Source organism: Fringilla coelebs (genome assembly GCF_963513975.1).
Source record: "Fringilla coelebs genome assembly, chromosome: 1".
Lineage (NCBI taxonomy): Eukaryota > Metazoa > Chordata > Aves > Passeriformes > Fringillidae > Fringilla > Fringilla coelebs.
In genome coordinates, this window is record NC_140028.1 from 39358129 (window position 1) to 39430217 (window position 72089).

General features: G+C 40.2%; 1 protein-coding gene across 1 annotated transcript; it reads left to right on the top strand.

The window, feature by feature from the left end:
• The first annotated feature begins 33263 nt into the window (after positions 1 to 33263).
• BPNT2 (3'(2'), 5'-bisphosphate nucleotidase 2) lies at positions 33264 to 56143 on the top strand. The gene is made up of 5 exons (XM_084204671.1): positions 33264 to 33780; positions 45996 to 46155; positions 47118 to 47213; positions 49064 to 49225; positions 50356 to 56143. The coding sequence occupies exons 1-5, from the start codon at positions 33394 to 33396 to the stop codon at positions 50625 to 50627; spliced, it is 1077 nt and encodes a 358-aa protein (XP_084060797.1). The 5' UTR covers positions 33264 to 33393; the 3' UTR covers positions 50628 to 56143.
• Positions 56144 to 72089: the final 15946 nt, after the last annotated feature.

Here is a 72089-nt window from a genome sequence, read left to right on the forward strand (position 1 = left end):
AAATAAAAATAAAAGTGACTCAGAACCTTGTGATTAACCTTCAAGCAATTTATCTAGGATTGATCAGCTAGCTCAAGTCAAATATTAATTACTCACATCTGTTCCTGAGGTAGGTGGGCTTGCCAGAGCCCTCCAGCACGTGGATCCAGAAGGCAACTTTCCCATGTCCATGGGTGCTTGGCTCCAGTGTTTTAGCTGGGGTTTTGCCATCTCTCCTTTCTCTGACAGAAAGCCGTGCTATTATAAATAGAAAACTCCATCTGCTGTACGGGAAAGCAAATTGCAGCTAAGGTCCATGTGTTTCTCTTGCCTGTGCTCAGGGAGGGCACTGCCATTCGGGCAGTACTGTCACCTCAGGGCTGTACAGATCTGACAGGCTACTTGTGGGTCTGGGGCTCCCCTCCTCTAATACATAGCAACAACAGAAGAAAAATAGTTAGTTCTGACATGGGCAGGGTGGAGCTGCTTGCACACAAGTAACGCACTGGTATCACCCCACCTGCGTGGGCAAGCACAGGAGGGGAGGGACTGCCATCCATCTCAGGAAGCTCTGGATCAGGTGTGAGTGCTCTGCACCACTTTTCCATGCCCCCGTTTTCCACAGTGCTGGCACAGCTCCAGCGCTCCCACGGACCCACCTGTGGGCTCACAGCCTGCAGCAGGCTCCTGCAAAGGCTCCAGCAGAGGAAGGGCAATCCCTGCAGGAAGGCACAGGGCTCCTCAGCAGCGCCTGGAGGAGACAAACCACTGCAGAAAGTCTTCAGGGGGTTTAAGAGGTGGGACTAGAAAAGAGAGATGAGAGATTTGCAGTTCAAATAGCCAGATCCCTGGGGCAACTTCTTACACCATAGCAGCATCTCATAGCAACTCCTCAAAAATTGGTATAAATATTCTTCCTTTAATGGACTCCCAGCTCTCTGACTCCTCTCACCTGTATAAACCCACCCAGAGCCCTTCCTGCAGAGGCAGGTGTGATGGTGCTGGAGCTGGCAAGGCAGGTGGCAAGGAGCAAGGTGGCTGTGACCACACAGCCTGCTCCTTGCCCCAGGCAGCCAGTGGTGTCTGGCACTGGGGGCCAAGGAACGAGGAGGAGGTGATAAATTAGGAGTCCTTGGGATGTCAACAGCATGCTGGGGCATCGGGAACAAAGCCCTGATGTTGCAGGCATCGTATTCCCTCAATAAATCTGTTAATAAAAAAGAACAAACATTACAAAGTTTGGTATTAAAATACAGAACTACAGAAAGACACCACAGCAGCAATTCCAGAAAAAACTAAAGAAATCTGTAACTCTGGCTGAGAGCAACTGAGGAAAAACCTTAACACTTGATGAAGAGGGAACCTGAATCTCATATCTTACTCTTTTGCTCTGGGGTTTCAAAAACCTACCTGACATTTGGAACATGCAAAACTTAAGAGATTTCAAAACCAGCAAAATACAATCAATGAACTTTATCCAGTTGTCAAAATATCAAAGTAGTTTTTTAATAATTCCCCATACTTGAGCATTTGCCTTGACATTCTACTGGTTTAATATCTACTCCTCATACTTTTCTTCTGGTACATATTAAGGAGGGCACCAGGATAACTGTACTTGCATCAGCAGGTTTGGAATGTTGTGATCCCAAATTAAAAACCATCAGTTGTTGTCCTGAGTTCATAAAGGCTGTTCTCATATTTACATATGTCTGAATGCTCTCATTTGATGTCAGTGTACACAGCTGTAATCTGATCAAACTCATGGTAAAGGGTCACTCTGTGAGATCTTCAGAGACATCATGGCAACCCACTGGGCTACTGTGAGCTCACTGCTTTTCAAAAGTCAACCTAAATATCCAGCTACAAGACTGTGAGACACACTCATCAAGCCCTTTCTATTTTTCTGGGAAAGTGGTTTGCTCAAGTGCCATTCAAGCTTTATGGCTTTTTGCTGGTTGTTGTTCCAGAATTCATTGTCAGGAGACAGCACTTGAGAATTCAGAGTTTCCAAAGATTTATAAAGCAACCTGGAAAAAAAAGCCCACAGAACTAACTAATAAAAGCATTTAAAATAGATTCCAGAAAAAAAAATATACTGCCCTGCTGCAATAATAATATCTCCAAACTATTTTTATACAAAGGATCCACCCTTGCCAATTAGACTGTGTTAGGTAATCTGGAGAAAATTGTTTTGTGATCATTTAAGATTAGTATCTTGTACAGAGCTATGCTTTTATGTCTGCTCTTATGTCAAGCTGTCAGATAAAGTGCTAAAGTAGAAATAAAACAAATACCAGATTTCCTTTTTTGTCTGGCTTTAAGAAAAGTGTACTGAGTGCCCCAAATAAATGCTCATTATGTTACTTTTCTTAAAATAAGATTAGTGAGAAAATAGTGTAGCACATAAAAAATTCCTCTGTTATCTTAGGTTAGTTGGCAAGCCCTGAGAGAGAGACTATAGACATTCCTTTTATCTGATGGAATAAAATCTTTCTTACTGGACTGAGCTATGGCAGCTTTATTCGTTAGTATTTTTTTTTCTTTTTTCTTTTTTTTTTTTCTGTAGAAAAATGCTGGTGGATAAAGGAAGCAGGCTATCTTTGGCAGGACATTATTAACCTAGAGTTTGGGAAGCTGCAGTTTGCTGCTCCCTGGAGGATGGGAAAATCACTGAAATCTGCACTTGCACTGAAATAAATTCCCTAAAGGAGTTGGAACATTATTTCTCCATGTCACTGTTCACAATCTGGAAAATAAGGGTCAAGTGCTTTGTAACTTTAAAGGAGACGTGAAAGAATGACACTGCTTGACTTACTGGTAGTCTGGATACAGATATCCACTAGCTAATAATAAAAAAGTATTCATCTCTGAATTTCATCTCTTCAGCCAAACAGAGCTGCCACCTGTAATAAGTAGAACATTTACCACCTTGTACTGAAAAATATTCTAGCTCATGCATAATGAGACATAAGGAGACAGAAACCTGTGCTTGGAAGGTTAACCTCTCTAGGATGAATAGAGGTTGGTGCCTTTGTGGGATTCAGAGCCACAGAGCACCTTCCTGTTTGGGGTTTGTGCAGTCACCAGTGCAGTAAGTGTCCTGATCAGTGACAGCTGCTCACAGGCTCTGCAGAGCCACAAACAACACTGACAAAGAACAGGCTCAGAAACAATTTGAACAACCACTAATCTTCCCTAGGTTCAGAGAGATCAGAGATTTAGGGATGTGCACCTAATATATTGCAGGGTTTTGATTTCTTTTCAAATTGCCAGGCTAGGGAATGTCAGTCCCTGAACCTTTAAAGGTATGATCAAAATAAGCACACATAGAGCAGAGGAATGCAGCACATTTGTCAAGTGGGGTATCATGATGTCTCCAGGAAGACACTTCTGTCAGTTGTGGAAGCTTACTGAACACTGGTAGTGTCATTTAATTAGAAATATTACCAGAAAAAACCCTTAAACCTGGGACCAAAACTATTAACTGAACTTTTGAAAATTGATGCCATCTACAAGCCAAACAGCACAGATTTGTCCATTGCCCAGCAAGGCAAATTCACAAACCAAGGCATCAAAAATTATGTAATATTGTAGCAAATGTCACTTCTGACTTCTATGTTGAGAAACTGTGGAGAAAGAGTTTTCTTTGGCAAGGCAAATCAATGCCTACAGCCTACCTGAGTCCTCGATGATAGACGCTAGCACCTTCTTACTTTGGTTTCTGCGCTAGCAAAGAGCAATATCCCACAATGTGCGTTTCTCACTACCAACACCTTCCCACCAAGAGCAAGACCATGGCAGATTCACCCAACAGTTATTCCTTGCACCATCTTCATATCTATTTCAATAGCTTTTGATCAAAACAGCCTGGAAATTCTGGGTACAGTGCAAGCTGTCAATGCACACATAGCTTGAACAATAACCATGGCATTGCTCTGCCACCACTGTGCTTTAAAGCACCCAGCCTGGGCAAAACACATGTGAAATCTCCAGATGTGCAACATAGTGCTCTGATGAGCTTCATGACAAAAACTGCCAAATTAACACCATGTTAATGATTTAATCTGACACTTGCACACTGAACTGAAATTGCATAGCTTATGAGGAAAACTAGATCAGGACTAATGTCTCAAATTTCTTATTTAGGAAAACATTCCAAAATTTTTTAGATGATAGGTTGAAAATTTCCTTCTTTTTTTCTATGTGAGGAGAGGCCGAAAGAGATGGGACTCCTCAGCTGAGAGGACTTAGAGGCACCTGATCAATGTACATTGATTAGACACACCTGATGGGAACAAATGATGGTGGGGAAGCCAGACTGTTCTACTGGCCACTGATGGGACAAGAGGTAACAGACACAAATTAGAACACAAGATATTCCAACTGCACACAAGAAAACAATTTTTTTACCATAAGGGTTGTCAAAATCTGGCGTAGGCTACCCAAGGAAGATGTTGAAGCTCCATCCTTGGAGGTTATCAAAACCTGATCAGAGATGGCCCTCGGCAACCTTCTGTTAGGTGACCCTATTCAAACTGAGGAGTTGAACTAGAGGGTGATATCAACACAGGCTGAGGATGGACAGGTCAGGAGAAGCCCTGCTGAGAAGGACTTGGGGGTGCTGGTGGATGAGAGGCTGGACATGACCCAGTAATGTGCATCTGCACCCCAGAAAGACAAATGTGTCCTGGGCTGCATCCAAAGCAGCCTGGCCAGCAGGGACAGGGAGGAGATTCTGCCCCTCTGCCCCTCTGCTTTGCTCTAATGACACCCCACCTGGAGCACTGCATCCAGCTCTGGGGTCCCCAGCACAGGAAGGCAGGAAGGGCATGGACCTGTTGGAGCAAGTCTGTAGGAAGCCACCAAGATGATTAGAGAGATGGAGCACCTCTCCTATGAGGAAAGGCTGAGATTTTTCAGCCTGGAAAAGAGAAGGTTTCAGGCTGACCTAATTGTGACCTTCCAGTACCTGAAGGGAGTCTTGATGAACAGCAGGAAAAGACTTTTTACAAGGGCATGTAAAGAGAGGACAAGGGATTTGGTTTTCAACTGAAAGAAAGTAGGTTTAGATCACAGGTTAGGTAAAAATTCTTTATTCTGAGGGTGGTGAGGCACTGCAACAGTCTTCCCAAAGAAATGGTGGATGCCTCTTCCCTGGAAGCATTCAAGGCCAGGCTGCATGGGGCTTTGAGCAAACTGGTGTAGTTGACAGTGGTTCCCATGGCAGGCAGTTTGGAAGTGGATCATCTTGAGTGTTCCTCCCAAACCAAACCATTCTATGGTTCTGTGTTGCACTTCAAAAGTCCCTTCTGACCCTAATGATTCTGTGTTTCTTTGATTCTGTTTTACTCATAAAGCATTGCATCTCAGACATTATGTGCCCTGTAAAGGTTTCTGAGATAATGGATGATCCCAGACTGCTCTAGTAGGATTCATCACAACCAAAACCTATGTATTCCAGAATATCTTATGACAGCCACAGTCAGTCATCAAAAAACTTCTGAAATTTAAGAAAGAAATACAGTGCCATTCTGGACACAAAGTACAAATGGTGGGTCATGGAAATTGGCATCTCTTGTAGGTCTTGATGGAATTATTTAAAATTTGTTCTAGGTTATAGTATTTGGTCTTGGAAATCTAATTCTCTCTGGACTCTCACATTTAGCATATCAGGAAATTACTTTGCTTCTCAGACCCAGAAAGAGTTGTGGTTACCCATTAGAAATCAGATAATTTTCTGCAAGAGGATGTAATAGACCACTGAATGGTCAGGAACATGACTAGGCTAAAGGTATTCTGATGGGTCATGTTTCATATGTGAATCATGATAAAACCTAAAAACTGAGACCAAGAGAAAGAAAATATGGATTTTCCTGACACCTTATTTCATCCTTCATTGCTGAAAATAACTCAATGTTTTCAGTCAAAATTAGTGAAGAAAGCTGAATCCTTTCCTTAGTGAGGAAACTAAGTAATATATCTAAGGATTTGGGCCTCTGTTGCTGCAAATACTTCAACTGGTAATTAGTTTTCTTCTAATAGTTTCATTACCACTGGTCGTACTAATTATTTGCATGACTGGAAACATAAGTCAAGTTCCAGTCTATTAGTAAGGTGACCCTGAAGGCACAGACTCACCAAATAGGGATGGGGACCAAGATGGAATTTAGTTAATGTGATTTGAATCTTTATTGTATAATTAAATAAAATGAATCATGAATATATCTTCATTATATAGTTCGCATTAAAATGTGAAACTACAACCAATAAATGTAGTTCATTTGAAAATTTATGTCTTACCAAGCCTGATTATAGTGTAAGGCTAAGTTCACATTTTCTTAATGTTCTCTTCATCACATCTCGAATCCACAGGTAACCCTTTTTACTTTTTTAAAAATTCAACACGTCATAGTCTTGGCTAACTTCATAATAACATGTAGAGTTACAGCCACTAATTCTTTAACCCAGAACTGCAGCTTGAGAACAGAATATACACATTTTATGAGGAAAATTAACTGGCTAAATCTAAAAAATAAAAAAAAAATCCAGTAACAGTACTTTTTCATTTTGCTGTTTCAGTTGTGTCATCTACATAAAAGATTTGCAAATGGTAAGAGAAATGTGGCATCTGGCTGTGAACTAAAGAGTATTTTTAATAGATCTCAGAAACATATCTGTTGCAAAGGAAGACCCTCAGCTCTCTTATCTAACACTGAATAATTAGCTTCAGTAGTGATAAACTTGTTCCAAATGAATAAGCTCTTGACAGGAAATGATCAAACTTCAGTGAAAATCTGATCATGGGAAAATTGCTCATGGAAAAAAATGGCTCGACACCTGATGCATCCCTTAAAAATAAGGACTCCTTGGTATTATCTCATTTAATAGAGATATTGCAAACAATAAAATCCCCAAATATTACTCATATTAAGCAGCTTTCATCTGATTAAAAAGCATTAAAATTGAAATTTAAGTTTATCTAGAGTTAGAACTTTATTCCATGGTGGTTGTTTTTTGTTGTTTTTTTTTTTTTTAATATTGCAGTCTGGTTTTGTACTTCAAATTTATATTCAAATTTATGCTAGACAATAAACGACAGGCCTAGGAAAAACTGAAAGCTAGTAATTTTTTGTTTTGTTTTGCATGAAACACCTGTCTTTTTAATATTTTCCCCACTGTGCAATATATTTCTTCTCCTGTCTTAATCATAGGTAGTTAATGATGGGACTTTTCTATGCAGACAACCAGTGGAGGTCTCATCATTTTGCAATATATAGCAGCTACCATTGCTTTTAATGAGTGAGAGTTAGGGTTAAACACTTTTGCATTTCCTTTAGTTACCTAATTGCCAAAATAACTCTTTGCAAAGGCCTGCACTTCTCAGAGTGAGCGGAAAAGGAAATATTGATGAAAAGTTCGGAGTATTGATGGGATGCATGAAGGTAATTGAAATGGAAATGCCTTCTAATTAAATATCTGGTTTAGGGTTTGCAAATGTACATTGTCCTAGATAGGCCATTGATCTAAGACTATTGCAGAGCATTGTGTTCTGCAGGACAAGTTCTTGGGACAGGAAAGAAATCATTTATTCATTAAGGATTTCAAATTGCTAGGCCATAAGCAATCCATTCCTCATTCTCCTCCCACCTTCTTCAGTACCCAGCATCCGCTGCTCTCACACACTTACCCCTGCCTAAAAGCTTCACACATTAACAGATGAGATTAATAGGTCTAAATCTCCCAAACATTTTCCAAATACATAGGAAAAAATACCAGAGATATTTCATACTCTGTCTGAAAGGGATGAGGCTAACCCTCTTTCCCTTCTCACCTACAGAAGACATCCTATTGCATTATAAAAAACCCCAGGGCTCTTGGCCATGGCTGACAGACTCCAGGTTTGGCATCTGCCTTTTAGACAGGGTGGAGGAGGGCATGTCAGACAGGAAGGAAAACTGAGAAAATTTCCCTGGGAAAATTGCCTTGCTTCTCTTGATCTGATCCACAAACCGACACAATTCTACAGGATGTTTTGATTTCTTTCAGACTATTTCTTGACAGAAATCAAAGTTTAAAAAAAAGAGAAAGAAGAAACAAGAATTTTTCTCTGAAAGCTCCCATGTGACTGTATTCCAGATCTCACACACTAGCACGTTTTCTTGTTAAATCCAAAGAGTTAAAGGGAAGAGATCTAAACAGCACAGTGATCAATAGTTTATGTTTGGCTGGTGTTAAAATAGGTTCTGGAGATCTCTGGACAGTTTTGCTCAAAGCATACAGTGAATTGCTATAAATATCTCCACTGAGATAAGGCAGTGTTGCCCCACTGTGGGAGCTCAAAGAAAGCCCTCTGTGCTTAGCAAGCTCATCCTTCAACCACAAGCACCAGGGCAATTGCCACATCACCCACATCCCTGTACAGCCTCTTTCTGTGGGGGGACAAGTCCCCACCCCCAAGCACAGGTTACCTACACGTGCCATTTATCTGGAGTTGAGCAGATGAAAAAGGTTTTATCTGCCGTGTTCACTAAATAATTCAACAAACTAGTTTTTCTTAAGATCACTGCCTGAAGGTATATGTATTCTGAGTTTGAGCACAGCACTGTTTATTTGGGTTCATTAAGTTCCTACTGTTCAGCTGAGCTTGTCACAGGGTTTTGGGGGTTTTTTTTGATTTGTTGTTTTTGTGTTTGTTTTATTTTGTTGGTTTGGGTTTGTTCAGTTTTGGTTTGTATTTTGATTTATTTGTGGGGCTTTTTGAGCAAAAGCAGCACAATGAACCATTTTTCCCCCAATTAATATAAAGTAAGTTTCTAATGTTTAAATACAGGCCTGGGTCCACCCAGACTGCTTTAAGGAAATAAGATGTTATTTGATTTCCTGGTGGGATAAGTTCTTGTTAAATACATTTTTAATGTACTTCTGGTATCTTATGAATTATGTAGCATGCCCCTTTTTCTTCTGTCAAATGAGTTTTGGAAGAAATCAGGTCAAGTCCAATGGCAAAAAAATGATGCAGTATTCGGAAATAACCCCTACTCAGAGTGAAAGAATCATTGTGGTAGAAATTAATTCCAGATGAAGAAAAGGAAAATATTACAAACAAAAGCCCAGCCTCCCTATTTTTTTGGCCACCCCTCCCCCCAAAATTTCATGCAAGGACAGAGGCCAGGTACAATCTTTACAGGTCATGAAGGAAACTATTGAAAACCAGGTTTGAAATTACCGAAAGAAAGTTATTTGTCCAGCAGTGTGCAGCAGGCCTGTGGCACCCCTTAAAGGGAACAGGTTTCTGTGAGTGTAAGTAGAGCCTGGACACAACTTTGAAGAGAACCATTGCTAGTTATTAATAAGAACAATCCTGGAATTCCCTGGAAATGCCCTGAGCTCAGAAAGCTCTCATGCAAGAAGAACAGTAGGTAAAAAGTCATACGAGTTTATCCTGTTCCACCTCCTTCCTGGGCACCCATTGCCATCACTGTTATGACTATTGTGTTCCCATCATTATTAAAGGCTACAATCCTACAACAAGAGAAAAATTGCCAAAGTTACTTTGATTATTTCCATGGAATAACACTTCTAATGCAGCAAGGGTATGTGTTTTTCAACATGAGCTGTGGGGATGACTCCTAACATCTCCCTCCCCTTAGGTTTGCTTCCTTAATGCTGACACACTGATTGACTCCAGGATGAGTGATGGAATCTCTGTCTAGGACTGAAATGAAACATGTATTCAGTAAAGCCATTCTACTGATGTCAAATTTTCTGAAGTTTCTCAGTTCTTTTTTTGTTCTTTTTTTTTTCCCTTTTCTACAACATTTTGGTTATTGTCATCAAAAACAGAGCAGGTACATAATTTCTAATTAAACTTTGACCACTACCTCATTTGTTCAACTTTTTCAAAAACTGCACATTTGTAATTTTCCTTACAAGAATCAAATTTAAAATTTTGAATTGCCTTGAATAATACCACTGCAAAGTCCTGCACACCTACATGCTCTATTTTGATTGGGATAACTGGCTTTTCCAGATCAGACTTGGAAGATTATTTGTCATGTGGGTTTACACTTAATTAAATATCAGTTACCTTGCTTTTTGACTGAAGCAATTTGAACTCAAATATGCCCTAGGGGATCCTGAAGTAGAAAATAGTTCTCCTACCTCCCACTTCCAATATGTTGATTAATTTTCCATAATTTCAGTTCCTGAGGTGGCCAGTGCCATATAAATCTTGAAAGAAGGAAGAAAGTTCTTTCAAACACAGGGCTTTTACTTTTTATCCCCCTAACAAATACTAGTGGTTTTCAATTTAATTTTTCTTTTCCCTGAAAAGTTGTCAATAATTACTACTGAGAAATCAAAAGTTAGTTAATCAAAACCTACTTTTACACAATGTCTGAAATTTACCTGTCCTACAATACAATCTCCTAAAGTTACTCTGCTCTTTTTCTATCCATTCAAATTCCCTCTGTGTGACTCAGAACTGGAACATTAACCTGGCTTATCCACCTCTCACAAAAGTAGTTTTGTCAGCAGTTTAGACCATCTGAAACAGGTTTCTCCTAATTTCTTCTTTTGGAGCTCTTCCCTTGGATACACTTAATTAAATATTAATTGTACCCAGAGGAAAAATAATAACGGGGAGAGGGTGACTTCTGCTGGGTGGAAATGGGAAAGCCACGTTGCAGTCCCTGCTCTGAAAAGTATGTAACTACACATACAAAGCAGAGCAGAGGGGTTTTTTTAGGGGAAAAAAAACCCTTCTGGGACACCCATAGGTGCAACAATTTATCTTTTCACCAGTTTGTCTCTCGCTGGAAATGTTTCCAGCAGTGAAAGAACTGGGAGGTAGAGATGCAGCATTAACAGTGCATATCTCAGGGCTTTTTCTGCAGGACTAAGCATATCCTGAGACTGTTTATCTCGAGACAGCCTTGTCACAAGATGAGTACAGAGGTGTGTGCTAAGCCACAAGCTAGCAAAACTAGAGTAGTTTTTACATGCCCACAATTTGTGAGCAGCCCAGTCAAGGTCCCAGGCATAAATTACTTTATGCCCCCGCGTGAGCAGCAGCCCTTCCCTACCACAGAGTAAAGGACACTCGCTGTGAGCGAGGAAATTGGACAGGGAATTTCACGTGTGACAAATGAGATGGGCTTTCCTCACCAGCACTACAGGCAAAGCCATGGATGTCTTCATCACATCTGACCTTAGCCTCTCTGAAGGGGCAATGAGAATTGCAAGACATCTGGACAACAGATGTGAAATGCAATCCACCCTTGTCTACTGTGTTTGTACCATTATATTCTGAGCAGAGCTCAGGGACATGTATCATCATTGGAAATGACAACACAAGGTGAAGGATAACTGGAACTCTGGCAATCCACCTCCAGATGGGCAAGGAGATGTGCAGAATCAGAATAATCAGGCAAACAGGAGGAGGTAGGAGTGAGTCTGATAATTAATATATGAGCAGGAAAAATTGTTTCTGTAATAAGAAGTAAATTGAGTGCCTTTGGATGCCTTGCTGAAGTGATCACTGTCCACGCTGTTTGTACTTTTGTGTGTTTCTTGGCTTCTTGCTTCCCCTGGTGGCATAGGTGCAACACTCTGGTGACCAGAAATTGTTTTTGGATGCTTGGAAATTTATGCAGTGATATGACTGGGAGGAAGAAGTGTTGCCTGTCACCTGGGGCTGGCTGGGAGCGATGACAAATTCAGTAATGCAGCATGGGAAACTGTAGAGCCTTAGCAAGCTAAACTGAACGAGTGTAAAAATCAGGACCATAAATAGGGCATTTCCAATACTGGGTTGGAAATCCCAGTCCTTTGTTTCTTTTTAGGTCAGCCCACAAGCCCCAATAAGAGAACAATACCCCATCTTTCTGTCTGCTATCTAACCATGTATAGCGAGCTCTGCTTCAAAGAGATAACAATGGAAACACAAGATAAATGACGGATAACAGAAAGTGCACCAATGAACTCCAGCTGACTCAAATTTTCCATAGAGCACTTTTCACACTGGAAAGTGTATGGAAAGACTGATTTCAAACAGTCTTGTGTTGAGTTTATCTGATTGGCTTGGCCTCCCTAGAACTGAAATACAACTTCAAAAAGAGTTAAAATGTGCCAGTCTGTCATTTTGCATTTTTCCCACTTTTTTCTCATTCTGAAATACTTTGTTTAATTTTTCTTTCTTAGATATCAAGACAATTTAAGGGAAAAAAAGCCCCTTTTACCTGGAATAACCTGAAAATCCTTTTTCAGACAGAAACTGAGTTTTGTTTTGTCTTTGTTTAGAACACTTAGAAAGCTGAAGTTGTTCTCTTCCTTTTCCTTTTTTTTTTAAATAAATTAATCTATGAAACTGAAAACTCAGTTGCTTACAGAGCTACAAACCAAGATGACCATGCTTCTACACTCCACAAACCACCAGCAGCAGACCAGCAGGGTTGATTGCTTATCAGGTATCATAGAAGAAATTAGCTTTCAAGAAATCTTGGAAGAAAAGTCATACAGTAACTACTGGAATTTTGGCATGGGAAACCATAAGAGAACTGGGTGGGGGTGTAAGGGCCAGCAGGATCATCAGGAAAACAGAGAAAAGGGGGAAGTTACAGGATATAAATTGGTTATTGAAGGTTGTCTCTATGCAGTATCTCTGCTCTATGTTCCTTAGTAGCCTGTGTGTGTTGCCACTCACACTTGTCCTTCTGAGGAAGACAAGACCTTGAAAGGACTTGAAGTTAATAAGTTCAAAGACACTTTTTAAGAAGATGAAATATACTTTTGTTATCTCATAACAGTTTGATGTAGGTATTGAGCATTGCAACTCAAGCTAACTTGCACTATCTTCTATCCTGTCTTCTACAGAGGGTCTTCTGGGGAGGGTCTTTCAAAAAATCTGGAAAGCAAATTAGCAACAAAATGAGTCGTAATGTCATGTTTTATTGATTTCCACATACCAATGTATTCAGTTGAATTCTCACATAGACAATATCTGGGGATAAAAGCCTGAAGTTTTATATGACATTGCCCGTCAGGAAAGTTTTAGAAATGCAGGGGGAAATTCCCTATTTTTTATTATATGAACTGCATTTTTCTACAAGCTGTTGAAAGAATTCAAACAGTCTCATTTTTTCATTTAAGTGTTGCATCTCTTCATACTGCTGATGTTATGTGTAATAGTGGATCAGGCCTTACTCTCACATAGATCAAGAGTAGATAGCATAGGCTATCAGAAAGTAGATAGCAGATTACCTGCATTTGTTGTGCTTGTATCAGTAAAAGAAGTTTGCATTTAGCACCTCAGCCAAAGGATAAAGATCAAATGTATTCAATCGCTATTGAACTCAGTGAGTTATTAATCAGCAGATTCAATTCAACATGTTAAGGAAAAAAGGTTGCATGAGAAAGGCAGATGTTATTCTATCTACTACAATATGTTTTAGGAGGTGAAAAGATAAAGAATCCACCTCCATCCACCCAAAAAGCCCAATAAACCCTCCAACAACCCATTAGAGAAAAAGGTTTCAACTTGTAGGCAATTAGGCTTTTATTCACCTAGTCAATTTTTGTATATTATTACCATTCAATAAGACACTTTTTCTGACTTTCCATCTCTAGTGGGTACCAATAAGGAACTCTGCCAGGAAAAAATTACGCAAAAAGCTTTTACAGCTATTTTCCCATGCTGTGCTCTGAAAGGTGGAGAAATCCTTCCTGATACAGGTATTTTCACTTGCATCCAAAAACCCAGAGTATATTTTCACTTGGTAATTTACAGGAGCTTATAATGGACAAAAATACATGTGAGAATGAATAGAGTGGATGGCAACTCTGCTTCAAAGTCAAGAAGGGCTGATTAAGGTTCTCTGTGCAGCTTCCCTGAAGCCTCTTTCTGTGCACTTTGTGTGACATTGTCTCTCATTACATGCTCACATGCAGCTCTTTTCACAGGGCACGAGTGCACTCTGTGCCTCAGATGAGCAATGATCACTGACAGAGGAATTACTTCATGTTTTCTGCATTGCTCAGCATTCATAGCACATTTACTGCATCACACCATGGCAGAGAGCATCTCTCCACTGCTCATTTTGGTCTATTCTCCTCTGCATCAGATTTCTTATCCTACCCATTCCTGGGCCCACCTTTCAGTCTTCCCGTCTTAGCCTGAATTTTTCCAGTCAGGCTCAGACTTATCTGGTCTCTGACTCCTGTACATTCACTCCAGGCTGAGTGACATTGCAGTTGCTTCAAGCAGATGGAGCCTTTGTTAAGGCAGCAGAGACAGCTTTGAGCTAATTAACACAGGAAGCATTAAGAGTGAAACCTGGACTAAAACCTGCTAAAGCCCTGAGCAAACACTTGGTAGCCCCATAGGGCTGAGCCCCATGTCACCAGTGTTCAATGCTGCTTCAGCAGTGCAGTGCCTGTGGCTGCCTCTCCATTTCCAGTGCCAACTGCTTTCAGCCTCCCTCTTCACATCTATTTTTTCTATCAATAATCAAACCAGTTTTGGACTACTCTGCTTACAAACTGGGATAGACATCATCATGTCCTGAGATATTATTTTCTAGACAGCAGCAGAAATGGCAGTAATATTGCTAGTAATCTCTATGTCTCCAATACAGCTCTGATATCCCTTTATAGCAAGACTTCCACTTTGCCTAAGGAGCAGAAATCTTGACCTGTTCAGTCCAGTAATATTCACACAGGCTGGATCTTGGACAATAGCTCAAAGGCAAAAGCAAAGCTGTTGTGCACCTTGCCTTGATATTCTGTGGGCCATCAGTGCAGAAAGCAGATGCTTACAGAAGCCCATTCATCAGAGAAGAGCTCTATCTCAGGCTGATTCTCAGCCTGCAGCTCTCAGCATTGCCCAGCTAACAAACACGTACAGGGGCTTTCTGCAAAAATGCAGAGCAAACAGGAAAGCTTGAGGCAAAAGAACACATGATAATCAACATCATTGCACTAAATGCTTCTATTCAGGATGACATAAGCTCATTTTACGTTTGCTTACCCAGGACTTACTGTGTCAAAAGAAATACTGAAAAACGATTTTTTTCCCCAGCTTTTTCATAAATTTCAGCTTCCAGCTTTTATTACTTTGTAATTAGCCATGCATGTTGCTTTAATAAAAGCTATACCCAGAGAGAAAACTCCCTAAATAGTCCCTAATTTGGTCCCTCAAAGGGAATTTGGCAACCACCTCAGATGATTAAAGGGTGATCAAGTAACTGCCTAAAACCGAGAAGCAAGATGCTGCTCTGCAGCCTCCCAAGTTTTCTGGTGAATAGCTGAGACTTGCATTGCCCCTGTTACCCAGGCAGGAAGGCAATCTGCTGGATATGCTGAAAATTAGACTCTTCCCTTATCTTCCTATCTTGCAAATGCAATGTATGTTTGGCTCCATGTTTTATTGCTTCCATTCTCATCCTGTAAGGAGCCCTGAGGCCTTATGCATCTTCCCTGGCATGTGTTAGTGCACAGCTGGGGTCAATGCAGTTCAAGGAGAAGGTACTACCCTGGGGAGTTGCCTAAGCCTATTCTCACCAGAAGACTTACTTGAAAAGTTTCCATCCATCTATTTATCAGATTTGGGAGTCAATCAGCCCTTTCATTTGTAGTATCTGCTTCACTCAAAACTTGGTTTTGTTTCTTTATGTTCATCTTGTGGTCAGAAAGGCTTTGTCAGGCTTCAGACAAGCTTTGAGGGAAATTTTTCAGAACCTTCTAGGCAGATATAAACACATATGTCTAAACCTGCCAGTTTGGGTTCTTATTTTCAGGATGAGACTGCTAATCACTTTTGCATTCAGCAAGACACTGCATGAATTGAAGTTATGGGGCTTTCCCATCAATTTTTACTCCCACTTTTTTTTTTCTTCCATCTCAAATTTGCAAGTTGGTATAGAGTTAACTGTATTGAGATTGCTGATGTTTATTCCAATTTATGCTCAACCTGATGGAAGCAGCTGGGCCTCCTGTTTTTCCTCTATCAAAACCACCAGGACTCCATCATGGACTGTCAGCATGAGTTCCAGTTGCATGGATAAGGCACTGAGTGAAGTCAGAAACTTCATCTGCAACCAGCTGTATCCAATGTGTGGCAGTGCAATCTGTTCAAGCTGGTGGTGACCATATCATCCAAGAACAAACCAGTTCAGAAAAATGCTAGAGACACCATCATGCAACACAAAACAGCTCAAACTCTGTGATCTTCCTTAGGAAGGTCTCTGGGAACCATTCAGGAAACTCTGTCAGGTTTCACAAAAAGATCAAAATGTCTGCAAGTGGTGGCAAGTGGAAGTCCTGGAAGGAGACTGTCCTAGTGTTTTCTACTGCATTTGTTCATAAGTGCCAAGTTATTTTCTGTACAGGTTTATTTGAGCATGGGAAATGCCTTGATCCACCCATTACTCATCTAGTAGTTTAATTGTTGGAATAGAGCAATGTGCACCTGAATTTCAGAATTTTTTTTTTTTACTAAATTAAAAAAAAAATTAAACTGAAAGAGTGGAGGTTTAGACAAGATATTAGGATAAAATTCTTTACTGTGAGGGTGGTGACACACTGGAGAGTTTGCCCAGAGAAGGTTGGGAGGGGCTCTGAGCAATCTGGTCCAATGGAAAGTGTCCCTGCCTGTGGAAGGGGAGGTGGAACTGGATGATCTTGAAAGTCCATTCCAAGCCAAGCCCTTCTATGATTCTATGATTGATTCTATGATTTATTCAGTAAGTGAAAAGTTATTTAATAACTGCACGCTGTGAGAGGTTATTTGTGGACTCAGGCACAAGGTCATACAGACAGAAGTATATGTTTATACACATACTTCTACACAGAAAGGAATTCTACTAACAGTTAAATGCTCAAGTATCTGTTTATGATTCTCTGAGTTCTATTTACTGACAATTCTTTTTTCAGTCACTAAACATGAGCTTACTGATTTCACACTGTGAACTCCCTCTGCAGGGAGATAGAGGTTCCACATAAAATAGGGCCGACAATGTAAACAATGAATAATGAGGACAACATGAGTTTACAGCAATCTCAAACTCAGTTTCTTTAATTCCCTTTGCATGAATTTTATCTATGCAGGTTCTCTCTGTTTTCAAGCAAGGAAAATATTGAGCTGAGAATGAACAGAAGAATTATTCATATTTCAATGCCCATAGATAAAAAGGATTCACATATGCTCTTTAATCAGACACTAAGCACCTAAAAAACAAATAAATAAGTTTGCTATATCATTTAGGCTGAGTATTCTGTTTTTAATCTTGACAGACTGTTTGAGGAAAACCCTTGTGGCCTTGGCTTCTCTGCTGAACTCAGGAACTAAGATACTATACTGATGCCAGTAATAGTGCTGTCATTTTCCACAGCTACCAAATATGCCAGACCACTAGACACAAGTCAGAAACATCTTATAGATAGCATGTAAGCAAACACATTAATAGGAAAATATTCTCAGGTATGTCTCAAGAAAGCTTACTCTCTTATTCTCTCTTGCATCTAGAATGCAAATGATACTTGTTTGCTGCTGTGCTGTCTCTGCCTCGGGCTGGGGGGCAGCCAGCAGGCACAGCTGGTGGGCAGGGGGAGCAGGTCTACTGCAAGAAATGCAGCAAGAGGGGAGGCCAGGGTCAGGGGCATGGCCAGGGACTGGCACTTCAGCAGTGACTTTGGTGGGCTTCATGGGAGAAAGGGCCTCCAAGGTTTCCAGTCATGTTAGCCTGAATTAGCCTGAGTGTAGAAGGATTTTGTGCAGGACTGGCTTGCGAGCAAGGGACATAGCAGGGAGAACTAGCTGGCAGAGAGCACGTGTACAGGCCTGACAGTCATCAGTCAGTGTCCAATGGTAAAGCTGGGTCGTAGTGACCTTACTGCAACATGAAGATGTAGGAGGATAGTGCCTTGCCGGAATAGAGAGATTAGTTTCAATAGTTTATAATAAAAACCTAGAAGATTGTAGAAGTAGGTGTAACTGGATGATAAGTAAACTAACCAATCCTGAGCTCAGCTTTTGCAATATGTATGAGGCTTATTAAGAAATGTATTTAACCTGCTGTATTCACCTAATAAATCGAGACAAAGATGATCAAATGATGTCCGGTCTCCCTTCGTCCCGACACCTGAGTTTAGTGCAGTTTTGCTCCTTCTTTGGGGGTTAGAGATGTACAAAAGAGAAAGCAAAACTGAAGGAAATGGACCTCATATGCAAAAATCTACTGATATGCAAAAATCTACTGAGGAAGGGAAAATTTATTTTTATATCTTCTCATATAGAATGCTTCATCAAGCAGATGGGAGGGCGTTTGCTCTAGTTTAGACTTTGTGTCCTAAAATTAGACCTGTGGAGACTAAGAATCTTTGGCCAGCTCCTTCATAAAAGAGGTGGTACAGCTTTACCTCAGAGTTCTGGCTGATGCAGGACTCCTCACAGTTTAAATACTTTGTGCTTGGTATTGTGAAGGAAAGCTACTGAGGCAGTGGGTGGGTGCATTTTTCCTTAGGGATATGGTATAATGTGATCAGAGTACTTTTCAACTGACATTAGCTATGTAAGAACTAGCTTGTCCTCTGTTGCCTGTCTACTCAATAGAGAAAACCAATTTGCTTGAGAGAACAATTCACTTTCGTTTATGAGCAGGTAAATGCAATCCAGTGGTTTAACTCTGCTTCCACAGACTGTGATAGAGCCTAATTACTGAGATTTACAAAGGTAGGTGAGATGAATCCCACACAAGCTGTCTCACCTTTAAAAAAGTATATGGGTTTTGCACAGCTCCTCAAAATCTAAGGTGCATTAGGAGGTGCTTGAAATCAGGCAGCAGGGTGAATATAGGCAAGTTCCTGCATGTTTTTAAAAGTACCCAGCCACACTTCCTAGAAAACTGAGTGCAAGATTCTTGCCTCTTAGAAAATGTATATGCTTAATTTCCCTGGTGATTTATGAAACCCTCAGTCCTGTCTCCTGCTCTGCCCAAACTGCTTGGCATTAGGATAAAGAAAATACGTGCCATTTGTCCCTGAAACAGTCTTCCATTCCCATAAAGCAGTGATGACCCATGGATTAATGTTAGGCAACTGGGGAGATGTGTGAAAAGTACCAAAGGAAAGCGCTCCTTACAGCAGCAATCAGTCATGATGCTTTCAAGCAATGTAACCAAATAGCAGCTTTCATCCCAGTTCTTCCCATTCCCTTTATAGCATCTACCCAGATGCCACTATTCTCTTGTGTGTGCTTTTTTCATCCTTCAGCTCTCCCACCACAATTTTCATCTGCTATTAGGGGCAGTGCTGGCAGAGCCCCCTGTCCTGGACAACTTCCCCTTGGCTCATGGAGCCCCCCTCCTAATGATTTGCTTCCTGGTTGCTTTGGAAAGACAAAAATTGGAGACTTGTCTGGACCACACACACACCAAGAATTACAGCAGTTTGAGAGTCTCTAAGCAGAAAATATTTCAACAAGACTGTGCTAAGTCTCAAAAACCCATTAAACAGAAATAACTTTCTGTAACAGCAGAGTCCTGCCTTAGCTGGGTTTTGTCTGCATGAGACACATCAGCATCTCCTAATATAAATGAGAAAGTTTTACATGACATCAAAATCACACCTTTCTAAACTCAGAGTGTGTTCTGACTGAAGGTGGCATAAATCTCAAGTAATTTCAATGCTATAATTATTCTAGGTTTAAGGCAGTGTAATAGGGAATAAAATATATTCTAGCAAGCACTGCTAGTCCTCACTTTAACATCACATTTTAATTTCATGGAGAATTTTAACTAACGCAATTGAAAGAGAAAGATGGAACTAGAACATGGAAACAAGTCACTTCAAATGAATTTATTTATAATGGCTTCCTTTGAAGCAGCTTGCAAGCAATGCAATCAATCATCCAGAATGGGGTTATTTTTCTAACTTTAGCTAATGTTGATTTAAATACCATTTTAGTAACAGTAAAAGAAAACTAACACTTGATTCCTTTTAATTTTAATTAGCTATTCCAATATTTCTAAATATTTTTTAAATATTTTCTGTGTTAGATTCTAATATCACTTACATTTTGTTTTCCATTACTTTAATTTCATTAGCTCCGAAGAAATTATTCCAGATATTTGCCAGGATAATGTGGAACATAAGCATTATTTAATTTTAAATAATCATTTAAAAGTGCATAATACAACTGTTATTCCCACCTCCTTTTATTTATTCTGAAAACAGGAAAAACCTAGTGACTCCAAGGAGCTGAACAGCATGCAAAGCATGATTTTAAACACTACTAAAATGCAGATCTAAATAGAATAATGTGGTTGAACAACCATCAACCCTGGGATCACATAATTTCATTACCATCTTTAAAAAAAAAAAGTTGAAATAATAACATTTTGTAGAAAAGGGCTCAAGGACTGAGCATAGTGAGTGCTTTGAGATACACCTGATTCTGCAGCCTGCATTTACAGCTTTGGGACATCAGCTACTGAGCAAGGAGCTTCCGTCATCTCAGCAGAGCTGCTGAGCTGAGCCTTCACAAATAAGAATTGTTTTCTCAGGAGTGAAATAACTCTTTTCTCAGAAGTAAGCCTCTCCAAAACGTCCAGATGGCAACATTACCTAAGTAACATTCTAGAGTGATGCTAAATTTACAAGGTGCCCACGGCAAGGGATATGCAGAGAGACATCTGTGTTTCAATGATACTTCACCAATAGTTAGAATTTTCAGCAATAAGAAAATAGAAAAAAAAATCCCTTCATGGTGATAACTTACGATATCTCTCACTGATAATAAACTGCCATCCAGACTTCCTTAAATGTATACTCCATATGCAAGTATGGAGACTCAATCAGTCCTTTTGGTGACCTCTGCCAGAATTTCACCAGCCTTACAGTAAAAAAAAAAGATATTTTCTTGTGTGCAGCTGGAATATTCTGTGTTCTAGTTTGTGTCCACCACCTCTTTTCCTATCAGTAGTCTTTCAGGTGTGTCAAATGTACCACAAAATGTTAATTTACGGAATATTAGAATGTTCAGACCTTCTTTCACAGAATGTTAGAATGCTCACGCTATATTTCAAAGGATGTTAGAATGTTTTATCTTCTTTTCTTTATTTTCTGGCGTGACCTCCAGTTATTCAACGCAGACTTATTTCTACAACTGGATTTCTCTGGCAATTCAATTGCCCGTTAAATAGAGCAATTCCATTGCCCTCTACAAAGAGAGGCAGCAACAACATGCAACAGATATGTTGCATGAGGAAAGAAGTAAATTTATTGAATTATAGTAACAAAAAAAACCTCAAAACTAAACAGTTTACCTCTTCAGTCATTTTAGCAACTGTCTTTAGCTGAAGTCCTACCAATTCACACACTGTGATTATTTTATTTTTCTAAACTTTCGGCTGTTTGTGGAAACTTTTAGAATTCACCACAGTACCTGATTGCTAATGTACCCATCTTTTCACTGTTTCCAATCCACCTCACCTACGAGACGCTTCAGAGGATATTTCCACTAACAGCTTCCATTAGTATTGACTGTTGCCCACATCAAATGTTTAATGTGCACTGTCAGGTTTAATCATGTGTTTGCTTGAACAAGATCCATTACTGTCTTTGCTTGTACTGCAGAGGTAGCTTAGTAGGGTTTCTCACTTCACAAATTATTGAATTTTTCTTTGATGAACTGTGCTGTTTAATTATTAACAATCTCAGAGAATTCTGAATGGTACAAGACAAAGGCTTTTCAGTCAGTGCTTTTGTCTCTGACTTGCCCCAGCATCTCTTGCCTGCCCTGTGGAACAAATCTAAAATACACAACACATGGAAGCTTCAATGATTGTCTGTGTAATACGTATATATATACATACACAGAGAGAGAGATCCCTGGAGCACCAGCTAAACCAATTTTGGTTCAGGCAATGCAGTGTGACAAATTTACACATGGACATTTGCTTCAAACATTTTCTGGACAAATTCAGCTCTGTTAAGATCCATCACCAGTATGTTAAAGTGCTTGCTAAGGCTGCATGTAGCCCTCTGGTGATTGTGTTGATGGATGACAGCTTTCTACTGCAGGAAGAGATTGAGTGCCTAGGGCTGATTCTTTCACATGTGTTAGCCTTTTTTTTTTGACCACGAAGTTTTGTTCATATGCTAGTATCTTAGCAACAGCAGACAATCTGATTCTACCAAGTTCACTGTTTCCTCCCTGGGAAATTAATACAACAATGACATCCCAGTTTAACCTTCTATTTGCCTTTTGGGGTATGGAATGTCAGATTATTTAGTGCTGTGCACTACAAAGCAACAGCTCTGGGAGCAATCAGCCCATAAAGGGTCTGAACACTGTTGCTGTGATGGGGACAGCAATCATATCAGAAATATAGCACCAGATAAACAAGTACTTTGGCAAACTCTTACGTTTGAGACCTAAGAGTTTTAATGTCCTGAAATTAGGGACCAACAATAAGAAGGTAACCTGCAATTTCATTAAATGTCTTAAAATGTATCAGAAAGAAATTGGAATTTTCTGGAAATAATATATTACTTAGACTACAGAGGAAGAGACATAAACTCTATGGGAGATTGTATCTGTGCAGCAGTAGGACTGCAGTCATGCTCAGCAAGGTATTACTTGAATTGTTTGGAAGACAGCATTCATAACCACATATCTTTGTGCTTAAGCAAAGATTAGAAACCAAGCATTTCGTTCTGATACTTCTGGCTCATCCTTTAGGGTGTGGAAAGGCACTGATAAAGTTAAATGAAAGAATAACATGACCTATTCTAACTAATTATTCCTTTAGGGTCCTGCTTTAAAAATAGCTTTTCCCCAACCTCTTTGTCATTAGTATCCAAATGTTCAAGGTTATGTTGCAAGGTATGTATTGAGAGTCCAGTTCTGCTGCCCCTATTTGCAAGTCGTAAGGAAGAAAGCTGAACAGGGTCTGGGAGTGCCACTGGTCTAATGTACACAATAGTCAAAAACACTCCCCAAAACATGCACTAATTCCAGGCTGATAGGGTTTTTTCCAAACATGAATATGGTGCACAATGCACTTTTAATATCTGAACAGCAGTGTTCATCTGTCTCCCTCTCTTCTTGTTCAGATTTTCCAGCTACATCTAGAGCCTGGATGCACATATTTGGTTGAACTCAGTTCTAGCACACCCCAACACTTCTGTGTGACTTTCAACAACACTCCTTGTCTCTGATGTTAATGCAAGAATCTGGCTGGTTGGAGACCTGCCCAGTATGTGCTAACTGACCACAGCAAGCTTGTATAGGAATGTGAGCCACATCAGCTTCATGAAAACTAGTTTCTCTCTCCTTCTGAAACTACAACACACATTTCATGCTTTCCTGGCTGTTAATTTGCTTCAAAACTCAACATTTGCACACTGTGATTGAAGAACGATAACAAGAGGCCTTCATAGTGAACTGGCAACATTTTCAAATTGGAGTTCTGAATGAGACATGTTCATGGTCATCCTGAGAATACACACTGAAGAATGGTTTAGCATAAGGTGCAAAGAATTTTTACAGAGGTGTTCACATAAAGATTTTTACTCTCAAAGAAGTGTTCATTTGCTTGCAGAAAAACAGGAAAAAAAATACGGGATTTGGAAGGAAAATCCTTACTTTATAGGATTCTGTGTGCTTCAGACAAAGTGTCTTGGAAGACATTAATTTTATTCCAGAGAAACACTGTCATTAGGAGAAAACTGGCGACATTTTGCTCACAATTATTCTTAGGAGTAAAAGTCAGATTAACATGGGCCAATTGCAGAAAATAACTAGGACAATATAGCAAAATAAGGGATACATTTTTATGAGGACAAAAATAATTTTAAATAGACTTTTCAAGATCTTTCATATTAAAATACATGTATCAATCAACAGTATTTTCTTTGACTAAGCAGGAAAAATTGTTTAATACATCAAATTTTAACCTCTTAAAAAAATTACTGTTACTCTTACTGCTCGGGAGAATAGTAATAATAGAAATCCGTATTACTGGTCTAGAACATTTTGTGAGGGTCGTAATTACATGTAAAGATAAAATGCCAGTCTGCAATGTTCAAAGAAAATATAGTTACTTTTGGAACAATTTTATGATTAACATCTAAAGGTACTTGGGAAAAACATCCACTTGACTGATAAAATTACTGCACGCAGTTCTACTCTGCTTAACAGAACCATTTATTTGAATCCAAAAATATGCTTTTTCATGAGCGTGAGAACATTGCCTCCTGTCTGAGAGCACAGTTTTTGTTTCTGCAGGGAATGAGATCATGATTTTGTGCTGCTCCTATCCTTAGCCTCCTATTTTCAAAATTATCATGGAAGGTGTTCACACTCAAAAATGACAAAGGAAGGCAGCCCACAGTTTGACGCTTTCTGAAGCAAAGAAAAGGCAAACAAGAACCCCATTGTTTAGATATATTTAATTGACATGAAGATACATGCAGGTAGTGCATGGTTTTCTTTCAGAACTGGGGATCAAGGTATTGCCTTCACAATACTAATAAAAACCAAAAGAACGGCATTCTAGTACACACGTGTAACAATTTTATGCAAACAGAAGGATGCCATTTTTAACAGTGGATGTTACTTTGGAATGTCTCAATAAAACATTTCTTGACAATGCTCATCATAACTACAGGCAAAAAAATTTCCCATAAATACTTGAGAACAGAACACACTGCTACTTTAAACTCACAATTCTTCAGCTAATATTCTCCTTTCTTCCCACTGCTCCTTTTCATCTGCCTAGTCTGACAGATAGAAAAAGTACTAAAGGGACAAAACACCAATTATTATTTCAGTTATGTCTTCCTGGGTAATCCTTAATATTTGTCCCTAATAGTCCTTAACTTGTAATATCCTAATTTTTCTAAATAAAGTAATATAAAATTATTATTAAAAGTCCATCTTTGAAAATTCAGTATTCTAATCAGGACTATACCAGAAAACAGTGAGACATAAACATTTCTTATGTTCTATTGGAAGAAAGGGCAGACCACTCAGGAAGACTACAAGGATATCATGAAGTTATGCAGGTAGAAAATTAGAAAGGCCAAAGTCTAACTAGTATGAAATCTCTAAAGTCAGTAAAACAACATAAAAATGAAAATAAGTTTTTAAAAATACACTGTCAACAAAAGGAGGGCTAGAGAGTATCTCCATCTTTATTCTATGCAAGGGGAAACATAGTGGCAAAGGATGAGGAACAGACTGAGATACTTAATGCCTTCTTTGCCTCAGTCTTTAGTAGTAAAAACTAGTTATCCTCAGGGTATCCAGCCCTCTAAACTGGAAGACAGAGATGGGGAGCAGAATGAAGCCCCCATAATCCAAGAGGAAAGGGCCAGTAACCTGCTACACCACTTAGACACACAAAAGTGCACTGTTCACTGAATAGAATCTGGCTTGATAAAACTGATTGAAAGCTCTCTGGTCAGGCCCAGAGAGTGGTGGTGAATGGAGTTAAATCCAGCTGGTGGCTGGTCAGTACCAGTGTTCCCCAGGGTTCAGCAGCCGGGCCAGTCCTGTTTAATATCTTTATTGATAAATTGGAAGAGGGGCACTATGCAGCACTACAGGCTGGGGCAGAGTAGCTGGAAAACAACCCAGTAGAAAAGGACCTGGGGTGTTGGTGAACAGCTGGCTGAAGATGAGCCACTGTGTGCTCAGGTGGCCAAAGTCATCCTGGCCTGTATCAGCAATAGTTTGGCCAGCAGGACCAGGACAGTGATTGTCCCCCCTTGGACTCAGCACTGATGAGGCCACACCCTGAATTCTGTGTTCACTTTTGAGCCCCCCTCTAAAAGGAAGACATTGAGGTGCTGGAGCGTGTCTAGAGAAGGGCAACACAGCTGGGGAAGAATCTGGAGCAGAAATCCTGAGAAGCAGCGGACAAAACTGGGATTGTTTAGCCTGGAGTAAAGGAGGCTCAGCAGATACTTTCTCACTCTCTACAACTCCACGAAAGGAGGTTTTCTACCAGGTAACAAGCAATCAGACAAGAGAGAATGGTCTCCAGTTGTACCAGGGAGTTTTAGACTAGATATTAGGAAAAAGTTATTTCCTGAAAGGTTGTCAAGCATTGAAACAAGCTACCCAGCAAACAGATTAAATTATCACCCATGAAGCCTTTAAAGAAAATGTGGATGTGGCACTTGGGGACATGGTTTGCTGAACATGGCAGTGCTGGGTTAATGGTCAGACTCAATGATCTTGGAGGTCTTTTCCAAATTTAACCATTCTGTGATTTAATGATTCTGTAATTCTATCAATATTTCACACAAGACAAAAACTAGCATTATTTATATTAACAACAAGGTGAACCACTGACAATTTAATTAAGGGAGCACAGAAGATAAAATACCAAGATATGGGTGTGGCAGAAAGGGAAAAGCCAAAAGCAACTAATTACCATTGGTTTCAAGAAATGCTAGAGTATGGAAAACCATAAAGCCTACAGTTCCATGGACATTGGGGCTGCAAAAGGTGTGCCAAGGGGGGCTGGCATTGCACCAATGTAAATTTTGAGGGCTTTTGCCAGGAGTGCTGAACGACCCTAGATTTTTAGATTGCCCTCTTCAAATACATTGTCTATGGGAATACCTGGGGTTTATTACTTCCTTTCGAGGTAACCGTGCTCAGATATTCAAAGAGCACAAGTCTTTTCTTGAGGGCATTCACACTCTTTTGTGAGGCTATACTGGAGCTGCAATAGGAAGTACAGGAGACAGCTTCACAACACAGGACTTTATGGACAATACTTAGGAGCCTTCAAGTGTTCTTAACCCTCACTCTGAGCCCATGACACAACATAACATCCAGTTCCTCAGGACACAACTTCAAACATGAAAAAAACCAAATTTGCTGTCCAAAAGAGCAGTTTGACACTGAACTTGCATGCTATGCCAAATACATTCTGTTTGCTTTGCTGGGTTAGTTTTCAGATGGATGAGCTCCCCAGTCTGCACGGAGCAGGTGGAAACACAGCTGGGGACATGTTGCAGAGAGATCAGGCAGATTAGGGCTTGTACCAAGCCAAGGTGGGCAGCACCACACAGGGATATAAACCTGCTTTAACAGGCTTGGTTTGCAGAAGAGCTCCATAATTAGCTGTCCTGGAACAACTAGGGGTAGAGGTATACTGGGCCAGAGATAAGCAGTCATGTCTGGCAACAGAGAAGCAAAACATCCCTTCAGCTGTGATTGCCACCCAACTGCTGAGGAACTGGCACATTCAGTGTCAATTCTGTAGCATTCTGCAGGGCTGGAACCAAGAGAATATATTGGCTTGTTTTGGGTGGACAGAAAATCTGTGACCACCCTGGGAGGTGCCTCTGTTAACCAGCATGGTGTCAAAATGAACTTCTGCCTAGCTGACATGGTCTTACCATCACAACCCTTTCTGAAAGGCTCTGTTAAGTCCCCCAGCAATTAAGCCCCTCAGGCAATATATGTCTTTTAAAGAAGACTCTCCACAAAACTTTGAAATACAGTTTTTCACTGTCTTGAACTTACATCTCATCAATTCCTTTATAAATGGAAGGGGTATCTCACACTAATAAATATTTCTAACTCATGTGTAAATGCTGTTCTAATTTGATACCATTTTTACTTACTTTACGTACTTAACTTTCGCGTACAAGGCCAGAAATTGCTATCACGTCATTTACTATTACTCTTTTTCTTGGATGCCTAAACTTTACTCCATGCTAAGCTAAGTAATTTACTTGATCAAAGTGTAGGCTGTACTTGACAGCTGTCATAAAATCCCTTAATAGTCCCGCAGTTTGATGTCTTCTCCAGTGCTTTATTGTCAGCACAGCAGTTTCCTTGCTGTCACCAGCAGCTTCTTCTGCTTTCCGTGACTTTTATGACACTCTCCCAGACTGCTCTGTACAGCTTCAGTGCAGTTCACGAGTGCTGGGCATTTCGTTAGCTGTGGTTTAGAGTCTTCACAGCCTCGGTATTCAGTTTTCAGTGAAATTACATTTAACTCCCAAGCTGTTTACAATTCAAACAAAAGGATTTCTCTGTACAGCATCCAAACCCGACAAAGTTACAAGCACTTAAGCTTTCTTCACAAAGATCAAATATAAAAAAATCTCCCTCCTCATATTTCCTTTGGTTTCAGTCTTCTGCATACCATATAGCTAAGCTTGTATCTACAGAGCCTCTTTTTAGGTATCCCATAAGCTTTTACTGATAAACTTGCTCTTCTAATCCTCTAAGGGTTCCATACAAATTCAATCTTTTCTCTTCTAAAGTTCTTAATTTCTTACTTATTCAGAAGATATTTCTACACTTGACTCCTTAAAGACTTTTTTTTTTTCCAGAATAACTGTTAAGCTTTGTACCAAACTGGCCTATTAACAAATCTATCAAAAAAAGCTAAATTCCACTCTTTCCCATTTTCCTAAACCAGGCTTGACTGTACTCATAAGACGGCATAAGGTCTTGAAGGAACACATTAAAAAATCTTCAGTTAGCTAAGTGCCAATCTGATTTATAAACCCTGTGTCTATTAAAATTTGTTCCAAACATTTCAGCTAACTGCTTTTGTATCAGATCAAGCAGAAGGTGCCTGTATCAGAATTCCCCAGACCACCCCACAGGTCCTTTTAGGTTGCTTCCCACTCCTTAATTCCTGAGCTCACAGCACCTGGCTGCAGCTGCTCTTCTGCAAATCCAGGCTTGGACCATGCTCCTCTCCAGATTCTCACCATAGACAGCTCTCTTCCCATCACACGTTGCATCTGTTTTCACCTTGGATGCCCTCTCCTGGATCAGGCTTGTCCATTTTCCCTTAGGACTCTCCTGAATCATAGGTACTGCATTCTATAATCTTGGCATTGCCATGAAGTCAGAACCAAGCCTGGCACCGAGCCAGACTTGCTGCAAGCAGCATTCCCTGGAAACAGCGTAGTGCACTGAGAAACTCACGAGAGTGAGTAGGCAGGAGGGCAAAGCAGTGTCTCCTGACAATCAGACAGCAAGGAGCATTGCTGCACCACTGCTGACAGAATACCTCAGTATCCATGATAAGCTGACCTGGAGGAATGCAGGAAACAGGCTCTGTACAGCTCATACTTGGGGACTGTGTATGAAAGCTCTAATTCTGTCAGTGTGACCTGCTGCAAGCTCCAGGACCTGGATCCTGTCCTAGTGAGGAGTACAGATGTAATTCCCACCTGGATTTCAGATTATAACTCCTTCCTATATTTATATTTTACAGAATCACACACTAACTAGGATTAGAAAGGACCTCTGGAGAACATCTATTCCAACTCCTTCTGCCAAGGCAGAGTCACCTAGAGCAGATAACACAGGCACAAGGCCAAGGGAGTGAATGACTCCAGAAAGGGAGATTCCACAACCTTCCCAGGCAGCCTGTTTCAGTGCTCTGCCACCCCCAGTGTAAAAAAGTCAAGGCGTAACTTTGTCTGTTTAAATTTATGGCCATTGCTCCCTGCCTGTCACTAGGCACACTAGAAAGTCTGGCACCATCCTTTTGTCACCCACTTTTGGGATATTTATATATGTTAATGAGATCCCTTCCTAGTCTTCTTATTTCTAGACTAAACAGGTCCAGCTCCTGAAGTCTCTCCTCATCCTTTACAGTATCTCCTTGTCTTTCCTGAACTTTGGAGACCAGAACTGAACACAATACTCCAGGTGTGGCTCACCAAGGCCCAGTAGAGGGGGATGATCACCTCTGTTGACCTGCTGGCCACACTTATCCTAATGCATCCAGGATATTATTTGTCCTCCTGGCCACAAGGGCACTGCTGGCTCATGGTCAGCTTGCCACCTGCTAAGACTCCCAGTTCTCTGCAGAGCTGCTCTCCAGTAGGTCAGCTCCAGCCTGTCCTGGAGTTATTCCTCCTCAGGTGCAGGACCCTACACCTACCCTTGTTGGATTTGACTAGTTTCTCTCTGTCCAACTTCCCTGCCAATCAAAATTCTGCTGAATGGCAGCCTTGCCTTCAGGTGTATTTGGAGCCATCCTTTCCCCACAAAGGAAAAGGAAGCCTGACAAAGGAGGACGCTATGGGGAGGTAACCTTTGAGAAAAACTGGACTATAGGTACCTAGGAACTCTTCACTGGGATGCACTCTAAAATACAGACATTCATCCACCTTTTTTTGCCTTCTTCAGCCCACCTCCATGCTGCACACATTTTGTAACATTCCGCTTTTATTTTACATAAAATAACATTTGATTTTACATTAAATAAAGTCTTTAATAATACCCTTAGGTTTGGTATATCTTTGCCTCTCAAGGCTCTCAGCCCTGCATGGTCAGACAGGATATAAGAAAGAGCCATCCATAACTGCCACTGCTGCTGCAAACAGGATTGGATGAGGTGGTATCACAAACAAAATAACCAGAAAAGAACAGGAAATATAAGAAAAGAGAGAGAAATAAAGAAGAAACTAATTGCATAAATGACAACTATGCACAGCTGCCCATACACACACAGCGGTCCAGTAAAATGCCCAGTGCAAAGGAGAGCTATCCCTCGCGGTGAAAGACCTTGGATGGGACTCTGTCATGGACTACCTTCCCAGCACTGACAGGGAAATGTGGTGGCTGCAGCTGGTGCTGGCACTTCCACAGCAGGTTTGCCTCAGGTCCTTTGGTCGGGTGGTAACCCGACAGCCATCTGCTCTCTCTTGGCCTTTCTCAAGCACAGACACAGCAGATCTTCTTCATGCACTGCAGACCAAACTCAGCTCTGAACCTGAGGGACTCCTTGTCTTTTCCACAGACACATTGCAACTGCAGACACAAAAACTGAGCCCTCAGGAAGGTTGCCCACGAATGGCTTCATAAACTGCCAGAGTCACAGAGAAACAACAACTGCTGCAGCACAGCACTTCTGTGGCTGCTGACACACCCTGTTAACCTGCTTGCGTGGCTGGAGCTGTGGAAGATGTGGGCATTGCCTGTTTTTCCACGAGTCAGCAACAATGCTGGCAAAGCAGGCATGAAAATATACTGCACTGTAAAGTACTGCTGACAAAACACTGCTATCCTGGACAAGGATGGGAGCTCACTAGCTCATACATTCTTGCAATAGGCTCTAAAAGTCAGAGACACCAAACTCCCTGAGCTCTGGCTCACTCCCCATTTTCAAAAGGAACATTTCCATTAGAATTTGTCTTTAGCCCTCACGTAAAGGGATAAATCTGCTTTTGCTAATAACACAGATATTTTTTTCACAAGCTGATTTCATTTTATGCCTACACCATGGTCTCTGGAAACTCACCTTAAATGTTGAAGCAATAAAGAAACCTTGCCTAAAAAATCTTTATACCATCTGCCAAGAGCACTTTGCAAAGATCTCTGGGGTGCTCTGGAGCCCAGGTGAAGCCAACAGCACCCTGGATAAACATAGTACCCTAGATAAACATGAGGAACCTGATTAATGGATCTTGGGAAAACAAGGTGGAAAATGCCAGACTGCAACCTTTATAATAATATTGGTAATTACAGAGTAAGATTGCTCCAGAGAAAACGGCTGATAGCATACTGTGTATTGGTTGTGTGATTGCATTCAGTAATGAACAGCCTTTTCTAAAACCTTGCACAGATGGTACATACAGTATCACAGAAATTAGGAGCCCTCTGTCTACCATCTTCTTCAGTTTACATTACTGTTAATATTTTCTATGTTTGCTGCAGGCATAAAAATGTAAGTAGCAAGTAATAAATCCATTGATTTTCTACACCTTTGTAAGGTCTTTGCAAACTTCAGTGGGACAAAAGCCTAGTATTTTGCTTTCTTTCCATTAAGAAATCAGTTCACAAAGTTGCAGGTTTTCTTCCTTCTTCTGGATTTCCTCCCCCATAGTGGAGTTTAAAGTTCCTGTTTACTGTTACTGATAGCATCAGGCATTTGCTCCCTAACTATTTTGCTCATTTCTGACACAAGTCTACCCTGTCTAAGATAAGCCCTGTATCACTGCACAGCTTCTTACCATTAATTATTATATGAAATGTTGAACTGTAAAATTAATGTTAAGGAAAATGATCAGTGTATCTTTCCAAGCTCCCATTCTGCCAGAGAAGCAACTGCAGACAAAAAAACCCCCCAAAAAAATCAACAATTTGCATCTTAAAATGAATGGGAGGCCGGAAAGCACGGATGTTCTAGTTTGTTCCTAATAAACTTTATGTGTGAAGTTTACCCTCAGCACGGTTGGAGTAAAACCCAACTTACACTTCAGGGAGGGTGCATCCTGTAGGACACTGGATATGTAACCATGTACATGTAGATGCCATTAAAATGGAAATGCAGAGTAGACTTTAGTGCACCTTCAGTTTGTGACGCTGGTCTCAATTTTGGTCTTTATAGTTTTCGCATTCTTGGTTATGTAAGTTTAACACTTAAAAAAAAAAATAAAATGCCCAAGAAACCAGTTATAATGCATGATCCCTAGTAATCACGTCTTCCTACAGTCACTGCCAAGATCTGTTTCTACAACCTGTGCATAGACAAGAACGCTGCTCGAATAAAAAGCATTCAAACAATGCTGAATTAACATAGTTCTTTTGTTTGTAATTTACTGAAAACTAATAAAAGGAATCAGAAATGAGAACAGAAAGAAATCAGAGACTCTTCCTACTTCCCACCCCAGATGTCCATCCTGGCTATGAAGTTTCACACTCCCCCAAAGCAACTGAGGTGCAAAGAAAAATATAAATTAAGACAGGTAGGCTTTTATCACATCACTTGGCTGAGGAAACGGTTGGATTTGCTTCATTTGACTGAACGAGAGAAATTCTTCGAGGAACAGGGGGGTACAGAGTCAGAAACTTCCCGAACCACTATGACAGAAACAAGAATTTCACAGCAATGATGCTCAGCACCGCTAACAGTGCGCCTTCAGAAATTTAGCGGCAGTTTATGCCAACAGCAATTTCCATCAGTAAACCCCCTGACAGCGTGCCGGGCGGGCTCGGGCTCCGGCTCCTGCCCCGCGGGCGGAGCACCTCCCTCGGCCCCACCGCTGCGGGCTCCTGGCGCATCTGCTGCCTAGAAGGAGATGAGGAACAAACCACCCCAAAGCACAGAGCTCAGGAGAACCAGCGGGCGATGGACTCCATGCGCTGCCATGGATGAGCACGGCAGGTAGCGGCGGAACACCCGTACTCCCGCTGGCAGGCGCAGCGCCCGGCAGCGCGGGGCAGCGGGACATGCCCAGTGCGCGCGGCGGGCTCCGCCTCCGCCTGACCCGGATACAGACGGCGCTGCCTCCCGGCCGCGAGCGTGGAGCCGGCCCGGCGCCGCCGCAGCAGCAGCAGCCGCGGAGCGGAGCGCCCCGGCCGTGCCATGGGATTGTGGTGACTGCCCGGCCTCGCCACCCGCCCGCCCCGCGGCCATGGCCCCCATGGGCATCCGCCTCTCGCCGCTCGGCATGGCCGTGTTCTGCCTGCTGGGGCTGGGTGTCCTCTACCACCTCTACTCCGGCTTCCTGGCCGGCCGCTTCGCCTTCTTCATGCTGAGCGAGCCGGCGGCCGGCGGGCCCGAGACGCCCCACGGCTCTGCGCCCGGCGGCGCCGTGGACCTGCGGGAGCTGCTGGCCGTGTCCGTGCTGGCCGCCGTCAGGGGCGGGGAGGAGGTGAAGCGGGTCCGCGAGGGGAACGTCCTCAACGCCAAGGCGAAGGGGAAGACGCGGGAGGGGGCCGAGGAGCAGCTGACCACCGGCGACCTCCTCTCCAACCGCAGGATGTTCAACCTGCTGAAGGGCGCCTTCCCCGCCGTGCAGGTGGGTGCCAGGCGCCCTCCGTGGGGCGGGGGCTGCTGTGGGCCCGGCGCTGGGACCCCGCGCTGGAGCCCCGGCGGCTCTCCGGTCTGTCACCGCCGGCGGGAAGCGCTGCCCTCGTTTGCGCCTTTCCTTCCCCTCCCGCTGAATTTGTGGCAGTGCCACCTCACGCTCCTCGCCGTGGGTGTTGGGTTGCAGGGGAAAGAGTTGCAGCGTGTTGCAAGCGAAGCCGCGCGAGGGGAAACAGTGTCAAACACTGCGGGCATGGAGGGGTGCGGGAAACACCGGTCTCGCTGTTGCGGAGCATGAGCTCTGGGGTTAGGGATGCAGGTAATTGTGCAGCGCAAATTCCGCCTGCGGTTAAGATGCAGAGATTAGGAACGCCGTTGTTTTGGTAGCTATCCTTCCTGCCACTTGTCCTTCCTGCCGTCATTTGTGGGGAGAACCAGAGGCGGGAGCAGCTGCTGAGAATTCGAGGCTTAGAAGCATAGCGCTGCAATAAGCGAGTGTTTAGCGCTCCTGGCTGTGGGACAGCTGGTAAGCATAGCTGTGTCAATAGTGTGGATCACTGCCTACCTGAGCAAAATGAGTTTACTTTGCTTTCAGAGGTGTACAGCCCTTCCTGATCTCCTTCCCTCCTGAAATCTGGGTCTGTCTCTTAAGGTTGCGCCCTAAACTTTCAACTATATTTCAAGGATTTTTGGGGTTTGTTGGTATTGTCACTTCAATCAATGGGAACTTTTGTCTTTTGGTGTTAAATTCCTTAGCTTTTCATGGCCATTTGAAATAGATAGAAAGCCCTAAATTTGGATCTCAGAAGTGGTGATTGCATGCTCCTGCTGGAGGGCTTGAGAGAAAAAGTAGCTAAGTCCAGTTTTTGGTTATTGAGTTACTATTCAGTTTTCAGTAGCTGTTTTGAAAGTTCCACGGAAAAATATGTAGTTTTTTGTTTGTTGGCTTTTTTGGGTTTTTTGTTTGTTTGTTTTGGTGGGGTTTTAAAGTGTTGTAAAGAACTTATTGAATATGAAATCTAGAAGAAACAGAAATTCTTCAATGTTTGAAATAAACTTGAGATGTGACTAATCTTCCTCTACAGAAAGACTATGTGAGTTCTGTTTTGAAGATTTCTTGGATTATCTGGTGGTGACAAGGCATCTTCACAGGCCCAGTGTTAAAGGAAGAAGAAGTATTGACCCCTGTTCTCTTGCATTATTTAGTGCCCTTAGAGATCTTGGCTTTACAGCTTAGCTGACTTGAAACCTCTATGCTTTCTCCCCTTTCACAGATGGAGGGACTTCATTAATCTAGATGTAAGAGTTGTCTGTGCTTCTAGAGAAGGCTGTGGGTTCTGTCTGTGCTTGAAGAACACAGTGGACTGTGTATTGCCTGCTCTGTGGTCACATGTGAACTTGCTCTGGAGCCTGGTATTCCTAGCAGTGACAGTCTGACTTCTGTCTTTCTGGCAGAGGGTGTTAACTTTGAACATCTACTTTTAAAAAACTTGGGTACTCCCTTTTGTTTTTCTCACAGATGATGTGTGCTGCCAGTCTTTAAGAATAGATGGTACTTTTGAAAGTGCAGATGTGTTCTTAAAGGCAGTATAAAACTGAAAATGTGTGCATAGGTCTGTGGAACTAAAATACCAGGCATATGTCTTTTCTTTTTCCCAACTCTTCCTTAGATTGACTGAGCTTGAGCACTGAGATTATCTAGGATGAGTGTACTTGACAAATTTTTCAGGTGATTTGGAGTTATTCAGTCTGATAGATCAGCTGTGGGACATTAAGTATTCTAAGAACATGATGGGGATAACAACAGCTTACCTTATGTGGTGTTTAAAAAATATTCACTAAGCTGTGTATACACTGATAAGACATTTTGTCTCTTAAAGTCCGTGATGAAGATGTATTCATAAACATTTGCCCAAACTAAAGTAAAAGCTTTATTTTACTACTGTATACATACTGTGTGTGCTTCTCAGGTGTGAAGGCAAGGTATCATCTCAATCTATTAATCCTTCAAGTATAACTTCAGAGCAACCCATCTAAAACTGCAGCTCTTTCATGGAACAGAGCTGCTGAGTCTTGGTGTGAACATAAGGATTATAGAGGCTTTTCTGAGGCAGTGTAAATTGCATCATGTAAGAAATATCTTCTTTATATCTGTAATCTTATCCCCCCGTGGTACAGACTGACACTCCAGCATAAAAGATGCTGCTGAAGTCAAGTAAACATTCTCTTCTCTCCCTGCTAGAGAAGATGATGCTAATAAAACATGTCAAATAAAAACTGCTATAATTCTAAGAGTAAGCTTATGCAAAATGCTGGTTTTTCTCACATCCTGAAGTTTTCAAGCTTAACAGGAATACCTCAGTATGTAAATTGTTGCCAAATGTTGCATCCAGGAAGAAGATGAGCAACCACAAAAACTAGGTGCTAAAATATGCCTGTAAAGCAAAGAAAATGGAGTTGTTCAGTCTGGACAAGAGAAGGCTCCTGTGAGACATTACAGAGCCTTTCAGTACCTGAAGGAGGCTGTAGGAGACCTGGAGAAGAGTTTTGTACAAGGGCGTGTGTTGACAGGACAGGGAAGAATGGCTTTCAACTGGAAGAGAGCAGGTTTAGATTGGACATTAGGACAAAATTCTTGACTGTGGGAGAGGTGAGGCCCTGGAGCAGGTTGCCCAGAGAAGTTGTGGATGACTGCTCCCTGGAAGTGTTCAAGGTCAGGCAGGATAAAGCCTTGAGCAACCTGGTTTAGTGGAAGGTGTCCCAACCCATGGCACAGGCGTTGGAGTGAGATCTGGAAGCCCAAACCATTCTCTCTGTGATTCTCTAAGAATAACTGTGGCTTTTCAATATTTCAAAATAACCAAGGGTAATAGTCATTCAACTGAAATAAACTTAAGTCAGTGAACAGCGTTGTATTTCTTGTTTTGTGCTGCTGGACATAAAAAGGGAAAACATGCAAACAGTCTTTCTGAAGCAGATCTGAATCTCTCAAAGTGTGGTTATTAAGAGAAGATAAAAGAGTTAGGCTTCTCACATGCAGAAGCTGAAATAAATCTGGAAGAAGCCTTATAATACTAAGAGTTGGGGTTTATAAAAAAAGCCCTTTCAAAATCTGAGGGGAAAAAATCCCACAGAAAGTGTTTGCCTTTGTTCTCTTGAGTAAAGGTATTGTCTCTACAGAGGAAGAGGAACTCCACTGCTGACATCAACTGCTCTGTTAGATATAAATAGAGGCATTTGCATCAGTTCAGACTTCTTAAGGCTATGTTAGGTAAGACCTAGGTAGGAGTGGCTCAGGGGTGTTTTATCACTGTGTAGATTTAGTGGTGGTGTTTCTATATCCCTCAGAAATAGACCTGGGAAAGATAAGGGGCAAGTCACTTACTGCTACCTTGGGTATGGCCCAGAGTTGTGTGATTGCACTCAACATTCAGCAGTAAATATTTGCATGTGTATTCCATGAAGCATCTTTGCACAGTTGATTTTAAAATATACTTAATGCTAAAACATATGCATCACTTTCTCTTGGTGAAGTTCTCAGCTGCAGTTACAGGCTTGAGGTGTTACTGCTCCTGCATTACCAATATGTTGTCCTCATTCATTTGTCATGTTAAGAAGGAGTTAAAGCTCTGATCTAACTGTAATCATCCCCTCTCCTGCTTTCATTTTTTATTTATTTTGTTTATCTTTTCTGGGTTACTTCTTTCCTGGTTGGTTTTCCACGCAGCTTTATTTATTCTTGTGCTGGCACAGTGGTGGTGTGATAAGGGCTGGGGTGGGAATTAGGTGAGGAGATTAAGGAGATGCTTGACTCAGCCCTGCTGTGAGGGTGGGAGTGGTCTGGGGAAGCATTCTTTCCAAATTCAATGCTGGTATGTTCTGCTCAGAAGAGCTTCTGTGAAGAAATGATCTTATGATAGCAGGGTTTCAGCAGCATTACCTGCTAAAAGATCCCTCTCAGCATCATGCCTTAGGGTCTTACTCTTTTAATGTGGCCTGTCCAGGGATCAATGTCAGGATCTTGATAACTGATTGTATCCTGAGTAAAAATTTAAAATAAAAGTTATTTAAAAGAAAGGTTTTTTAGGAATACTCTGGTTCTCTTCCCACTACAGCCCATCTGCAGCAGATGTGAGGGAGCAGCCCTGCTTGATCACAAAGGCAGGAATGATTGACAGCCTGTTCCTTAAACTTGCACTTTGACCTGATTACCACTTATCCTCTGACTGAAAAAGCCAATTTTAAAGTGACCCACACAATTCTGCTATTTCACTTCTGTGCTATGCATCACAGGATGCAGACTTCAGTCTTACTGGTCAGATTGTATTCTGCCCTACATTTTCATTTTGAGCTGTTTTGGCTTCTTTTTGTTCTGAAGTTGCACAAGCTATATCTCTTGTTTTCTAGTATAAATACTGAATAGAGTTTCATCTTGTTTGCTCCCTTTTTTTTATATTGTGACTGTGGTGGAAATGAAGTCTTCTTCTGTCCCAGTCTTTTTTTTTAACCATCTTTTTATGAGTCTTGTCACTATTCTAAATCCAAATGTTCTTATGTCTCTTTCCCAGTTAAGACTGATGATAAATACCACATTTCAAGCTTATGCATGATAATGCTGCAATCAGTGCTTGAAATGAAACTTTAAGAACATGTCACTTTTACTTTGATTTTCTTCTGAATTAATCTGACTTTTGAAGATTAATGACTCCAAGCATTCCTTTTTTATCAGGCTATCTGAAGTACTGGGTTTCAACTCACTGTTTACAGGCTTCTGATCGCAGTGCCAACTACCATACCTAAAAACCAGGAATTTCATCTGAGATGGCAGGCTCTGTAACTGATACTGATTCTGTGAAAGAATAGGTGTATTAAAGAAGTAGGTTTAAAAAAGGAAATACTTAAACTTCAGAGGTATTGCGCTTTAGTGAGTAGGTTCAGTAATTTGTCTTTTCATGTTGTGAGAATAGCTTCCTCAGGTCTTAGGGCTTTTAATAAGGTTCATGTTCTTCTGATCCCAGTGATCTTTGCAGAACCCACTTCCCGTGGGTTTCTAAGTAAAACAAGAAATGTGAATGTTGATCTGAAATCTCAGTAATAGGTGTTGTCTAGAGATGATGCATCTCCTAACATGGGTTCCAAATAATGCCAGATGACTTATGCCCACTCTCTCTGCATAAAAATGAAGTTAGAGTGTAACTTTTAGCTCTGTGATTATCTTTTCAGATGCAATTACAAATAGTTTATTTGGCTTGTTTGTACACTGTGGATGTTTAATCTATCATCTGAGCTTCTGGAAAGCTGAATTTCTTAGTGTAGCCACTTACAAACAGTGGACTTTTTTGGTTATTATCTATCTTATTGGTAGATTTCTAATCTGTCCTTATTTGGATGTTTTCTCAAAATGAAGTTCTACAACTCTTGTGACAGGCAAGTCATCTCTTTCTCTTTGCTACACTTGGGTCTGTATAGAACTGGAATGGAGAATTTTGCCATCTACTGAAACCTCTTGTGTGAGCTAATGAACAAGTGGTTTTATTTTCCTAGTCTAAAATTCTAGTTGTTTCTGCAGATTACCGGTGAAAACAGTGAATCCTGTGATCCGTGCTGATTCCCTCAATTCCACTTTTATTGTTTTCGCCCAACTCTATTCATTGCAAGTCCGTAGAAGCAGAGTTGTCATTGGAATGTCTTTATCATTTATTAAATCCTGTTTGTTTCAGTCTGCTTCCTGCTGTCTTAATGGCCAAAGTTGCCTAATGAGTTTTGATAAGCACTAATTGAGCTTCTTGACATTTAGACTTGTCCAGATTCTTTTTTGCATATTCTGTCATCTTGTTCTTGCATTAAGTAACTTCTTGTTGCTAAAATAAACAAAGATGTAGTTGATGATAGAGGAAAACCTCTGTTTGCCTTGATTTGAGTGCCTTTAAAAGGCATGTGTCCTTTCTCAGTGTTGTGATATAATTATAGAAATACTTGTTTTCTGATCAAATCAATGGCAACATGAGACCAGCGGGTTTTATGCCTCCGATTATTTGATTATTTTATATGTTTGTAAGATTTTATACCTGAGACATTTATATACAAATATGCTTTATAATTTTAAACTTAATTAAAAGTTGGGACTTTAAACTTATAGTTTCTAAACTTAATTACCTTTTAATTAGTTGTTTGTTTTTTTGGTTTTTTTTTTTTAGAAAACCATATGATTCTACAAGGTCTTCTTTCCATTCATAACAAAATCTTCCTTGCTAAAACTATGTAAATTGAACCTTGTCAAGAGGAACATTTTTGAGAGGCATGAAGATCACCTGTTAAAGCTTATTTTTTTTCCCTTCTAATATGTTGTGGTAATCTAAGGAGGAAAAGAACCTTTTCAAAAGCAAGCAACTGACTTTAAAAATGTCAGTGTATTGAATAAAATCAGGCTTGGCTTTGTTTTTTACTATGCTGGTAAGGCTACTATTCAAAGTTTTTAAAGCTTAAAGGCATTTTAAATTTACAAAAAGAAGTGATACTTTGATTTCCCAGTTTGCATTCTCTTCAGAGTTAATTAACCCAAGCTTTCAAGAAGCAGTTTTCATTCACCACCCCCAAATTCAAAAGTTGGATGGAAGGGGTCACGAATAGTCCTGGATGCAGGTGAGCTAAGTCTTGATGTGACCTTGGTGTGAAAGCACACCCCTCTCTCTGTAACAGATTCTGGAGCCTTGTTTTGTAACCAGGGTAGGTTAGATATTTTCCTCAGATATTGGAAATAATGGTGCTTTGAGTGCTTTTTGCTCTCCTGGAGAGTGCTCTCCTGTTAAGCATATTGATATGTCCTGACTTGTCGAGTGGGTGTTTACATTCAGGGGTTTTGGCATCTGATTCCTCCACAGTATTTGTGTATGTACAGATGCTGTGAGAAGCTGAGACAGCTTTCACCTCTAATACATTTGAGGAGAAAAACAGAGAAGCAGAGCCAGTGGAGGCAAAACAGTTAGTGTAGCACAGTGAGTGTTGGATTGCTCTTTGGTGCAGTGCAGCAGCAGTGGTTGAAGGGGTCTCTAAGTGGGGGAAATCCCAAATACTGCTGGTTGAACCACTCTCCTTGGAGTTGAGACATTTCTGAAGCACAATCACATAAGAGCAAATCAATTACAGTCCCATGCAGCTACCTCAGAGGTCAGTATACCTTCCAAGACGGGTAGTTGTGGGTATTGTGGAGTCATAAAACAACATGTGTTGGAAGGGACCTTAGAGATCATCTTGTTCCAACTACCCTGTTGTAGGCAGGAATGCCTTCCTTGAGTCCAAGCTGCTCAAAGCCCCATCCAGTCTGGTCTTGGACACTTTGAGGGATGAGGCATCCACAGCTTCTCTAGGCAATATGCTCCAGTGGCTCACCACCCTCCCAGTAAAGAATTTCTTTCTAAAATCTAAGCCAAATCCATCCTCTTTTAGTTTGGAACTATTTCCCCTTGTCCTATCCCTATCTGCCCATGTAAAGAGTTATTCTCCCTCTTTTTTTATAAGCACCATTTAAGCACTGGAAGGCTGCCTTTAGGTCTCCCAGGAGCCTTCTCTCCCTTCCAGGCTGAATAAACCCAGCTGTCAGCGTGTCTTCATAGGAGAGATGTTCATCCCTCTTATCATCTTTGTGGTCCTTCTCTGGACCCACTCTAACACATCCACATCATTATTGTGGTGAGGACTCCATACCTGGTTGCAGCACTCCACGTGGGGTCTCACCAGGGCAGAGGAGAGGGGGAGAATTGCTTCCCTCCATCTGCTGGCCATGCTGCTTTTTTCATGCATCCCAGGAGGTAGTTGGCTGTCTGGGCTGTGAGCACACATCCACAATAAACCCCAAGTGTGTCTCTGTTATGCTGCTCTCAGTGAGTTCCCCCAGTCTGTACTCATGCCTGGGATTACCCCAAACCAGGTCAGCATCTTGCACTTGGACTTGTTGAACTTACAGAGGTTCTCATGAACCAACTTCTCAAGTTTGTCCAGTCACTCAGGATGGTATCCCTTCCTTCTGCTGTGTCAAGTGCACTGCTTGGCTTCATGTCGTCTGCAAACTTGCTGAGGGTCCATTTGATCTCACTATTATCATTGATGAAGATATAAAACAGCACCAGTCCCAAAACGGAGTCTTGAGGGAGACCATCACTGATCTCCACATGAATGTACAAGTTGTTGACCCAAACTTGCTGGCTGTGTCCATCCATCCAATTCTTTTTTCACTGAATAATTTTTAAATCCATGTCTCTCCAGTTTGGAGATAATGATGTCATGTGGGACCCTATCAAAGGCCTTAAAGAAGTCTAGGTAGGTGACACCCGCTGGTCTTGGCACCCTTGTCAACTGTTGCAGTCACTCCATCTAGAAGGCCACCAGGTTGGACAGACATAAACATGAACTCTTAGTGGTTGCTCTACATATACCTTTTGTACCATTAGTACAAAAGGTGTATGTAATTATCAAGTATCTTCCACCATCCACAGAGGACATCTCTCAGTCTCTCAGAAAGATGGTGTTGAAATCACTGTTGGTTTATTGTTTGCAAATGTTTGCATTTATTTTTGTCTCTCCACTTCTTTCCTCCATCTCATGTTGGGTGGATACAGGTGGCAAAGTTGAGTCTTGGGCATGCATGATCATGATCTTGGGCATGATAATCACTGGTGAAATGGCTGTGTAGGTCATGCAGCAACAAATTGGTTGTGCACCAACAAAACAAAAACAACCACCTATTAATGTTTTACTAATGTTCCCCTGTGCACACTCCAGGCTTGCAGACTTCCAGGCTTTTAATTTCCTTAGTCCCATTCAAATCAATAGACTTATCCATTAAGTTATAGAATCAGAATAATGTGGGTTGGAAGAGACCTTTAAAGGCCATCTAGCCCAAAGTCCTTGCAATGAGCTGAGACATCTTCAACTTGGTCAGATTGCTCAGAGCACCATCCAACCTGACCTGGAACACTTGAGGGATAGGGCATCTTCTACCTCTCTGGGCAACCTGCTCCAGTCTCTGTTTTTGAAAGGTAATACCTGGAATACTCTTATGTTCATATTCTGACTGGTAAATGTTAACTTTTCTTGTTACCTGAACTCTGTGTGAGGATGTTGTTTTGGGTTTTTTTTTTTTGTTGTTTGTTTGGGTTTTTTTTCAGTTTGAGTAGCTTAATTGGTATTTTTATAATACAGGTGTGATATTATTTGTGTTGTGCTTGTTTTATTTTCTAATGAAACAGCACTAAGATTTGGATTTCAGAGGACGTCTGTTTGCATATATTTTTTCACTTTAACTTATCTTTGATGGGTGAAATCAAAGGCAAAACTACAGTTGTGTTCCACTCTTTCAGACCAGGAAAAAGCCTGAAGTTGTGCAGCATGCCAGGGAGAGCTAGCTAGTATTCAAGTATTCAAGCAGGCTTTTTGGGTGATAAGCTGCCACAAAGGTAGCATGAAGTGCTGTTAGGGACTAAACCAGCACAGGGGCAGGGAGCCACTGTGAGGTTCCCTGAAGTCTTTGGGTGGCCAGGACTGTTGGCTAGTCAGGGTGCTGCATTTATCCAGATAAGTTTGTGGTACATTGGAATTGCTTCCTGTACTCCTGAACAGATCTGTGTTCCAATCACCAGCATGCTGGACAGGAGCACTCTCTTTGCAGAGGTTTCTGAAGGTTGGAAACACCTGGCTGTTTTAGAAGGCACACCAGGGACTGATTCTGGTATTGGTGTTGGACCTCTGCTGCTGGGTCCTATGAGCAGCATCTCTCATTTGTTATGGAATTCCTGCACCTTGCAGGCTTTGAGGAAGCTCTGTACTGGTGAGATGCAGCCAGATTGCCTTATTTAGGAAGTAATGTTTTGTGGTTGTAATTGTGGTTTTTTTTCTTTTTAATTTTTCAGTAGTATTCCATGCACTGATTTACATATATTTAATTAAACCTTTGTGTTTGATGCAGTTCTTTGTGGGGAGGGCTTTTGCTTCAAGCATAACTGGGGAAGATTGCCAAAATGTAGTTAACCTTCATGTCAGTGCTCAGCTTCCAGAACTTCCCCAGATGGGCTTTTACACCTTACAGCTGTTAGGCAATTAACCCTAGAGTGTCTTGCTTAAATAAGGTCTAGTACCTGAAATATCTGGCCTTGTGATTCTCTTGCTACCATAGCTGCTCCTAATTTCTGAGTGAGGATTTGGGAGTGCAGTGAACTGTATATCCATATTGCTTGAGAAAAGTTTAAAATGTAAGGTTGTGGCCTCTGGAGGCTGCCAGCAAATGAGAATGACAAATAGGAACATGGAATTAACACAGAGGAATGTTTTCCAGGTACATTCTCCTTCATCAACAAAAAAAAAAAAAAAAAAAAAAGAAAGCAGGAAGAATAAAAGAAGTTTTAAGAAGTTTTTAAGCAGGAAGAATAAAAGAAATTTTAAAGTTTTTAAGGGTTGGTGAGCACCTCTTAGGCAAGTATTCAGCCAAAGCAACAGAGTAAATGGTCAAATGAATGGAAGAACGAATGACCCTCTTTGGGGTTTTGTTTTTGTGGGTTTTTTTTTGCTTTCTCCAGATGTCTATGCAACCTTATCACTCTTTCCCCAGTTTTTTTCTAGTGGAATAATCATGTCTGTTGAGAGAGACTCCTCACAAGCATTATAAATGCTGCAGTGTCACGGCCACTGCTACAAAATCTGAGCTAGTAAGTTGTGTTTCTCTGAAAACAGGACCTTTCAGATAGTTTTGGACTTTACATTCTAGTATACTGTAACAACAGGTTTAACAACATACTCTTCCTTTTGAGCATTGGTTCCAGCCCCTTAACTTTGTGGAGGCCCCTTTCTTCTGTTGAGGAAATGTTTTTCTATGATGGTATGTCATGTGCTGTAGTGGAACTTAGACTGCCCAGGGGCTATATTGAGACTGCCAAGTCTGTGGAACTACTCATCTTGATTTAGCAGGACTGTTTTCCCTAGGGGGAAATGCAATCATCAGGTTTATTGTATAGTGACAGATGTTTAATTTGTAAATGTCACGGCAACTTCAAGAGCTCCATGTTTGGCATATAATGCTTCAAACACTGGTTTTACGTGAGAAGACAGCTATGATGTATGGCTGGAGTTGCTGCAGTTCTGCTTCCTTTTTTGTTTTGAGTTCTCTTGGAGAAAATGGCCTTGACCCTTGGCTAATACCCTGTTACAGTTGAGGTGTGTGTGATGCCTTTTCTTGTCATGATGTGAGTTATGTAAAAATTCTGCTCATATAAGGTCTGTCACAGTCAAATGTAGTCTGATAGCTCCTTCATTTTCATTGTCTTTCCATGTCGCTTGCCTACAACTTTTGGGACATTTGTGTCTCTGGTGATCCAAAAATATTGTGTGACTGCAGTCACAAGGACATTGTGTTGGGTTTTGCAGTAGGTTACTCCATTCAACAGTTTGGTGCTGTGTGCTCCACTGCCGAGCCAAACTCTGCTTGATGTACTGAAATGCCCTCTGGTGTGGAATAAAGTTCATTAAGCTGGGTAGCAGGTGACAACAGGCTTAAATGTTCTTCATGGGCCCTTACCACAACCTACCCTTAAAATGGGTATGGGATGTTTCTACTTGTTTGTGAAATAAATTTGTCTGACAGTTCTGTAGTGGTTAAATTCAACTGAGCTGCTTAAAGTTCTACTTGTAACTCCTGCTTGCAGCAGGAAAATATATACTAAGATTTCTTCTTGTCCAAGTCATGCAGAGTCTTCACAATACCTGGTGATAGTATATCTCTGCATTTCCTTGTGCTTCTACTGGTCTGTATAAATTGAAATTTAGACACCCTCCTGTCTGTGTACTGAATGATTCTCCAGAGTCAAATGTTCTGCCTATAGTACTTGAAGTAACTGCATTTAAATATTGATTAAAAAAATGTGATTCATACTGTGGGAATGTTCAGCAGGGAGACCTGCAGCCAAAGCAACAGTGTCCAGCTGTGGTGTGGTTCACAGTAAAATTCTGGATTGTGGTTTTGCATTGCTTGTCACATGACTGTAATAATGAAAAAATGAAAAAAATTCCTGTAATTGAGGTGAAGGAAGAAAAAGAAAATGTGAGCAAACCTGTAATTTTCCCAAGTGCCGCAGTTACTGTATTTGCAGTTAATGCAACTACTTCTGTAGTTGCAACATACTGTATCTATGTTAATGCAGCTACTTTTTTGTCTTACCACAGATAAATTCTGAGGAACGTGTTGATACAGTTGATCAGGAGACAGTCTCCTGGGATCGCAGTATTCCGGAAGATATAAAGCAAAAAATACAGCCTAAAGAGGTGCCAGCAGAAAGTGTCACTGTCTGGATCGATCCCTTAGATGCTACACAAGAATACACAGGTAGCTGATTCTTGCTGACAAATCATGTGTGTAATTCTGATGTTTGCCTTTTACACTGGAGACTAGATAGTAAGTATTTAAAAGGACATCTCTTGTTAAAGTGTCTTATGTCAAATTTAGCGTGATTTAATTGAACAGATTGCACCATGAAATCTCTGTAGTTCTCAACTTACAACATTTGCTTTTATGTATTCCAACTCTGAAATTACTTTGGTATCCTTACAACTAACTAATTGCTATAATAAATGGTAACTATCAATTATGGATTTTACTGGAATTACACATTTCTTTATTTTAGTCATTACTGTGGCAACTCTAAGTATCTTAGATTTTTGGTTTTGTTTATTTAAAGGGAATATTAAGTAAGTATCCTATTTAACTTGATATAAAAAATTTTTTGTTGTAATTTTTCAAAAAATCATGCATAATTCAGTCTTCCCCCTTTTTAAATGTTCTAGGATGTCACATAAGGAGTTCAAGGCAATCCAACTAAAATTCTTGCTGAAAAGTACTAAGGAACCTAAGGAACAACTGGAAAAGTTGGATTTTTTTTTTTGGTGACTATGTAGTTGATACAATTATCCTTTCCAGTGGATGTTCTTTGGTTTTTGAATTACCATTTTTGAACCAATAGAGGATGGGGGGTGAGGCAGGGAAGGGAGAATGGAGGGGCACAGATTGCCATGAAAATACATGTTGCATAAGACACAGCTGTTTGCATTAGTTCTGGTAGGAGTATAGGTTACATCTACTGAACAGGAAAAATTGCTGGAAACCTGAAAAGTCTTCACAGTCTTTTGAAAACTAAAAGGTTATTTGAAGATACATTAAAGTTACATAACTGCAAGAGGCAGAATATAAACTAGTCTTCAGAGAATAATCTGAATAATCTCCTGTCTATTTTCCTTTTGTGTTCTTGGTATCTGATTGTAAACTTGCTCACTTTCTTATTTTGCCCACAGAGGATCTTCGACAGTATGTCACGACCATGGTTTGTGTGGCTGTAAATGGTAAACCAGTAATAGGTGTGATACACAAGCCCTTCTCATCATACACAGGTATCTTCATGCCTTCACATATTTCCATGATAGTCAGTCATAGGATTAATTGAAATTTGATGCTTGAGAGAACATCTTTAGGTATAAATGAAAAAATAGTACCAGCAGCAAAAGGGCAGTGCAGCAGACCACACAATTAGAGCTGTAGGTGTGTTCTGTGCTATAAAACCACAAAGAAAAATGCTGCCCTTGTTTAAAATAAAAATTATGCATTTAGAACAGACTAACTGAGAATATTTTAAAGAGCTAAGATCCCTTCAATTAGAGTGCTTATTGCAAACAAAAAAAAAGTTAAACCTACAAATGCTGACCAGTTCGATGTATGCTTTGAGTTTTTAGCAAAAAAGTGCTTTGCTCATTTAGCAGAATAGCTTGGATGTGTGGTAATATACCCAGGAGCTGCTGTGTATTCGGTGTGAATAAAAAAAAGATGGAACAAAGATTTTAATGGCAACTGTTTGTGTGTAACAGGCAAGACTGTCTAGCATAGCCTTATTGATTATCTGACATGTTTTTAATGCCACAGCTGTGAGGTAATTAATTCTTTACTATTAATGATGTATCAGCGAGCATTGCTGCAAGTTTGGCTATTTGCATGCACTTCTGAAAGCTTCAAAGTAGTTTAAGTATTGATGTCTTACTGTGTATTTAAAACAGGAATTGCTGTTTTTATTTCCCCTTAGGCAATACTGACCTCTAGAGTTCTGAAGTTTTGCAGTAGCTCTGGAACAAAAACTAAGTCTGAATAAATGCATTTTGTATTTGTTGTCCTTTTTTGGCCCTGAAACACTAAACACTCAACATTTTGTGCTAAATATTTTGCTGTCTATAAATATGAATTTAATTACCAGTCAGTTAAGTATGTACTATATTCCAATATGCTTCAAGAATCTTGGAGATTTTGGAACATATGTTTTTAGGTATCAATATCTATCTGAAGAAATGAGTTTTTAGCATTGTAATGTTGAGAATTTATCTCCTTTGATAAGAATGAAGTGTGCAATGTTCAGATATGGAATCAGAGGAGATGCAATGAATTCTGTCATTCTGCATGACAAGTATTCATTTTCCAAGCTGGAAATACCAATATGTTTTGAGTCAGATTGTTCCTAATACTACCACACAAATACAAAGCAATAAAGGGCAGTCAGCATTGTTATTACACAGAGCTCAGTCTGTTGCCAGACAATCTGGTTCTCTGCTGAGATGAAATTGCTGGGTAGTTTACTAAGTAAATGTCAGATTAATGGTTAGGGGATACCACCTACCAAGCTTGGCTTTGAACTTCATGATGAAATAAGTGGGAAGTTGTGGATTCTAAATTCTGTTCTCTGAAACACAACATCAAATATTATTCTTTGTAGCACTATCCTCCTGAGCTATTTCCTTCTTTAGCATTACTATCCTTCTGAACAAAATGACTCCACAGCAATTTTAGTATCTGTTTTAAAGGGTAGTGGGGCCTTTTGTTCTTACGTAAAAACATTGTCTGAGGAAATACTGGATGTATTTCTGACTAGGAGCCATCCTTTTAACTTTGGTGGCTTTCCAATTGCAAATTCTGAATATTAACTACTTGGGATTTTTCCTTCTTATTCTGTTTTTTGGAAGTATTACACAAGAACAGTCAGGTTTGGGATAATGCCATATGCACCAATGTGTGTGTGACCTCTTTCACTTCCCTTGTGTGCACCCCATCCTCTGTCAGCCCTAACTTTCTCTTTTACAGTAGGGAGAGATATTCAGTCAGAGGTATCAATTGCATATTGTTATATAAGTACCCTTTTATCCTCACACTTAACAGAGATTGTAATTTGTAAATCTTAGTAGAATTTTTGTTTCTCTTGTAGCTTGGGCAATGGTGGATGGTGGGTCAAATGTAAAAGCTCGTTCCTCCTACAACGAGAAGACTCCGAGGATTATTGTGTCCCGCTCCCATGCAGGAAAAGTTGAGCAGGTTGCACGGCAGACATTTGGAAATAAAACTGTGATAATCCCCGCTGGTGGAGCAGGTTTGGTTCTTTAAGCATCCTATCCATTGTATTGCTTCTGAATATTTTAATGATGTAGCTGTTACTAGACAAAAGGGTATGGTACTGTGGTGTCTTCTCTTTTTCCTCTTGTCTTTAGATCTTGACATCACTGAAAGCAAACCTTTGATGATAGGGACAAAGTTTTTTCTGTATTTAGGAACCTACATGCAAACTTGATTCAGACTTCAGGCAGTTCACAAGTCAGTGTGTTACTGAGTCTAAGCCTAGGCCAGCAATGCTGTTGTGGTCCTTTCATTGAAACACACTGATGTGTGTTCATGGAAGGCACTGATGCCTCAGTGAGAGAAAAGGTGTTGTGTGACCACAGGCACAATCATGGAAGAGAATCTGTTGGTTATTAGTTAGCTGTTAGTATGGTTGATTTAAAAAATAATTAAGAAAAGGGCCATTAAAGTTTGGTATTGTTTATTGCATTTGTGTCAAAAGAGGAAAATTAGTATCACTAAAGTCCATTTTTGTCTGCCTAATACTCAATTTAAAGGAACTCTCAAATACTTTTTACTTATGAAATGTCCTTGTGCATGTTACTGACAGAACATAAATGGGAGGCACTCGGCGTTTCTTCCTTATTTTTGAAGAAATGTATCTTTCTGTGTGGTTAATGTGAAAAGCCAGAGTTCCCTTACAGATTGTTTAGTCAAGAAGGTCTTGTCTTGCTTCTTGATAATGGGTCTCACTTTTTTTGTCATTTAAAGTGTAACTGATTATAGCAGGTCTTGACCCTGTTTAAGAAGATGAAGAAATTAACTAATTAGTGAATCAAGAATATTGGTCAAAGAGTTGAAAATTTGAAAAAAATCCATAAAAAAATGGATACTGTTTTGAGCAATTTGCAGTGCATAATGAATAATAAAGGGGAATGCCCTGGGCTGATTTACTTTATTAAAGCATGGTGTATACATCTTCCTTCTATTGCAGTAAAAAGCCAGGGAGAAAAAGATAAACTTGAGCATGATATAGAGATTGAGAAATGAATGAGTAAACATAAGAGCAGAACTATATTTGTCTTCTTTTAATATGTCTTGACAGGAGGAAAGCTTGGTTTAATTTTTTTTTTTTTTTTTTTTACCTCTGCCCATTTTTTCTAGGTTATAAAGTGTTGGCCCTCCTTGACGTGCCTGAAAAGAATCAAGAAGAAGCTGACGTGTATATCCATGTCACCTACATTAAGAAGTGGGACATATGTGCTGGAAATGCAGTGTTAAGAGCTTTGGGTGGCCATATGACTACCCTGACTGGTGAAGAAATTAGTTACACTGGTTCAGATGGCAATGAAGGAGGACTTATAGCCAGTATCAACATGAACCATAAAGCACTAATTGAAAAACTTCCAGATCTGGAAAAAACGTCACACAAATAAGCTTGACTGGTGGAGAAGTACAAGTTGTGCTTTTGTAGCCTCCAGATGCTCTGTCTGAAGAAGCAGGTGTGAAAACCTGTTGGAAAAGATGCACAGCAAAGCAGTTTGGTGTGGGTTTGGGGACTATATCTTGCATTGGGTTTTGTCAGTGGTGGTATTTAAAAAGAATAAAACAATAATAATAATTGGAAGTAGGAAGGGGACAATGGTCTCATACATCAGTTTCTATGTTTTATTTTTTTCAGACTGTTTTCATACAGTTCTTATACTCAAGGTGCATTTGCCATATATATTGGTGAACATAGGTGAACTAAAGAAAAATCCAATTTTTTTGGTAAAATAACCTAAGTATTTCTCACAGGAATTTCTTGAAACCTTTTACATCTTATTGTAGTCTTAGTGATTCCATAATAAATTAGGTAGGAAAAAAAGCTTGATTTTTATAGGCATCTGATAACTGTAAATGGTTTATCAGGAATCATGACCTCATATTTTGTATCCCCTGAATGGAAAGCACAAGAAGGTTGAATCAAATCTATATGCACCAACAGTTTATCTTTGACAGTGTGGGACTCTCTGCTTTTTAAGAGAAAAAAGGAAATGTTTTGTGAGTTCTTTCCTGAAGATGTAAACCAGTTTTAGTTCAGGTGGGTTGTGAATATCGGTGTTTTATTAATCAGTGTAATTATTTCCTTATACCTTTTTAGAAGAAGGCAGCATTTCCTTGTATAGTTTTTAGCAGTTACTTCTTGTCCTTGATTTCTGCAAGCAGTGTTGAAGATGCATGATAGATTTTTCTCTAATGTAGGGCTTGTTCATCATGTGATGTTTGTGCCTATAGAAGCAACCTCTTCCTTCAGTACCTGTTATTTTGTTTGGGTTTTCTTTCCATTGGACAGAGTCATAGGGAATGAGTTTTACAGAAGTAGTAGGTTGACTGGTTAGTTTCATTTCCAACACAAGATATAAACCAGCACTTTTTCTACAACTCCAGTAACAGCTTTGTCTTTTAGCTTGCCACACAATCTTTGCTGCAGAAAGCCCTTCAGCCTTTCCAAACAGCTTGTGCTTATTTGGTTTGTGGTAATTTACAGAGAGAGAAGGGACCGTTTGAACTTGAATCTTCTTAAGCAAATTTGAAGAACATGTGGCATGTGAAGTACAGCAGGGTCTGCAAAACTTTACTGAAAAATGTTCTTGGCCATCTAGTACATACAGAACAGAATGCAGGTCCTTTGATATCAAAATGACAATTTTTTGTATCTCTAAAAATTGTGGACTTCTATCTCCAAACACGTAACCATCTGCATTGTTGTTCTCTACATCCCCCTGAAAGGTTTCAGAAGGTTAAAATATATGGGTTATTTGAATTATCAGAAAATAAGCTGCCCATCTCTCCTCAAGAATGCTAAAATTCTAAGTTAATAGGGATGGTTTCTGTTCAAAGTTTGTTCAGTAAAGGCTTAGGCTGCTTGATCAAAACCCTTAATTCTTTAATTTTGACTTCTTTCATATTGTTAATGAGAACTGCTGTTCTGATTAAAAAGAGGTTTTTCTCCTTAGGTCAGTTGTGGAGAATGTTTAGATATTTTGAACTTCTAGCTGAAGTTCTCATTTCCAAAAGACTTCCCAGATGTTGCATAACTACAGATACAGACTTTTATTTCTCAAACTCACTGGCAAAGGAGACTGAAGCTTAATCCTACGAGCCTTTTGGTACAGGTAGTTTTTGGAGAACTTATTTTCCAACACGGACACTATTGTTGCTCTTTGAAAATAACTTTTACACATGTAGATAATACACAAAGCAATTTCACTTTCAGTTCTTAAATTTAAGAAACTTCTATATGCTATGACAAATAAGTGATCATGCCCTTTTTGAAAAGGATCTGATCTATTTCAAAAACTTATTGAGCTTCCAAACTTCAGTGAAGAATAAAAGAAACATATTTATCAAGGTTTTAAGATTTTTCAAGAAGATTGCATCTTTTTAAGACTGATTTAAATGTCTTGAAATGTAATTTAATAAAAACAGCTGTTTGTATGTTTATTAAAGAACATGGATTAAAATTTAAATATGAGAAATAGCCATAGTTAGCCTAGTATAAAAACCTGATTGTGTCACAGAGATCGAATGCACAATATTTAAGTAGGCAATTAAGATATAATCTGTGGCAAGTTGGGGTTTTAGAATCAGCTTGAAATCCTATGTAAACATACTTCCTAAAAATGGGACTGCTTTTGTTCTGGGGAATGCTTCTATCACATCCTTGCATAAGCTGTGATCAGACTTCCTGTATGGGAAATGAAAAATGTTATGTGATGTACAAGGGCTTACTTGTATTAGGTGAAGGCATAGACCAGTGAACAAAAGTATTTGCCTACGTTATTTTTCCTTAGGAAAACAAAGTACCTTGGGAGAGGCCCTCCTTTCCTTCCCCCCACATGCTGGCTAAAATGCCTAGCCTTCCATTAGGAAGACTTGTGCTTGTTTAGACACGTTAATATCCTAAATTGCTTTGTTGCAATGGATCACAGTACCTTTCACAGGGGACCATTACTGGCCTAATCTCACTCCTGGTGAAATTGAGGAAGAGGTGGGAGTGTTGTGCCCAGTTAATTACTTGTAGTAGAGCCTGAGCTTGTTTCCCACAGTTGAGGGTTAAGGTAGTGCTTGTAGTCTCCCAGTGTAATTTAAAGAGCTTTGGTGTGAGAGTAGGTGAGCAGCTGGTGAATATCAGTTTCAGATGTCATTTTGCAATAAATGTAACTCTTATGCAGACCAGCAAGCATTCACAAATGCTTGCTTAGTGCACACATCCCAGTGCACTTTGTTTGTATGGTGTTAAAACTCAGCATGTGGTTTCTTTGACTGTTTACACTCCATTCTGAAATGTTCTACTTAAATTCTGGCTTGAATATTTGTTTGGTCTCATCAGTGTGGGTGTGACTTAACCTTATGCCCAGAGGGTAGGAAATCATACCATACCCAAAACTTACTGCTGGGCTGCAACAGTGTTCTTTACATCTTAGCCTTTTTCACATGAAGCTGTCGCACACCATTTTTAGGGATGCTACTTAAAACAATTGCATGTTGTAGGTAGGTCCTTCAAAAAAAAAATATTTTAAAAAATCTTAATAAAAAAAAATTCATAGTAGCATTCTAGCTCCAAATAAGGGAAGTAAGAGAATGTATTATTTTAGCGTTGGTTTTCCAATGTAGATATTTTGAGTGGCTATTATGATTAAGGGGGTTGCAAGTGAAATTATTCTAAGGCTGTATGTATTTTCTCTTTTTCATTCTTCTAAAAAGAGTGTATGATAGGATAGATAATACCTGGTATTGTACCAAGAGTCCTAGCTTTCATTCCTTGAATGAATATTTTCTAAATAAATGGAGACAGAAACAAATGGGTTGAATATTCTATTTAACTGGTTTTGAGATTACCCTGTTTGCCAGACTTTTACAGATGGATTTAAGAGCTGTTTGTTCTCATCTACAGAGCAGGTAATGATGAAAATACTTAGCAGATATGGCATACTTGGAGAGTGAGTTAACCACACAGGTGAAGCTGCAAAGTCATCTAGTGATATTGTTCCATATATTTATTTCATGGATGTTACAAGGGACAGGTTTTCTAATTGGATTCAGGCGTGAGAAAAGTTTTGATTTTTTTTTTTTTTTAAGTGGCCAACGGAGACCAGAGGTGTGGAGGGGAATCAGTATGGGGTTTATCTCTGCTTTTTTGTTTATAAATAAGTGTATTCCAATGTCTTTGTAGCATCCTGTTACCTGTTTGGATTGTACAACAGTAGTGCAGTATTTTATACTCCTGATTTAATGCCTTAAACAAGGGGTCCACATCTCCCAAGAATTGTGCAGTGGGAAGTGACCAAGTGTCGTTCTGGGCTTCTGCTGTGTTATGCCAGCAGAGAATGGCTGCTTTGTTGTCTCCTGGATGTCATTCCAGTAGCAGTTTCTCTCACAGAAAACTGCTTTTCCAGGCTACTGTCTCCCCAGTTATGCCCAGCTTCTTTGTAGATCTGTTTTCTGAAGTAAACAAGCAGCGGAAAGAAGCAGATGGATGTGCAACAGAGGACAATTATTTTTGTTTCTTTATTTTTAAATTGCAGTAATTGTTTCATGTCTCTTGTCTTTCAGGGGTTAGATAATGGTGCAGGTAAGATTCAATGGACCACAAATAAATGCCTGTGGGATTTTAAGCCCAAGCAGGAGGAGGGCAGGAAGGACTGCTTCTAACCAAGGCAAACCTCGATGGTTTTCAGTCAGGCCACTCATGCTGAGTCCCTCATCTGTGCTTTAGTGGTTTAGGCCCTTTGACACAATTACAGATTTGACTTTGCCAAAATATCACCCATTGTCTTGTCTTCAATCTGCTGTCCTCAGTGATAAAACTGGACTATATCTGCTTCACTGTAATGTAAGTCACTGAGACAAGAATGTGGTAACTCTGAGGACTCAGTTGCTTGGCTTGTGAACCACAGCTTCCTTGTGGCAGCTCTTGCAGTGATGACCTAGTACTTGCTGCGAGTGTCTTCCCACCCCACGAGCAGGTCATGCACCCACGATCCATACTGAGAAGGTGTTGAAACCTTATATATTTTGGTTTTCAGGTGCCACAGCAGCTCTTTCAGCTCTTCTGTGAGAAGTGCTCATCCATTGTCCTCTGTCTGGAGCCAGTAATTAGTGGCCACTTTTCCCTCTTTGTTCTTCCTCTCTGTTCACTTCTGATCCTTGATCCTTCTATAGTCCATGTGGACAGAAAAATGAAATCAGAGGTGAAGATAGTCCCAGAGTGAGAGGACCCCAGCAGTCAACTATCCAATTTATCCTGAAGCTGGTAATGTTTGGGACTGAAGTCTAAGGTAAATGACTGATTCTACCAGAAGTGCAATAGTTTCCAATGAAATAACGAGAACATGGACAGGTTTATGCAATTAGGGGTACTGAACACACAGAAAAGATGCAGGTGGACCAAGGAGAAGTTAAACACCCAAAAATACGGAGAAAATGGTTTTTCATTATAATGTTCCAAGCATTTGGTGTTTGTGCCCCTCCCCGGGTGCAGAGCTTCATTGCTTATGAAAGATATGAGACTGCATTGGCCCTCAGTGAAAGGCCTGATTTTCACTGAACTCAATAGCAGTATTCCCACAGAACTCAATGTGAGCAGCACCAAGCCAGATAAAACAGGAACAGTAAATTAAGCTAAATTCTGAAAAGCTCAACCTCTGTCAATAGAGCAAATAACCTGAGTTGTGTTAAAGTTGCCTCTTAACAGCTTTGGTCTACGTTTGGTAATGTCATCTCAGTGTCAGGTCTTTCATGTTTTATTGTGTTCTACAGCTGATAGAGCCCACTTTCAGGTAACATTGTTTCCTACACCAATTGTTTCTTATTTGCAATACATATTTCATTTTTTCTCTCCAAAGGATCAGCAACGCTCCAGCATTTTTACTCTTGTCCCACCAAATTGTATTAGCATTTTCCAATTGTGTGCCAAATTGAAGTAAAAATTCTATAAATAAATTCTCTGAAAATACTGGTTTGTGAGGGTGTTTTTCTATATTTTGTCTTTCTGGGGGTATTTATTCTTTATGCTCCAGATTTTTTTTTCTAGTAATGCATGTCATGTTGCTTCAGTTGTGCTGTATCCATCATGTGTGTGAGGCTTCCTGCCTGAGGAGTTACTGATAAGTCCAGCCAAGTTTATGATAAATATAATTCAAGATCTCCCCTGAATTTGTTTTCATACCTGTATTGCTGTGAAAGCTGGTCAGTTTGTGAAAGTGAGTGCTTAGAAATCCCCCAGATATTATTGCTCTTTGGATCTAAAGAATTTAAATTGCAGTAATTTCCAGCATCATTTCCACATCTCTTCCTAATTATGTTATGCCATTCTGCCCAAATCTGTTTCCATGAGAATAGCAGCAGGGTAATAACTGTACCATTATTAGCCCTCATTCTATTAGTGTCACACTCTTCATATGTGAAACCATGGAGCAAGTTGAAAGATCCTTTAGTGTCACACATCAATATGGCATTTTGAGCAGTACTTGTATGCAACTTCAAATATGTTTCTTCTCAGCCTTCTCAATATGTCCAAGACTGGATGTACAATGAAATTGTCTGTCATCCTGGACTTAGGCAATATACGCCACAGAAGTGTACACAGATGTTTTGAAAACTCTAGATCATCTGTAATCTAACAAGATGAGGAATTTGGAATCTGTTGCAATGCTCCAAAACACATCTTCAGAGAAGATGCAACCAGAGAAGGAGAGATTCTTCCCATCTTGCAAAGCAAGTAAGTGAATGTCTGTGTGCATGGGGTACGTGGCTTGTTGTAAACAGCTGTGTCCTTTGGGAAGCCTGAAGGGCCCAGATAGAGGCAGATGTGTGCTCTGTGCTGTCAGCCATTTACACGAGGCTCTCAAACGTGCCTTTCTCACACCTGATCCATCATGTCCTGCCCCAGGGCCAGCATTTTGCAAGTTTCATCATTCAGAGTAGTGTAAAAGGTAATATGTAACACTGTACAAAAACTATACAGCCCATGGTGGGATCCTGCTTCTTAACAACATAAACCAAATTTATGTCTCCTGTTTGTTGCGTCAGCTTCTTGCATATCTTGTGTTCCACAACTTCTTGTTTTTGTTTATTCTCTTCAGACAATCATGCTGTCCATATTTGATTTATAGATGTAAGCTAAGTTTGTTAAAAATGCAATATGTTTAGTTTATGCTGTGCATGCCTGAGAGCCACTTGTATGTTTCTCTCTTTTACAGTGGCAAGACTGTCCTGAGTAGGCTTCTCATCTCTTGGCACACAGGCATCCTGCACCCAGAATATTTTGAGCTGGAAGCAGCCCACAAAGAGTCCAACTCTTAAGTGAATAGCCCATAAAGGGATCAAACCCACAAGCTTGGCATCATTTGCAAAACTGTGCTCTAACCAACTGAGCTGAAGGCTCTCCAGTCACTAAAAGCCCTCCTACAAATGTTGGTTCATTCACACTGCTACAATAATTCAACTGTTTTCCAGGATAATGCTGCATAGCACTGTTTTGACTTGGTCTGGGCCCTAACTCAGATGCTTAAAGGTATTCTAGGAGTCTGTCAGCCAAAGAGAATTTCTGATCCCCAGGCAAGGGGCTGAAGTTCCTCTGGAGAGGATGGAAGTTTGGCCTGGCACCAGCAGTGGGTACAGAAGCAGAGATTGTTCAGTCAGGTGGCTGGGAAGGGGCTGTGGGAGTGCTTTGCAATCAGAGCAGACAAAATGAAGTGGCTGCCCATCATCTCTGCTGTTACTCCAAATTACAGGAATTCTTCCAAATTAAGTGCTGTGATCCAAATAAAAAGCACAACAAACATTGTGCAAATAGGTAATAATTCTGTTGGGGTAAGCACAGAGGTGAAACTTGACAGATTTGGCTTTTACATTTGAAAACTGCTCATTTTTCTTCCAAAGGGATGTGTTCATTATAGAATTAAGGATGTGTCAAGTTTGCAGTCCTCTCATCTGAAATCCACCTGGTGGGTATGTTCTGTTTGTATTTGCAGAGGGCCAATAACATGGTGCACATTCTATTTCTGCAAGGGGATACTGTTCAACTGAAATAAATAAAGGAGATAAAATAGATATGAGATCTGTACTAGGGGAAAGGCAAGTGCTTTAACCTGCTTCTGATAATACTCTGGAATCTCAATACTTACACCTGTTGGAAATATTTGTATCAGCAGTAAAGATTTTAGTTTATCTAAGCAAAAGTAAAGTATTTCTTGTATGCAACATTTTCTACTGGAACTGAACTGAACTAACCCAGATCTCTCTTTGCTATTCTGATAAGATACCAATCTTCTCTTACAAAAATAGTTTTATGCAGGTGTAACAATGGCTTTTGGAACCTGAATTGCATTCCATCCTGATAGATTTAGACTGAGAACACTGCACAGGGCAGAAAAGTTTTAGTGATGACACAAGGGCTTAGAACAGAGGGGAGCAGGGGCCAGTAGAGGGCTCTGTCTTTTCATAAATCCCCTGAAGAGCCAAAAAGATCTTGGTGACTATGAATTTATATGCCTGTTTCATTTTCACAAAGTCACCATTTTTTTCCCCTCACTTGTGACATGTCTTCAGTGAAGCAGGCATGATTGATGCAATTAGATCTTCCTTCAAGATAGGTCAAAAAGAAACCTGTTCTTTTCTTTCTTAAACATGAGAGCAGTTGTACCCACTCTTATCTGTTACATCTTGAAGCAACTCCATCACACATTTCCAGGCTCTTTCAGGCCACTGTGCTTGCAAGAACAGTGACCACACTAATATTTTATCAGCTTCTTGCTACTGAAGTTGTTTGGAGTTTGTTTTTTTAATCTCTTGCCACTGGCATTTCTTGTCCTTTGTGTTCATTTCTCACATGCAGGGAAAAAATAAGTAATTTTTCTCTTTCAGCCTTTTGCCGGAAGCTAGCTGTGCTTTCATCCACAATTGCCTTCCAGGACTGTAATAAAAATGTGATATTACTTCTTTCTTTAATTTGTACCACATGTACAAATCTAGTGACTGTCACCTCCAGGCCTGTGGGACAGAGAAAAAAAGAAGTGGCCCGTGTGCCCCTTGTTCCAGCTGCCCAGCTGAAGCAGGGGTGCATTGTTCTCTACAGACTCTCAGTCAGTCAGCCAGTCAGTCAGTCAGTCAGTCAGTCAGTCAAACCTGAGATGAGATGAGAGAGAGGAGTAGTTCTAAAGAACATCCATTTGCTACATCCCAAACTTCATTCTCCTGCAGGGATGGTTGCTCCCCTAGTGAAGGCCAATGTAAACGTGTCCTTGTCTGCCAGAGGGATGGTACAGATACCAGAAAGTCTAACAACAGCAAAAAGAAGAGCTGGGGAAAGCTAGGCATCCTAACTTTAGATAGAGAGCTAATTTGGGAGTTGTCACTTATGTGTGCAATTCCTTCTGTTGATTATGCAGAGCTGCTTTTTTAAGTGCAATACTTAAAATGTGAAAATGCTTAGCTACTTTGGGAGATGAAAGAGAATTAAGAAAAGAAAGCTGGTGTTAAAAAAAAAAAAAGAAAATAAAAGAAAGCATTGTCTGTTTGTTTGAGCAGCTGTCCACACTATAAGTTAAAATGCTTTGAATCACTGAGTCTTTCTTGGTCTGTGTTCATCACAGGCACTTTCTGCAGTTCAGTCTCTCTGCATCAGGACTTGGCTGAGCTTTTCTGTGTGTCTGTGGGGGTGGTGGTTCATTGTCCTACACATTCACTGGGCTCATCAGAGGCAGGGCCATCTGCAAACCTTCTGAGGGTGCACTCAAGCCCACTGATGAAGGTGTAAAGCAGCACTGGTCTCAGCTTGCAGGGCATCACTCATCACTGAGCTCCATCCCACCTCTGCCCTCTGGATGGGACCATCCAGCCAATTCCTCATCCCCTGAACACTTCACCTGTCAGCTCCATACTTCTGCAGCTTATGGACAGGGATGATGTGGGGACCATGCCAAAGATCACTCAAACCAAATATTTAGCCTGAAAATTTCATGTCAAAATGAGGTGAAAAATCATGATGATGACATACTAACAGCTAAGAAAATATCCATCCATGGTATTTAATAAAACTTACTTTTAAGCCAAAGCAGAAAAAAATGCATAGATTAATTACTTAGGTTTTGGTTTGATTTGTGGTTCTTTGTTTTATTGTTTGTAGGTGTTTCTTACTTGAACTAACATCCATTAAAACCAAAATTTATTAAAAATACAAAGCTCGCTCTTTTATGCTTCAATATTTCAGTATTATATTGTAAATGCCTAACAGACAAAGCACAGGGAGTTTGCTTGAAATGGTAATAAATAATTAATGGTTCAAATATGTTTTCCATGTTGGAGAACCCACTCATATGTATTTGTCTGCCATGCCCTAGTTTGTGGATGAAAAATGGGACAAATAATGCAAAAAAAATGTTTTCCAGGTTCAACACCACAGGCTTTTCAACATCTCTAGAAATATTTTTTTCTTAATGGAAAAACCTTTTATTTCACTATACTGAATATTAAAATTCTTGGCAGTAACAGACTCTTCCTCTTTCCTTTTTAAGCCATCAAGGGATTTGGGGGTTTCTTTACATTTTCAAAGGCACAGATCTGAGCAATATTACAAATATCATATTCTGAGCCTTTTGTTAACACTTCTACCTTCACAAATGTGGAATAAAAATAGCAATAAAAAGGGGCTTCCTCAGATCAGTATGATCATATGCTTCTTGTTTTAAGTGGTTCATTGTAGAAATCCTTCTCTTATGTCAGTCACCATCATGGTACCCTTAGTTACAGAGTGGACAGAACATCTGAGGCTCTTCAGATGATGAATTACATCAATTTCCTGCTGATTCACTACAGCCATGCCATTTTTTTTAATGCCAAAAAAAATTTGAGCATTATCCAAAGGGCAAAACAGTATTACTTTAGGTGGAAATTCAGATCATCCTCTGTAAGGACTGAGGTGGACTCAGGCTTTGTTTCCTCCTTGTAACCCTAAGTGGAATCCCTTGATTTTTATGCAGGAGACAGAGACATGAAACACCCCTGAGACAAAACTACTAAGACTCCAAAGCATTTTATGGTGGGGTTTGACTTAAATCTAAACTGCATTATTCAGCTGATTGCTACAGTGGAAGGGTTTGTGAGTCCTTAATCAGAACTGCAAATACTTGAGTGCTTTGAAAATCCTCTCAGGGTGAATTCCCACAGAACTCCCTCATAAGAAAACTCAGGATGGCAATTAAAAGTAAAACTAAATCACAAAGTTCTAGTTTTTGTCTGAGATGTATGACAGTTTTTGGCAAGAGTAACTTTTGAATTTCTCTTCTTTGTGTGGATGTTAAAATAGGTATATTTTTGAGCAGTTTTTATCAATAAAGCTGTTAGACATCTGAAACTTCAGAGACAATTCTGCTTCTCTATTTTCTTTTAGAGCCCTTGGTTGGCTTCAAATACTTTGTGAATAAAAAGGAAAAGGAAGAAGTCTGCAGAACAATTTTTATGATGGTGGAAGCAGATTTGAAGACAAAATCTGTTTTCAATTTCTCTTTTCTTATAAGGCATTAAATGATTTATATCTGATTAAAAATCAAAACCTTTCCAAATTGCCACTTCCTTTCTTTCCTTCTCAGTTCCTGGTACATGACTGCATCCCAGTAAGTAGAAACTTGTGCTGGGAGATTAACTGGGAAAGAACTGGGGTAATGTTAGGTGAATTTGAGCAGTTCAAGGAACTTTCAGCTGCTCTGTGCTATAGACAGTAGAAGCAGAGACAGGAGTGCATTTGTCTAGCAGTACAGGGTGTCCTCCACTTTGCACTGAAAGGGCTAAATTGTAGGGAATGAGCAACTTTTCCTCTTTGGGCTCTATGTCTGGAGTATGGGACAGACTTGGCTTGTGAGCTCATAGAGCAATTTGTTCCCCTCTGCCTCCATTTAGATTTAGAAAATATTGAATTAAATTTAGAAAATTTCTTTCAGAATGCAGAGTAATGACAACTTTAAACATGAGCATGAATTTATATCTGTGTGGATCTCACTAAGCTCATTGTCTTGGCCTAGCAATGAAGTTAAGGTTTACCTACATTTTTCCTGTTGAAATTTGCTCTTTTTGAGAGTTCTAAGGTATCACACAGTTGCTCTATAAATGCTAAGGAGAAGTGTCAAAAAATTGATGTTCCAATGTCTTTTTTTTTTTCTTGTGAGGTGAAAGAATGAACCTTTTTACAGAAAAATAAGCCTGTGGTGGACACCATAAGATGAGCCAGGATCAGTGTCTCATTGCAAAAGCAAACTATATGCAAGGTGTATCATGGCCAGTAGATAAAGAGAAATTATGACTATTAAAAAAATCATGACTGTCCTTGTTATTATTACTGTTACTTGGGCTTACATCAGGGAGAAGGGAAAGCGAAGAGGCAATTTTATAGCAGCTTGAGGCATAGCTACAGAGATATCAGGGCTACACCCTTCTTGGCAATTGCAGCTGGCATAACAAAAGGGTTTTGCAAAAACTTCTTCTCTGTGAGAGTGGGATGTGGTTGTGGAATTTCCAGGCTTGGGGGTTTTCAACATCAGGCTGGATAAAACTGTAAACAACCAGATCTAGGTCTGGTGACAATTGTGCTTCAGCAACCGCTGGAATGGTTCGACTACTTACCTTTAGAAATCCCTTCCTCTCAACATTTCTTGAGCATGTGAGATTAGGATAATTTTGATCTGAATTTGTGGGGGACGCCCTCTGGCAGGACTTTTGGGTTCCCTAGTATTGCAGAAGGTTTCAGAGGGTTAGCACATGGGTTTCATTGCCCCCTTTAGGCTACTCAAGCTGCGAGCACTCAGCATTTCTGCAAATCCTGGTCAGATCATCAGAGGATGGCTGTAGAAGTTGGTGGTTCTCATTAAGTGCAAGGCAAAAAGAGTTCTGAAACAGAGCTGTATTCCAGGATTTGTTAGTGGGTTTTTATTGGGTTATTATTTGCATGTTTGCTGATATTTTTTATCGCAAATTTCTCACCAGTTATTTAAGTTGTTCATAAAAACTAGGATCAGTGTAAATGGACTTCAGCCTCTTTCAGAGATAAACCCTCTGGTGAGAATCTCTGCAGCACTGAGTTACTTCCATAAACGATAGCTAAGCTAAGTCAAGCAGGGCAAACAAATCAGTGAGAAAGGAGAACAGGCAAAACTGGAACTGTTTCCAAATTCAGCTGTTTCTTCATGGAAAAGAATGACATTTAGCAGACCTTTTTGTGTTGTGTAGAAAACACATCCTGGGCAGAATAGCTCCAGTTGTTCAGGCACAGGCTTAAGAAGGAAAATGTCCCTGCAGCTGAGAGGCTGCAAGGCTGACGTTCGTGGGAATATTTGTTCCATTTATTCTTCATTTCTATCAGGCAGATGTAACAGGGAAAACCTTCATGAAAGGGTCCTCAGAAATATCTCCAAATACTTCAGGTCACCTCCTAGCCTGAGGAAAAGTTGGTTTCAGACTCCCTCTTTTATTTTCACTTTTTACCTCTCCTCCCCTCCATTCCTCACTCTCACCTTGGTATCAGGCACTGCTCTGCCGTGGATTCCACTGTTATTGTCACAGCAGAACAAACTCTGCTGCTACTTCCCCCTCTGGCTTCTTGCTGCCTCAAGCACTCTCATGACCCTGTGCAGAGCTGTTTAATCTCTCTAAGGCAACACAACAACTCACCTGGCAAAAAAAAAAAAAAAGGTAAACATTTCAGACCTGAGCTAGGTGGTCACTCAGAAGGAGGATGCAGGAGGCAGCAGCTGAATTGCACTTGCTTGACACAAAATTGCCTGCATGACACTGACCCACTGTCATCTTGTGCTCATAGCTCCTGAAATGCAATTGTACCATTCTATTGTTTTTCTATTTCTAGTGAAGTGAAGAAGCAATGTGTATTCTGGCACCTGTGTTGTATCAGTCTTGGAAAATAATTCACCTTCATATTGCCTGACAGCAGAGCCCAATATACTAAAATTAGGAAAGGACCATAGATCATTTTTATAGCTTCATAACTGGTCTCATAAAAAGACTTATGGAAGATGTTTGTGTGAGGAGGCTTCTGCAACCTGCACACAGTGGTGCTTTGGAAAAATCCCAGGCTGGCTGTCAGCTGCTTGAATGTGTTGTTCTGTTGTTCCAAATTTTGTAATCTGGTAGCATCGGCGTCAAAGGGATCAGAGAAACAAGCTTGGACTGTCCCACCTCTCTCAGCTTCAACTACAACACTGGTATGACCCTGGGTACTGACCAAAATTCTGATTTTCCTAGGGAAACCAAAACATGAATGTGGGGAGTTGGAAATACAGAGATTCAAAGTCATGCCCCTACTTTGTGATTTTTTGGAAGTTTGCTACCCAATACATCCAGTAATCATTTCCTGTTCACCTCTCCCAACTCTGCAACATTGAGGGTGCCCAGTTTTGTCAGAATATTTTCTGCATTTTACTATTGCTGATGAGTTCAGATCTTTATTCCTCTGCCCTGTGGCAGCCAATTTTGAGTGCTAGTTTGAAATCCATCCATATGCCATGTGCAGAATACCATCCTGACCAACTCCTTGTACCCAGGTCTGTCCAAACAGGAACTTTGCCACAGGAGAATAGCCAGAAATCTGCCAAAATGTCACTTTTTAATTAAGAGATCATTAAACCAGAGTATTTCTGATGTCCCAGATTTGCTAATTTCTGCCTAAGCTGTACAAACATGTCCACTGTGCCTCCTCAGTCTCATTTCCCACCACACAGTGACAAAAACCAGTGATAAAAACCTCTTCTCCTCTCCTTTCACATCAGTTAGAGATTCCTTTAGCCAAGGAGGACAGCTGCCTCTCCTGTTGCAATGGCAATACAAATGTGGTCCCCTCTGGTCTGACTGATCCGTGGCCTGACTGGTCTATTCTGGGTTCTCAGGTTTCCATTCCACCTGTTCAGATAGGTGTCCACACTGGGATTTAAGCAAGAAATGAAAGAAGTGAGAAATAACAGATGAAACAACACACCTTATTTTGGAAATATTGAGTCTAGTGCTGATAAGACTAAAAAAAAAAAAAAAAGGAAAAACAGGTGAAAATGGACAATAAATGGCCAATACAGAAGATTAAGAAATTAAGAAATAGTCTGTAGAGTAACCAAAACCATTCCATAAATCACTCTAATAAAGAAAATAAAATTCCAGAGATTCATTGGTCAATAGTTTGAAAGCTTAATTTTCAATTCTTTATTTGCATTATTAAAAACACCAATCGATTATCTTTTTGAGATAGTGCAACAATCAGCTTTTAAGATATGGTTATATGCATTGTCTGGAGACATGAAATGTTTTCAGATTAATAATAAAAAGGTCATTTAATAAATTATAGACAACCTGCCCCTCCCTCCCCCAAAAAAAGTTGAAGAGTCAGAGCTAGAAGACAGCAAAGAAATTAAAGTACCATTTTTCACATTTAAAAGAAATAAGTAGAGATTACACAAATGCATCATTTATTTACCTAAAATAATAACACTGCCTTCCAGAAACAACATAAAATAAGCACACAGCTGTTACCAATGTGTTTGTTTGGAGTCCTACTCAATCACAGTATTTTTCATCATCAGGTGTTACTCTGCCTTCTGCCTGTGTTGCTGGAGATTTCCTTATAGAGAAGAGTTGATTGTTTGAAAGATTTACCTGTGCCCCTGGAAAACATCAACTCATATTCCTGGGGCCGGGTTTCCTTGTGCAAAAAGGCCACTGCTCACCTGGATGGACCCTCTACCAAACCCTTCAGCACAGACACTGAAAACACCCTCGAGGCTGCCTCCTTTGTGTCTGCTCATGGCTCGGGCAGAGGCTGAGCCGAGGAGCAGCTCTGCTGCCCCGGGGCACGGAGCGCCTGCCTGGGGCCACATGGGGGATGCTGAAGAGCCCCATCCATCCTCAGTGCAAACCCTCCTCCTCACCATTCCTCTGGCACACAGCTGCCAGCCCCAGGTCTGGAAGTACAGCAACAGAAGAATACCTTGCATTGCAATCTATGGTGGCAAAAGTCGTCTTGAAACAGGTGGAAGATGGAAATGAATAAAAATGAAATTGTAAAAATTGATGAAAAGATAATGAAAAGAATGAAATAAAAAATGAAAATATAAAAATGAATGACTGTAGCGAAAGGATGATCACCATTGAAACTGTTTCTGATAATCATTACTAATTTCCTTTTTTTATTCTTTCTAATTCAAGTTCTTTAATAGGTACAAACCTCCTCCTTTCTATGTTGCTGCATGACTGGTGAGCTACCCAACTCTGCCACAGCGTGGAAGCAGAGTATCATTGTAAATCCATGCTGGTGTAAGGAGCTGCTCCAGCTTTCTGATGGAGTGGCAGCTGTGTTAGTAAAAGACAAAACTTCGAACCTTTTCCTGCACCAACTTTTTTGCAGTGCTTCCCTCTCGTCAGTATTTGCTATGAATGATGACAAACTACCTGGGAACAGGATGCTCACAGGTTGGTTCCCCTTTTGGATTGTAATGCAGAAGAACTTCCTTAGCCTTGTGCTGGGATGTCAGAATTGTAGCTGAAAATGAAAACTGTTATTTTAGAAGGTATTGATTAAACAGGTTTCCTTTCTGAAATGGCTGATGAGGAACACAGAAGTTTAATGTCAGTGGAATAGAAGCGTGATTAACAACACACAAACAGGCTGAAATTTGGGACTGCATTATTGGATGGTATTTTTTATAGTCAGACCTTTGTGTGAGTGCTTGCTAGAATAGTCATCTACAGATGTGAACATGAGTTAGACCAAGCTATCTCCATGCAGAGCTTCTTTTAAATAAATCTTTGAGGCAGTAGATGAACCTGAAAATTCCTTTACTTTGGGTGATGAGTAAAAGGGTCCTAGGTATGTGAGAGCTTGTTGCTTTTCCTAATATTTGTGTGTGCATGTTTCAGAGACATTGAAAACCATCAGGGATGTCAACAGCCTGAAAAGTTACAAAGTGAGTTCATGGACATAATTTGCCTTTTCCAAAGAAGAGGAGACTAAAAATACGTACATGGTAAGAGGATGAATAGAATAGATAAAAACTGTGTAAGTTATTTCAAGAGATATCTGCTAGGAGGAAGCTGAATTTGGTAATTAGGTCCTACTAATGCCACCAGATTTATTGACGTCATCAGGTTAATGTTATTTTTCTTTTAGAATTGCATGTGCATTGACAAGGAAAACTAATAATAGCCCTGGTGCATCTTTAGGAACCGTTGTGTGCTCTCAGAAAAATACAACAAAATCAGTGCTGCAGCCCAAAGAAAATCTTGTGTGTAAAACTGTCCCCACTGAAGTGAGTGGAAAGGACTGGTTTTGCAGAGATGTTAACATGGCAGGACACGTCCTCTGATTCAGACAGGCTGCTGAGGGGGTGCTAATCAGCATGAAAAGTGTGCTCTGAAACTTCTGTTTCATAATATGCTGTCTGGGGAAGGCTAATGAGAAAAACCCAAATGTTGATCTGGGTAAGGCATTAATTCCTTTGTTTCTTCTTCCTGTCTGATACCAAATTGTGGAGTGCTGTGAGAGTCCAAGGAGAAGGATATCCATCCTAACAGAAAGGCAGGAGTCAGAACACAGCACCTGCAATGGTGGGACAGCAGGTGGACTGTACTCCAAGCCTTGAGCCTCCCAGGACTGTACCACCTGTACCAGGTGCTCGATTTGAGCTGCAGGATACAGGGCAGGGTCTGGTGGCAGATCTGAGCGCCCAGTCAGGACTGAGGTTCTTCATTTCAGATGCAAGAATTAGGGTCTGTCCCTGCAATGCCCAGAGGATCTGAATAGTGAATTGCCACTGTATCATTCAGTGAAAACCATCTTAGTTGCTGACCTGCAGGCCTCAGGGACATTAAGTTAACCTTTTTAGTTCCCTTTAGCTCTCTCTACTACTTTCATTGATTGCTGCCTGCCCAAACTCTAATACAGAACTTAGCAAGTATTCAAAAAAGGATTACAAAATCCCAAACATCTTCAGAAATAGAAACTTGGGTTTCACTTTTTTTAAAAAACAGTGAATATTGTTTTAATTGAATAAATTATTTAATGGAATAATTCAGTCATGGCATGGTAAAGTATTTTGTGGAGGGTTTTTTGAGTGGTGGTGGTCTTTGTTTAAAAAGGAGAGCTTTTATTCAATGGTACTAAATTCTTTAACTTCACTACTTTAGTCAATTTTCTTTCTTTTTTCTTAATTCAGGCAAGCTGTTAAGAAAATTGGTGCAAAACTAGAACATAAAATCAACCCTTTTTACAGTATTTGAAATCCTGTGCACTTCCTAAAGTGAAATTACTGCAAAGGCAAGAGTTTTAAATGACTGTGATTCCAAAAGATAACACAAATCTGTGTTCATTAAGTATATTATGAAAGTGTTAAATTACAGATGACAGTATTTATTTTGAATCTCCTTATCCTCATTATGATTCCAATTCAAAGTAGAGAAAACTTTCATTCCTGTGTGTCAGTTACCGAGTTTTTGTTGCTCTTGCTCGACACCCATTTTTAGCAGAGCAGGTGACAAAACGCCCAGATTTCAAATGGATTTGTTCATAGTCAGGGGTGACAAGGGTGCCTTGAAACAGAAATGCCATACTGTGAGACATGCCAGACCGTGGGATCTCTGTTGGAAAACATCCTTGACATCTAATCTACCTGCCATAAATTACCTCTCTTCGAGTTAGACACACCAGAAAGGTGACTTCACCATTTTTAGAAGGCAAGAGAATAGCTGTGGGGCTGGAAAAAATAATTCTATTTTATCTGTATTTGTTTACTGCATAGAAATATTACTAATTAGTATGTTTGTTTCACCATTGCCTGTCACCTTTGCCCAGGGGCTGGCTGCATTAATGCAGAGATTTCAAACAGACACATTTGTATGTATGCTTGGTCAAGATTCTGTTTCACAGATAGCATTTCAGCTGGTAATGTCCATTTCTCTGCCACTTAAGAGTGACCAATGCAGAAGAGCCCTGGGAGAACAAAATGGACATATTCAATTACATATTTTCATTTCTTGGAAAACCAGTAGAAAATTGTCTCTGTAATTTTCATTGCTGCTACAAATTTTCAGGGAAAACTAGCACTGTTTATTTTTGAGACCTTCTCTGTCATGTTTTGGTTGGTCACGAGGATTTTGATATCAGCTCCAAGTTCACAGGTGACAAGGCTTTTAATGAAGGAGCCCAAGAATTGTGTAAGTCCTTGTTCCCTAAAATTCAGCTCCACATTTTTTTTCCATTCTGTCCTTACTTTTAGTAGCATTTAAATTTTTTAAGTAGTACTGGTTTTTATTTGCTTATCTTTCTGTATCTTGGGGTATTTTCAATAGAGGAAAAACGATACAAGTTTGGGGTTCTTTTTGTGCAAAATTCAGCACTATTGGAGAAAAGTGGTCTTTTATACTCTTAGAGGAAAGTACCTTATGAACTGAAAAGTAATTTGTGGCATTCAAGGAAGACATCAGACGTTCAAGGTAACACATCAGTGAAGTCACTCAAATAAGGCTAACCAGTAAGAAGTACAAAAGATCCAATTGATAAATTCAGTAAAGAACAGGCCAAGAAAAAATGCTGCTGCTTTTTGTGTCTGCTGTCAGCATGAGGAGCTGCAGGAAGAGCCCTGCACTGGATGCTCATCCCAGGCTGTGCAGCAGGACTGCACCAAAGCATGAGGAAGGAGAAAGTTTTTTTTTCTGCAGAGTTCTAAGGGTGTGGGACCTTTTTCCAATTGTGTAGAGTTTCTAAGAATACAGGGTGGAAATGCTTTTCCTCCCATCTCCTGCATAGACCTGAGTCTGCTCTGCAGGGATTTTCTCCTGGTGACCTGTAGGTGAATAGATGCTGCTTCAGGGCCAGAGGAAGTTCTGCTCCCTTCATCTCCAGCCTCAGTGCCTGGAAATATATTCCAACTTATCCAGGGAGACCACTGCTGTGTAAATTAGAGCAGGCAGGCCTGAACTCTGGTGAGGGCAGACACAAGGGAGGGATATCTAATGCCACATGTTGGAACATGCAACTTAGGAGGAAATGCCACCCCTTTTCCTTTGTCTCAGGCTGATGAAGGCTAGCAGAATAACCTATGGCAAGCTTCATTGCCCAGATATAAAGCATCAGTTCAGTGACTTACAAATGAATACCAAAAGTGAAAGAAAACCAACCAAAACTACTCCTCAAAAAACACCCACCTAGCTTTTTCCAGATCAGGTGCAATTATAGTGCCTGGTCCAAAATTAATCCAGGCATTCTGTTAAACTCATGTCAAGTCACTTATAAATTGAACTAAAGACAATATGCATTACTCAGAACTTTATTATTATTAATAATATTGGCATTTTTTGTTATTATTTTTCTCCCTGAGGCCACAACAGAATTTGGGAAGTATTTCAAACAGAAATTTGAAATCTTGCTCTTTAAACAATCACCAGTATTGTCATTTGCCTGGAAGCATCTCTTAAAAAAAAAAAGTTTCCATGGGAACAGCAGGTGATCTTGTCATGCCTGTAACCTCTCTAATCCCAGGGGTGGGAGATTGAGCCAGAGTCTTCAGTTTTGGCAATTATACTGGTGATTTCTAGTCCAGAGGGGAACATATTCAATGAGGGAAAATGGTGATTCACATATATTAGTAATGTAAGGTCTACCTTGAAGTATGGTTTCCTGAAAAGCACCACTCTGCTCTACTAAAAATGGTCAAAGACCCACACTAGGACCCAGATCAGGAAGCAATTTGAAATAAATATATAGATAGATATAGATATAGATATAGATGTAGATATAGATATAGATATAGATATAGATATAAATATGTAAAACAAAAAAATGAAAAAATAATCCTCTAGAATAAAACTGGCTTGTGTTTCCAACCTGAGTGACTGCAATTAGTCTTCATCTTGATTAACTGCTGATTAGTTCCTCTCAGTTAACATTGAGAAAGAACATTTGTCTCCCCCCATTACTTCTGTTTTATTTAGATCTTTTTCTTTAAATAAAGTTTCTGTCTAGGTCCACTGGGCTTTGAACTTATTGTAGGAATGATATCCAGTGGAATAAAGGTTCATGCTCTAATTTTGCTACTTAGCAATCAAGTGAGAAACCAGAAAGCAGAAAAAACTCACTTTGAAGATGAGTGCTTTAGTATCAGCTCCATGTCTGATAAAAGAGACATAGTATTTTTGGTTTTAATAAAAATGAGGAGATCAAATGTGTTATTAAACCTCAGTCACTGATTTTTCCTATAGAAATCTTGAAAGAAAACAAGGTAAAATGGGTAAACATAGAATTTCATCAAAAATTTGGAAATATCTTGACTATAATACACATGCAGTTTATCTTAAATTACTCTGATAAAGAAAAAGCTTCAGTTGGATGAAGAAATTCTCATGTCTTTTTAAACCAGTATGTTAAAACAAAAGAGGTTCTCGGGAAAAAACTCTGTAAAAAAAGCCCATGTCACTAAATAACATAACAAAAGAATCTTCTTTCAATTGCAAAGCCAAAATGAGCATTTGGAAATAACAATCTTTTTCAATCTCAGTAGCACTTGCAAACCACTCTCTGTGCTCTCTGGCTAATATTGGAAAGTCCAAGTTGCTTATTATTTTCTTTCCTTTGAAAGGATACTAAATACATATCCTCTGAGCAGAAAGGAGCTAATCATGCTATGCTTAGTCAGTCCTGAATGAAACAACAGCTCAGAAGTGCAGAAGATGTATGATGTATATCTCAAAACACTGGCTGGAAAAAAGAGAGCTTTCAAGTGGATCACAGTCTTTCAAAGTCTTTTTTTTTTTTTTTTTTTATTATTCTTCCTGTGTCATTAGTTGTTTATTAGGTCAATAATTTTGGTCAT

What these genes read in the sequence shown, in the direction of transcription:
- BPNT2 (XM_084204671.1), top strand. Translation starts at nt 33,394, where the DNA reads ATGGCCCCCATGGGCATCCGCCTCTCGCCGCTCGGCATGGCCGTGTTC. An exon ending in GCGCCTTCCCCGCCGTGCAG is followed by an intron (nt 33,781 to 45,995) that starts GTGGGTGCCAGG and finishes GTCTTACCACAG; the next exon opens with ATAAATTCTGAGGAACGTGT. An exon ending in AATCCCCGCTGGTGGAGCAG is followed by an intron (nt 49,226 to 50,355) that starts GTTTGGTTCTTT and finishes CATTTTTTCTAG; the next exon opens with GTTATAAAGTGTTGGCCCTC.